General features: G+C 43.5%; 1 protein-coding gene across 1 annotated transcript; it reads left to right on the forward strand.

The window, feature by feature from the left end:
* The first annotated feature begins 6,953 nt into the window (after positions 1-6,953).
* Positions 6,954-41,452, forward strand: LOC147450356 (uncharacterized). Its single transcript, XM_086519595.1, has 12 exons — positions 6,954-7,691; positions 8,710-8,793; positions 8,935-9,011; positions 9,101-9,167; positions 9,404-9,472; positions 9,570-9,677; positions 9,768-9,830; positions 10,115-10,189; positions 10,275-10,956; positions 38,652-40,370; positions 40,457-40,519; positions 41,147-41,452. The coding sequence occupies exons 1-12, from the start codon at positions 7,578-7,580 to the stop codon at positions 41,251-41,253; spliced, it is 3,228 nt and encodes a 1,075-aa protein (XP_086375721.1). The 5' UTR covers positions 6,954-7,577; the 3' UTR covers positions 41,254-41,452.
* Positions 41,453-72,089: the final 30,637 nt, after the last annotated feature.

Here is a 72,089-nt window from a genome sequence, read left to right on the forward strand (position 1 = left end):
GAGTGGAGCAAGAAGGAGATTTGGGAGAAATTGCAATAGAAATCAACATCACACTGGTTTTTTCGATAGTGAGCAAAAAAATTGAAGTTAAAATTTAAAAAAAAAAACTTTTGACTTACACACTTAATGTGTATAAGCCCCCACTCCCACCATAGCCCTCGATCTCCTCGCTCCATGTTAACCCTCATGCACATTCCTATCACCTAAGCCGGACGTCGTATTATTTATTTGGTAGAGTCAGGTACCGGGCTTGTCGGTCCAATAGGAAAAGGGTAAGAGAGATCGCCGATGAGAGGCACACTCTAGCTGGAGCGTTCAAGGGATTAGTTGGCTAAGCATGGGTGCCCAAGAGTGAATGGGGCGAGCTCATATAAACGTCAACTAAACCTAAAATTCACTCATTCTCTCATTTGTGCAATTGAAGAGTGCTCTTGCTCCATCTCCGTCTTCTTCTTCTTCATCGCATTGTGTGTGTTGTGATAGCGGCTATGGAGCCATGGTGGTGCAGGTGGAGATGCAGCAGAAGGCGAGAGAGAGAGAGAGAGAGAGAGAGAGAGAGAGAGAGAGAGAGAGAGAGAGGTCGACACAGCTTGAAATAAAAAATGCTACTACTATAATTCTATTAATGAAAAGGTCCTTACATAGCTTTGGTAAGGTGATATCAACCACACCTTTTTCCTCATGCAAACTCAACTAATATGATGGTCTATAGCTGTATGCTTTGAGTCTTGTTCTCACGGGCTAATCGACAAGGGCTTGAACCCAACAATCCCCCCCTCAAGCCCGAACTGGAGAAGCAACTCATGATACCTTGAGTTTTTGGTGTACTCGTCAACCGTGAGTTTTAGGTTTTCTCACAACCAAAGGATTTCTGGTGTATCCATAACCTGGTGCTAGATCAGTAACGCCCCCTTGAACAGATAGGGTGTAGGTCAAAAAAGTTAGCTACCAAAAATGGAGTTTTTGGTTCACTACCAAACCTTGGGTTTAAGGTGTACCCAGTAACCTCACGAGGAGGACAAAATGGTACTTGAGAACAAAAACTGATAAATTGGGAGGTCTTACCACTCATGGGTGGCAGTGTCTATAGCCCGTACAATTTATTTTGACTAAACAACATGAAAAGAGTTGATCTAATAAATTTCCTCATCAACAGAATATATTGGAGATTCAGTGTCTCCCTCAACCACATGAATTTGAGTTTTACCCTTTTGAAAGCACTTATTTGACGGATGATTTGTTTTACCACAGTGAACACAAGGATTCTTCTTGAAACAGTCTTTCGTCTGATGATTGTTGTGCCCACAAATGGCACAAGATCTGGTTCCATTGAATGGTCGAGATGAAGCTGCTATAGTAGCACATTTAGTGACTGCATATGCACTGGAAGTATCAGAAGAACTGGTGGGGGGTACGGCATTCGAGACTGTATATGCATTGGGAATAATAGTAGAATTGGTACTAGGTACCCTGCGTTCTTCTTCCTGCAATGAATTGATGATACCATCCAAGGAGGGCAGCGGATCTTTCTCTTTTAAAACAGTAACAATCTGATGAAATTTGTCAGTCAAACTTTTTAACAAAATGGCTATGAGATCTTCTTCTGGTACTGAAGCTTCGACATAAACAAGTTGAGTTCTAATACTCTTTAGCCTATTGGCTAAAGCTGCAATATTTTCATCTTCACGCGTGCAGATGGAATATAATTCCATTTTTAAACTCATTTTTGAATACTTAGCTTTGGCACCAAAAAGCTTCTCTAACTCTATCCAAGCAGCACTTGAAGAATCAACATCGTCCAAATAATGAATAAAATCGTCTTCTAAGGAGGTTAGGATTATACCAAAAGCTTGTTCGTCTTTCCTTTGTAGCTCGGCAGATAATGCCCTTGTAACTGCAACGGATGTTCTAGATTCGTCGGCTACGAGAGGCTTGACCACGTTCCATAAATTTTTGCGCATCAAATAGAATTTAACTTTGATCTGCCAAGTGTGGAAGCCGGATCCGTTGAATTTATCCACCTTTGAGGCCATATTCGATATGTCAAGGATATCTTGGTCTTGTTTGCTATGCTTGCAAATAATGTTCGTCGATCCATACCTTTTAACACATTAGTGGATCCATACCTTTTAACACATTAGTGGATCCATAGCACAGCTGATGCGACACACATAGTGCTCATGTACAACTATGTGGAGCATTCTAGAGAGCTTTTGGTACGGTCTTGTGCAATTTCATGCTATGTATGCATTTGCGGATATAGTTTGAGCTAGCTATAGCTTGCAGGTACCAGGTTTAGAGGTTTGCAGCTTTTTGGATAGGTACAGGTCCATAGAGCCACTCATTCAGGAGTGAGCCAGTTTGCCAAGCTTTTGGCAGCGTATGTAGACCATTTTGTGGATCTGTTTATGGAGACACTGAGTGTTTGTCTTTATGTAATTTGGTGAGATTTTTTGAGTTTTTTGCTAAATTTTCACGAAAAAAATCTGTCGAATACGACCTACTAGTGTTGATGCCCAAACTAGTAGCTGTAGTGCAAGCATTTGCAGCAAGGGTTGTCAATCATATGATGATTGACATCGGCATGATGCATTGTGGAGCTATGCAAACCATACAAAGATATCTGCAAGATTTTCATACAGACTCTAGTGTGAATACACACGTTTCCCTATGACTAGAGCCGATACGGTTGTATGTAGATTAAATGAGCGAGCTACAGGGCATAGGTTGAGGGAGTCTCTTACCTATTTTCTTTGTACATACAATAGTTTAGCTAGTAGGACCCACTTATCAGCACATTCATCTGTAAGTGGGAGGTTGTTAAGGTAAAGACGACATGTGCCTTGCCCGTGTCCAGTGTCCGTTGCCCATTGAACTACTCACTTATTCTTTACATACATAAAGGATTAAGGAGTGAGGGATTCTTGCCACTCTACTCCACCTCACATAGTTTGTTCTTCTTCCTCTTCTCCTTTCCTGCTCTGCACACATGCATGCATCACTCACTCGTACACAATAGCAAACAAGGAAAGGAAAAGTGTGCATAAATGCAACATCAATTTATACTTGTAAAACATACTACCTTTAACATGCTACATTGGAAAATGATTTTTGGAGGAGGTAGATTGAGGTCAACATCATTCTCTAAGTACTAGCACACCTATCATAGTGTGATATTACCTTGAATGCTAACAATTGCCACCAAGTCATGTCCACACCATACCTCAAGCGCCCTCAAATGAGTATTGATGTCATCACACAAATCCTAGTCCATAGCTACCAAATGGCCATTCACTCAATGTCACCTCATGTCATAGAAGGAAGTTATGAAGTTTTGAGAGACTATCATGCACTTACACACAATAGACTTCTTATCCACCTTGCACAAGAGATGCCATTAGAATCATGGACATTCCAAGAATCGTCTAGAAAATCAATGCATTTCTCCAACTTGCAAATAAGCATAGTCGCAGTAGTCCTGACCTCGTCATCATAGAAGAAGTCAATACATGGATGCATGGGCATGAATACGGAGACATTTACCATACGCATCGAAATAGTTGGGTGTAAGTACTTTGGTATTTCCTGGTGGAGCTTTAGTTTGAAACACTCAAAGGTTTCAAAGGTAGGGACTGGATACTCAAGACTTTCTTTTGGAGAAAGTAGGAGATATTGTAGCATACCAAAGCCAAGCACACACCCAGGAGTATTGTATAAGTGGTCATAGGAGAATAACCCCCTTTTGGCAAGAGCTCTTCTAGTGCTAGTGATGTACATAAGTTTTTGCATTGATGCATGTAATGCATACAAAATGCCCATTATGCATTCCGTCAGCTTCCAATATTCTTAGTTTGAGGGATAGATATTTGCAATAGTCAAAGCATAAAAGCTAAGTACATATTACACGAGTTAAATATAGGAACTCTTGTGGAGATTAGAAAATGCACAATTTGGTCGGTTAGTAGGAAACCCCGTCGGTGTTGCTCGTAGACGTAGATTAGAGTTTATACACTTGTGCTCAATGAGCACCTCCTTGACATTGTTGCCCACCCGTTCGTGATAAGCAAAAGTCTTTAATCCGTTCTTTGTAGCTATTAAAAAACTAAATTCTGATGTGATTTATCCTCCTTATTTGCACGAGAACTTAGCTATTACTGGTGATGGTAGAGAATAGCTATTGAATATTTTCCAAATCAAAGCTGTTGAGCAGCTCCACTAACTTAATATTTTTGTGGATAGACATTGTGGTCTTCTGCTCTCCACTAGTATATTTCTATGGCCTTAAGAGGCACATCAAGAGAGAGAGAGAGAGAGAGAGAGAGAGAGAGAGAGAGAGAGAGAGAGAGAGAGAGAGAGAGAGAGAGAGAGAGAGAGAGAGAGTTAAGACAAAGGTAGTGGTATGGCTTTCTTCTTTTTGGTTCGGGGATTTTCTCTCTTCTTTCAAAGGGAAAATACAATGGTTTCAAAGATCCAATTGTGAATATGATTCCAACTTGAGAGGATCTGTTGCTTAGTCTATAGCATTGATCGTGTCTATGGAAGTGGTTATTTTAGGCATATGACCCAGCTAATGGTAAAGCCCTCCATAAGTGTTGATGGCCATTCGCCTCTTCACATTTGCACTTTCAAGGAAAGAAATTCTCAACTCCCAAGGAGTAGTAGCTAAGTTCACTTTACCAGTTGCTTACAATCATTTATTGGTAGCACGGTAGCCTACGTTGGTCTCAGCTACCTATTGATTTAAGAAGTTTCTTTACATAATCTAACCAAGGGGTTTGGATTGCCAAGGCAACACCCACGGTTATCAATTAAATATTTGTCTAATCTCTACTTTTAGTGTTTAACATGTCAACGAAATAATAGGCCTTTGAGGATAGAATTTTGGTAACGTACCTTTGAGGTTTGAAAATTGCCCTTAATCTCTTGGTAAGTATGCATTACTTTTCACCTCGTATTAAGCACACACTTTGGTTCTATTTCTTTTCTAAGTATGCTTTGGTTGAGCTCTACAAGTGGGATGCATATGCTGCAATGCTTTTATCCACTTAACTCTTTAGACACATGACAATACAAGGTCATCTAGGAGCAAAGGGTTTTGGAAAGGTAGTGTACCAGGTACCATCTTTGACACACGTTACTTTCTTTATTAACTATTCATTCTGATCAATGAAGTTTCACTCCCTATTGAAACCATTATAGGCCGACAAGGTAAGGTTTCGTTTGGAACATGTTGTTTATCACAAGGTGGGCAACATGGTCTAGGAACTCATGGAGTTTACATCAGATGATGTGGGCAAGATTCATGAGGGTTCCTGTCACTCATGTTACTGAGTGTTTTTAGTTACCTTTGCATGCAAGTACATCCAGTAATTACTTGATGGATGTCATATTTCCTAACATCATTAAATGAGACATATTCCACATGTGGAGAATATGAGTCTCTGAGATTGACACTGGCACCTGCTTTTCCAATTATGTATCGTGATTGAGTCCCCACGTGCTTGTCAAATCTGCTTATTAGACCATTTTGAGCACGTAGTATTAAAAACAATTTCCATGGCTAGAAATTTTTGGATACCAAGGAAGACTTGTTAAGGTTACAAATACTGTTAAGCAACATCAATGGATGGTTGTTTACGCATATAACAAGGCTATGTTCTGTTAATGAAAATGTTTCATCATTTGTACCTAGATGTGATTCATTTTTACATTCTATTACGGTCCAAATGTTTTAGCAAGACTTTCAAGTAATTACAATGGAAAATATTTAGTTTCTTTTTATAGAACTATTTACACATTTTATTCCCTCATTTTTCATGTGTGCTATGAGCATAACATCCGCCATAAGCATTCACAACTATAGTCTTAAAAATACGGACTCGGATAAGTTTTTACTAAATGTATGCACACTAAGTGTTATGGGCCCTACTGTTTAGCAAAGGTATATTTGGAGCAACATGGAACTTGATGAAAATGATAACTTGTGAAGCATTTTTGCACCATGGGTGCAGTATCTTTCTGAGATTTATTATGGGTCTACCAACCACCATACGAGGTGATGGCTTGGTATGGCTACTTGTAGATAAATTGTCTAAACTATAAAAATTATTCAGTTTACTATTCAATCTATAAAGTTAACCAAGTTGGTTGTTCATAATCTATGTCGATTGTATAGATTACTTATTATATTGGGAGTAATTGTGACCCACGTTTACCAGTCATTTCTAGAAGACTGTCTGTAAATGGTTGGGGAGAAATAAATGAAGATCAATATTATCGCTCATCCAGAGATAAATGGACAACTTGCAAGTGTTAATCTAGTGCTAAAGGATATGCTACGTTAGCGAGAAGCAATCCAATTGGAAAGATTGCCTCTCTAGTTTGGAGTTTGCTTATCATGATGCAAAGCATGTTGCGACTAGGTTTACTCCCTTCATGTTTATGTCAGGTTTTCAACCTCAACTCTAGTTGTTGTGGGATTGTTTACTGATGACGAACGACATCAAGTCAAGGACTTAATCCGTGCTGATGAAATATGTCAGCAAGTCACTTTCAAAGAAAATTGAGAAGATGTATTCTTACATGTGCTAGCACCTTCAAAGTTTGAAAACCGATCATTCATTTAGTCACCTTTTAGTTGTGGTAAGTCATTTAAAATACTCAAGTCAGTTATAAGTTGAGTTTACACGCTATTTTGGTTATAAGAGACCGACAACACCCCTTGCTCGTGCTAGGAGCTTTTCTTACGAGACGTGTAAAGCACCCAATGTAAAACTGACCTCTACACTGTTTATAGTTCCATCGTTTGCTGTTCTACGACCCAGATTTGAAGCATCCAACGGTTGAGTTCGGGCTAAGTGGCTCACTCCAAGATCTGGAAAGTGAAAAACCTCATTACGCTTACCAATTAATATATTCGCTTACATAGAAAAATGCGTGCATGGTCCTAACCTATGTTTTTTTCCCGCTAATGCCAGCCACCAACCACGGTGGCCCCGTTTTGCCGATCTTCGCCGACGGTTGGCTTTACTTTTGGGTGCCTTTTGAGTACAGGGACGTTTCCTCGCCGAAAACGCGAAGCCGATATCTGAGTCTCTAATGCGGAGTTTTTGTCACTAAACATAGGCTACAACAAGTCTGGAGTCCAGACTTTGGTTACACAGCCTACATTGGCAGAGAAATTGATATAGCCAGTGCTGCAGTCCGTCTTTTTTTTTTGGCAGTTGCGGCATTGTCACCAGCATGATTTCCTTGAATGTTGATATATACTTGGGGAAGCCAGAAGAGAGACTGGGTTGCCACAGTTGCCATAGACCGCCTTGTGGGTGGCACTATTAAACAGCACCAGCACGATGTTCATGATATAAGAGCAGCCATGAATGAAAGAGATCAGGGACATCATTTTGGGCACTGCCATCAAACGAATCACATCGACAACAACCTCAAGTGTGGCTTCCACCCGTAGCTCTATCAGCAAAAAAAACCATTTTTCGAGCAATGTGGCAAAGTTTTTCTTTATAACTTTGATGTCAGTATCAGTGATGCTAGTGATCCCTTCTTGAGGAGGGTGAATACATATGGATGCTTCTTTGGAACTCCCTTCATTAAGTTACCCGCAGCTTTTTTCCTTTCAAGTGTCATATACTAGCAGATCTGATTATCGAAATTCAATCATTCCTGAAGGATCCAAGGTACTCATTATGCTGGTTTGAGTTAGTTGCATCATGCATAGTTTTTTCCTTATGGGAAACGGACATGGGTATTGAAGTATGTTTTGACCATTGAACTTGAAATATCCCGACCCATCTTTTATTTGGAAAAACACAAACGAATATCCACTCAAAGCACTCAAAGCACCATAGAAATATAAAACTTTTCACAATATACTTTAGTCTTGAAACTACCATGTATTTCAACCACCATTAATGCTTGCATCATTAATACCATGAATCTCAATCATCATTAATGCCCGCATCATTAATACCATGAATGCCAATCAGCATTAATGCCCACAAGCTTGAATTTTTCTTACCAATCTAATTTTTGGTACGGGTATGGTTCAGCTAACATACGAGTATGGTTGTAATTAAATTTGTGTCTGCCGTGTAACTTACTGGCATGCTAAATTAAATTGTGTTTACCTCAGTCATTTGGATATGCCTACATGGCCTTTGAAAGATTTTGCCCTTCTTTTGGTTGTTTGGCTAGCTTTATGTTCCAGCATGCACTACATGTTTGTGGTTATGGAAATAAAAAAAAAAGAACAATAAAGCTCATTCTTTCCTAGGCTCCATTACAGAGATTCTGCATGGGAATGACTTCTGAGTGAATTTTTGAGCTTGAGATTCCACAATATGAAAGCTTTGTGGCTAAGAGAAATCTCTGTTGGTGCTGCTTTTTATCTGCAAATCTTGATTGCAATTAATGCATAATCTTTTTGAATATTTATAAAGAGAAATAATCACTATCGGAGCCTGAGATGTTTATAATCTTTTGTGGGTCTTACATATACTTGCAAATGCCTGTGACGTTTGGGACAGGGCAGTATCTTAAAAACGCCATACAGTTTTCTTGGTAAACAACAATCACCATTGTAACAATTTTGCAAATTTTGCATGGATGAATTTGCTATACAGATCCATGTTAGAACTTTCCAATTAGCTGGAATTCTGGGGGCTTAATTAATCAATTTTTTGGATCTGTATGTAGAGAGGGGAATGGCGATATGGTATTTTGGAAGTCGATTTACCAATGGAAACATTTTATCTTCAAGATCGGGACCGGATTTTTCTGGTATGGGCTTTTCTTGTGGCGTCTCACAAAGTTGCTTCAATAGGATTAGAATCTATAGACTTTTATCATGCAAGTAGTTCTCTTTTAATGGGATGTTGCGGAGTTTTCCTAATTCTTCCATTGGATGCATCTTTTTTGTAGTCTCAAACCTTCTCATCATTCAATAAGCATGCCGAAGTCAACAGCTCAGATGATTGCAACTTATCGCTAGTTTTCAAGTATTTCAGCTACTACTTGTGCAAACTTGAAGTTAGTTCATTAAGTGTCTTTTTAGCATTAACAAGCTGTAGCCTGTGCATGTTTCTAGTTCGGATCAATGGGAGGTTGCAGCTCAGAATATTGCAGAAAAATTTTGCCTACAGCATATTTTGGAGGTACTTTGAAGCTTCTAAACCTTTACTCAGCATCAAGATGTATGTTTAGATTCCTTTTTCAGATGGTTTTATTGTTTGAGGTTGATTTTACATTGAAGAACTGCTACTAAACCTCCTTAAATGTCAACATTACTCCTCCTTATGAATGATAATACATTTTCATCTTGAAGCTTCTGCTGGTCATATAATCTACAGTAGTCACTAATGTCTGATGCTTATTCAAAATCTGTTTGCAGTGCATTGCGAACAATGTTGCAATTGAGGACGTGGTACGAATCGGAAGGGAGAAGGGGATTGTTGGACTGGTATGAGCTTATTCAAAATAAAAGGTTCAAGTGGCAATGCTATAGTTGATCAAAAATATATACAGGATTGCTCAAAACTCTTTTTTATCTTCCAAAGGACAAGAGCATTATCAAGCATGGAAGGGTTCAGAGGAAAGCTATCAATCAGAAGAGGCTGGATGATCGCTATCTTGTTTTGTGTCCTGGCAAACTCTTCGTCTTTAAGGTTCTTTTGACCCGACTTTGTAATTAATAGTTATCAGGTTGCCTACATGCAACAATATACAGCAAAGCTCATCAAATTCTTTTGCTGTAGAACTTCGATATAAAGGGAAAGCATGTTCGCTATGTGACTTCTCTACTTGGAGCAACTGTGCGGGTATGTTTTTATAAAATGTTATTTTGAGCTTGATTGCAGCTGAATACTGTTATTGTTTGAAAGCCTGCTTTCTTTTCCATTTGGCTTTAAACAATTAGCTTCTAACAACCAGACCAGAATTGTGGGCATTAAGGTTTGATTATGAGAGGAAACTTTTACTTACCCTTTAGCGTTGCACCGGTAATTGTGTAGGGGGATGAGGTGTTTTGCACGTCTGTCAGAAATTTTGGCGGGCATGCTACTAAAAAAATGGCATTTTATAATGAAAGAACATATTGCTGCAGATGTTGTCTGAGGAGTGCGAGTTTCAAATATTGGCTCCCGGTTCTAAAACAATTTCTTTGATCCTGGAGTCTCAAGTGAGCTGCATTAATGAATGTTTAAGGTACATTTTTTGATCAATGCTTTTATTTCACTAAGCAAAACCATTTGTTTGCACTACAGGAAGATCTTACTTCTTGGGTCGAGGCCCTCGCTATCTCAATTGGTCATACGAAGCAAGTAGCTGATGAGTCAGAGTCAAGTACGAAAGAGGAAGAGAAGAAGTTGGTAATGCAAGCTACCAAAGAACAGCTGGTGCACCAGACAAACACTGCCACTGATCAATGTGTCACACGTCACAGTGATGAATGTGGGACCTCCAAGCTGCCTCAGCAGCCACATCTGACTCGAGAAATTTGTCCATCTGCTATGGAGCCAAGGCCTGAGTTAGTATCCCTCAATAGTTTGGCCAGAAGCAAAGTAGGTTGGGATGCTGGAGAATCTCTTCAGGAAGTACAATGTGCTACTCCCCTGTTGAAGCAGGCTCTTAGAAAAGAGGATAAAGAGAACAGGGATGCAAGGAGACCTTGCTCAGGTAAAAGCTCCACTAATAGGCAGTCTCGTGCCATGGTGTATCTTGAGAATGCACTAGATGAGATGGAAGTAAGCGTTGGCAGTATAAGAATGACAGCCTGCCACTTTGATATGGTTGATCCTAGAACAAACAAGAAAGAGGAACTCTCCCATTTAAGATCCTCCTGGGATTTTGATTGGAAAAATAAGGAGCAGCAGAGCTGGAAAGGAAAGGGAGCATATTTGGAGAAAAAGTGGCGAGAGAGGGAGCCGTTTGTGAGTTTGGGCCAAGGTGAATTTAATGTCAGCAAGTTTTTAATCAAATGATGCCTTTTATCATTCTTCTGGTTTTCGATTTCCTATGACTCCTTATTGTTTGAGGTTTCTTGTCAATAATGAAGCAAACAATAAAACACCCCCCCCCCCCTCTCTCTCTCTCTCTCTCTCTCTCTCTCTCTCAGAAGAACAACGAAGGAAAACTAGAGCTTTGCATATAAGAGTAACCGGTCTAAAAGACCGAGATGATGTGGAAGGGGAAGTTGAAGAACTTCTCCGCATGATGGGTAGTGAGGCTACTCATACAAAGGCATGGAGGGTGGGGAAGAAGACACAAGGCAATGTGGAGACTTCAAAAGGGAGAGCTCTAATCATCCGTTTCCCATCCATGGAGGCAAAGAAGGACTTCTTGAAGAAGCGTCCTACACTAAAGAAAACGGGCATATTCCTTGGAGATGACCTCACTCTCACACAGCTTGCGCATATGAGACAGGTAATGCTAGAGATTCAAGCGGCAAGGGAGAAGGGAAAGACGGCCTTCTACAGAGATGGCCGGGTTGTGATTGTAGAGCGGCGCTCCACATGACGGTGTGAGACCTGTGGGACCACCCTCAAAGTTGCCACGTGGAATTGTAATGGATCTATGCGACTTGATGTGGGATAGTTTCAGGGGAAGAGACATCGTCTTCTACTCTAAGACACATCAGGCCCATGGGCAGTCTATGACTCACATCAGTGGATATAGATGGGAGACTGCCTATAGACAGGAGACACGATCAGAGCGCAGAGGGCGGGGATCAGGAGGAGTGGCAGTGTTATTCAGGGAGGAGTTGCAGCCATTGATACATATAGCCCGCAGAGATGAGCAAGCTAGGTACATGTGGGTGAGACTGAGAGCAGAAATAGACAGATATCTTTACATTGCTATTTGCTACCTCCCCCCGAGCACGTCAGTGTATGCACCACCCAGAGGACAGTCCCCTTTCTCTATTTTGGATGATGACATATGGGAGTTCTCTAGAGATGGTGACATCATCATTCTAGGGGATTTCAATGCTAGGACTGCCCATCATCAGACAATATTTTATGATACTTCAGAGGAGATGCTGAGAGAGCTGGATGCTGCAGAGACATGCCTATCGAGACTATCACAAGATGGAGAACACATTGAGTATGGACGACACTTGATAGACATGGGGACTGCACATGGATTGGCCATCTTGAATGGCCTACATAGATTTCTCGCCTCAGGGGCACAGACATGGAGCCAGCACAGTGGACTATGTCATGGCACAGCCGAGCCTCATCTCTAGTATCCAGGATCTCACGATTGGACCCAGACTTGTTGGTGTGGCAGTGGATCATACTCTTGTGTCAATGACCATCTCCTTTCAGTTTAGTGTAGCACACAGGCTACGGACAGCAGCCCCTACTCGCTACACCTTCACGCGGGAGAGACTCTGTATACATAGATGGGATCTACAGACGCCTATGCACAGAGGAGCCAGGGCGACCTCTGGAGGAGCTTACTACTATATTGACACAGACACTACATGATGCAGCAGCAGAGGCATACCCACATACCCAGCCTGAGCAGAGACGCCGTTCGGGGAGCATGCCCCAGAACAGTTGGTATGATGAGGAATGCCCGGACACTAGAGCTAGACTTCAGAGGGAGGTGCTTTTGGGGGACATCACTCACAGACAGTCATAGATTGACTTCCGACGCCTAGTGCGGCGGAAGAAGAGGGCATTTTTGGCTCGGCTAGAGCAGGATCTATATCAGCTGTTCTTGAGTCAGGACTCACGTGAGGCATGGCGGCTCTTTCAGGAGCACTCTTGTCACAAAGTGATGACGTGGCTATGGACAGCATAAACCCTAATTTCTGCCAGAAACCCTAAAATTCCTGCAAACCCTAATTTCTGCCAGAAACCCTAATTTCTAGAAATCGCGGAGGCTGATTTTTTTTTTTATAAAAAAAATAAATTTATAAATGATGAGCGACGCTAATTTCGCTTTTGAAGAGAATGCTTTTTTTTAACCAAAAAAAAGGAGAACTTGAGAGAGAAGAGCTTTTAAGCTCTTATGCTTTTCATTTTAAAAGCTTTTGGGGCTCTGCTTTTGGGCATCCCTTGTAACCTTTAAATTAGTGGTGAGGGCCTCACTTCTCAAAGCATTTGGACACAGAGTCTGAGAGTGAAACCCTAAGCACTCTCTTGTACTTTGATCTGATTAATATAAAAAGAAATACCGAAAGGGGCGTCAGTCTTTGGGGCCAATATCTCTAGGCACGGAACTCTGCCGGGCCAGTGCAAATCTATTGTGATCTGTGAATTGTTTTGAAGTGGTTATTTGGTGTTGTCGTGTTTGATTCTTGACTTGGAGTGTCCAAGTCTGTTATAGTGGTATCAGAGCACGGCCGATTTCTCTTCTACGAGAAATCCGATCCCCGAATTTTTTTTTCCGCGGCACCTATGGCTTCAGGCAATGATCAGTCGACTCCCTCTGCATCTGGAGATGTGGGCTGGGATCACAACGAAGATTCCGGCAGAGAGTATGGCCCGCCTTGGCCTACTCAGGCGGAGCGGCGAGAGATGGAGCGTCGCCAGTTGATCGGCGATGCAACAAAGATGATGCTCAATTTTTGCCAAGGACCCAAAGATGGCAAAATATATGAACCAGACCTCTTTGGAAGAGGTACAAATGGAGTGGCAAAGAACCACAACACCACTCCCGAAACCCGCTCTCAAGAAACCTTCTGCCTCCAAGAAATATACGGAGAAGGAACTGGAGAACGTGGTTGATGCACGGATTGCTTAGCTTTTTGACGCGCAAAAGAAAGCCAAAAAGCACGGCAAAAAGCAGAAGAAAAGCACTGACTTTCCAGGTTATTTGGGTCGTCAGTCGACTTTTGACAAGGCAAAGAAACAGAAGAAGCGTGTTCGATTTGAAGGAGTACCCAGTTCTTCTTCTTCTTCTTCTTCTGACAGTTCTTCTAGCTCTTCAGATTCGAGCGAAGAAGACAGAAAAGGTAAAAAGCGAAGCAAGAAACAAAGCTTCGGAAAGGGCAAGAAGAAGGCTACATCTTGCCCAGAGACTGACAGTTCTACTGAGGACTCGTCTACAGACAGCTCAGATTCCGATGACGGAAAGTTTTATGCGAACAAGAAGAATTTTTACAAAGCCAACTAGTATGACTTTCTCGAAGATGAAAGCAAGAAAGTCCGAGAGTTTAAGGAAGGTGGCCACTCGATCAAGTTTGATACTTTTCAGGATACTCAGATGCTTCGAAGGCTTTGTCTTTTATACAACAGTTTGACATCGCTTTCGCGGGAGGACGCTATTCAGAGCACTCCAAGATTCGGAGAGCTACCTCTTACCTTAAGGGGAATGCTCGTACTTGGTGGTCCACGCTTCTTTTAAACAAGAGTGCGCCAGTTAAATGGCTGAAATTTGAAAAGCTTTTTATTTCTTCTTGGTTGACGCAAGAATATGAACGAGATATACGAGCTGCTTGGAACCATCTTCGGATGACCAAGAAAGACACAATCAATGCTTATTGTGAAAGATTCTGGAGCTTTTTTTTCTACCCGCCTCTTCATTCAAGAAGATCTCGTTCAGAGAACAGATTGAGCGGTTTACCTTGGGTCTACCTACAGAGATCCGAGATCACTGCTTGGAACAGAAGTCAGCTTCTATTCAGGAGTTGACGAGTCATGTGAAGCGGGGCTTTGCCATTCACTCTGGCCGTCTGACCTACCCCATAGATGAGGCCATGACACAACCAGCCGAACAAACTTATGGGAATGAAAGTAGAAAGAAAAAGAGCAACCTAGAGAAAAATGATGCACGACCCAAGCTTACTCCTGAGGAGAGAGCTCGCTTCATTAGAGAGGGGAAGTGCTTTGGATGCGGGGAACATGGACATATCCCCGCGAAGTGTCCTAAAAAGGCACAGAAAGAACAAAATGATAAAGACGACGACAGGTCTGAGAGTTCGAGAGCAGCTGAGGAATGTGGCAGAAAAGGCAGATAGAAAAGCAGAACTGGTACCACATGGCGTGGGACCTGCACCGAATCTAATGAATGAAAGTACAAACTTTGCCGCTTTTGGGGCAAAGTGAAGGATCAGGAAGCCCTTTTGAAGGAGCCGAGGCAAACTTCTTTTCACTTGGAATTGGCGGCTCGATTTGGAACTACGCCCGACAGACTGACACCACTGGCGGAGGTAGTTCGACTGGCACCCGGATGGGATGTTGCCATTACACCGAGCATTGGCAAACTTCGTTTGCAATGACAGGGGTGTTCAGGGCACGCTAGTGACGTTCTACTCTGGATCCCTTGGTACCACAAGAACTACGCCGTGGTTGACTACCGAGCCGAGAAAGCGACTTTGATAAATGAAGGGCTTAGAGATTGTACTTGATGAACTTCAGTTTTCTTACTCATTCTTTTGGGAGAACTGAACGATGGATAAAGGTTGAATATGTTTTGACCTGAAGAAAAGAACGCCAAGATTTTTTTCTCCACACTCATGCCGATTGCTTTTCAGAGGGCCTGAAGATCAAACCATTGATCTGATACCTGGAAGCACGTCACCGAATCGGCCACCTTACCGTGTGAGCCGAGTACAGAATGAAAAGATTATGAACCAAGTGAAAGACCTCTTGGAAAAGGGTCTTGTCCAGCCTAGTACTTCACCGTATTGCTCTCCAGTGTTGTTGGTTTTTGAAGAAAGATGGATCTTGGAGAATGTGCATCGAGTATAGCTCTCTCAACGAAATCACCATCAAGAACAGATTTCCGATTCTTAGGATCGATGATATACTCGACAAGTTACAGGGATCCTCGTGCTTTAGCAGGATTGACTTGAAGAGTGGATATCATCAAATCAGGATAGCGCCAGGAGATGTCTACAAGACAGCTTTTCGGACGACTTTTGGGTTATTTGAGTTTTTGGTGATGCCTTTTGGCTTAACCAATGCTCCTGCGACATTTAATCGGATGATGGACAGGATTTTTCGAGAGTACAGGCTATTTGTTGGCACTTTCTTTGACGACATCATTGTTTTCTCCAAGAATGAGGTAGAACACAGAGATCATCTGCTTCAAGTCTTTCAGGCATTACGAGATCACACGTTAGTGATTAATGCAAAGAAAAGTGAATTTTTCCTACCAGAGATACACTTTTTGGGACACATTGTGTCAGCAGCAGCAGGAGTGCAAATGGACCCGGCCAAGATAGAGACTATCCGTGATTGGCCCAATTTGAGGAATGTCCATGAAGTTAGAAGCTTCTTGGGACTGTGTTCGTACTACAGGCAGTTCATACGAAAGTTTGCAGAGGTTGCTTCCCCTTTGCATACCTTGACATAGAAAGGAGTATCTTTTTCGTGGGGACCCTCAGAGGTGATTGCCTTTCAGACATTGAAAAAGAAATTGACTACGGGACCTATTTTGACTTTGCCAGACTTGCAGAAGTCATTTGAAGTATATTGTGATGCTTGTGGTCGTAGTCTGGGTACGGTCTTGATGCAAGAAGGCCATGTCATAGCTTACAAGAGCCATTTGTTCTCTAGGCCGGAGATGACAACACAGATCTATGAGAAAGAGCTTTTGGCGGTTATCCATGCTCTTACTCAATGGCGGCATTACCTACTCGGAGCGGATTTTACTGTCTTTACAGACCATCAGAGTTTGCGCTACTTCTTGTCACAGAAGCAGCTTTCGGAAAAGCAGATGCGGTGGGTGAACATCTTGTCACAGTTCCACTTCGAGATTGTCCATGTGCAGGGACAGAAGAATGTGGTGGCAGATGCTTTGTCTCGGAAACCGTTGGTTCTGGCTGTTTCCGCGATACATCATAGGAGCTTCGAGGATATGGTCGATCAGTATGCCACAGATACAGATTTTGCAGATATTTTCACACAGATACGGGATGGGGAGACAGTAGCTGATACTTCCTTCGGGAAGGCTACTTGATGAAAAAGACTATGTTGTGCGTTACACAGCTGTTGAGGGAAAAGGTTATGACTGAATGCCACTGTCCACCTTTTACGGGTCACCGCGGCATTGCTACCACCATGAAAGGGGTAGAGAGATATTTCTTTTGGGCGGAGACTCAAGAAGTATGTGGAAGAGTTTGTGCGCAGTTGCTTGGTATGCCAGAAGGTCAAGTTTGACATGCATAAGGCACAGGGATTGTTACAACCTTTACCCATACCCACCCGCCCCTGGGAAAGTATTGCAATGGATTTCATTTTTGATCTCCCAAGAACACAAAATGATCACGATGATTTTCCGATTACATGGCACGTCTGAGACGATTGTCTCCGACAGAGACCCCAGATTTATGAATTTGTTTTGGAAGGCAATTTGGGAGAACATTGGCACGCGGTTGCAGTTCTCGTCATCGTTCCACTTGTAGACTGACGGGCAATTTGAGATTGCCAATTCAGTGATTTTAGATTTATTGAAGTCTTGTATCTCGGATTAGAAGACTCAATGGGAAAAGGACTTACCTTTGGTGGAATTTGCCTACAATAACACGATACACTCTTCGACGGGGAAGACGCCATGTGAGATTGTTGAAAGTGCTGCGAAGGTTCCATCCTTCCTGAGCACGAAAGATTAGATATTTGAAGCGGATGAATATTCGCGAGATTTGGATACGGCTTTTGCCAAGGTTCGCGAGACTTTGCAGGAGTCTCAAGAACGACAGAAAAAGGCAGCGGATCGCCATTGTCGCGACTTGAAACTGAAGGAGGATGATTGGGTGCTCTTACTTTTGAGAAGGCACGCCTACGAAGGAAAAAGGGAAAGGAGAGGCTTTTTCCAAAGCTTAGTATGCGATACTACGGACCTTTCCAGATCACTGACAAGATACATGATGTCTCCTTCCGATTGAAACTGCCAGATGCTTGGAGGATTCACAATGCATTGCATGTGAGTCTCTTGAAACGTGTTAAGGGTGATGTGGCTGATGATGGGGAGCCTGATGAGCAACCCGAAGTGGAAGAAAAGGAGAAGATCCTTGTTCCTGAACAGATTTTGGCACATAACGATACGAAGAAAGGTAAAGTCCGAAGGCGGTTCTTGGTTAAGTTCAAGAACTTTCCTGCATTTTGTGCGAAGTGGATGGAGGAGGAGGACCTAGCAGATACTCCTCAGATTGTGAAACTTTATCTCGATGTTTTGGTTTAGCATAGTCTACTCCAAATAGAACCCAGAAACTCAGCTTGGCCGAAGATCTGGTGCAGTGGGATGCACAAGAGGGGAGTTACTCCGCTCCTTTGTCAACAGATGCCTTGATTTTGATACTAAAGTCACTGATGTCTCTTTGAGCTTGAGGGATACTGAGAGCTGACAGTATTCTGCTGGATGACTTTATGAAATGGAATTCCTGATTATGATACTGATTTGTTCTTGACTTCTTGTGAGTGCAGGAACTGATAGACGAAATGACTGCAGCATTTTGGTCTGATTGATCTCGAATAGACATGGTTGCAATAGGGGTTAGTCAATCGGACATCGATGAGGTCCCGATTGGACCTAGATGTGATTGCTAGCTACATTGCCGATAAATCATGGTCTAAGATCCGAATGAATGTTGAATGTCATGTGATGTCCTGTGATGTGACTGTCGATTTTGTACATGTGCTAGATGTGTGTTCCTAGTACGTAGGTACTAACAGTCAGTGTTTGCTAAGATGGTTTATGGCTTTTGTCGGTTTTGCAGGCGTAATCGTGGTCGATTACAATGCTTTCAAGAGGGGGGTATGTCACAAAGTGATGACGTGGCTACGGACAACATAAACCCTAATTTCTGTCAGAAACCCTAAAATTCCTGCAAACCCTAATTTTTGCCAAAAACCCTAATTTCCGGAAGTCGCGGAGGCTGAAAAAAAATAAAATAAAAAAATAAAAAAATGATGAGCGACGCGAATTTCGCTTTTGAAGAGAATGCTTTTTTTAAACCAAAAAAATGGAGAACTTGAGAGAGAAGAGCTTTTAAGCTCTTATGCTTTTTATTTTAAAAGCTTTTGGGGCTCTGCTTTTGGGCATCCCTTGTAACCTTTAAATTAGTGGTGAGGGCCTCACTTCTCAGAGCATCTGGACGCAGAGTCTGAGAGTGAAACCCTAACCACTCTCTTGTACTTTGATCTGATTAATATAAAAAGAAATACCGAAAGGGGCGCCAGTCTTTGGGGCCAATATCTCTAGGCACGGAACTCCGCCGGGCCAGTGCAAATCTATTGTGATCTGTGAATTGTTTTGAAGTGGTTATTTGGTGCTGTCGCGGTTGATTCTTGACTTGGAGTGTCCAAGTCTGTTACAACTCTCCCCCCCCCCCCCCGCCATCACTTCTACAGAGGACTGGGGCCAGTACGCATCATCTCTGTACACAGTTCCTGAGCAGCCCCCCCTTCCGGACCCCCCCGATCCATGCCCACACACATGTGCTTTTTTCACCGCGGAGATGGTGAGGAAGGCCATTGACAGGATGAGGACTGGGAGAGCTTACGATCATGATGGTTTAGTGGCTGAGCATTTCACACATGCCAGAGATCTACTAGCAGAGCTTCTAGCAGTGATGTTTAACTGTGCCATGTGTGAGGGCTTGCCTGATACTTGGAGCCTATCTACTATTGTACCTATCTTCAAGTCGGGAGACCCTATGGAGCCTGGGAATTATCGCACTATCATGATTGGACACACATTTGGCACGGTTGTACGCATCTATTCTTGAGTAGCAGCTGAGTAGATGGGCAGAGAGGGAGGGGATACGCGCAGCCGAGCATGCAGGGTTCAAGAGGGGTTTTTCTACTCTTGACCGGGGTTTTTCTACTCTTGACCATATCTTGACACTCAGAGCCATCATAGAGGAGGGTAGATCGCGTGGGAAACGGATCTATTGTAGCTTTGTGGATTTCCGCAAAGCTTTTGACACAGTGCCTAGAGCTAGATTGATGCGCAGATTACAGCAGATGGGAGTACCCACAGAGCTCATTTGGGGGGTCATGGCATTATACAGGTCAGTAGTGGGGCAGGTACGCACCTCAGAGGGTTTATCCACCCCGATTCACTCCACTATTGGGGTGAAGCAGGGCTGCCCGCTCTCTCCTACTCTATTTGGTATGTATGTGGATGAGGTTTTTGACTACATTGAGAGAGATGGTGATAGAGGTGCACAGCTTTCTATTTGTTCAAAAACTTAGCCATGCTGGTCTTCAAAGTGTAAAATTTGTCATATGCAGTAAGTCTCAATAATTTACATTTCATCAAGAAATTTGCATTGCTAGATAGTAGAGACTCGTTCTATCCCCGACGTTTCCTAGGGTTTGGAGTTGCCGTTTCCTTGCGTTTCTACCTGTTGACGTTTCCAAGTAGGAAACGTTTCTTGCAACACAGAATACCACCCCACAGTGGATCAGGAGGTCAGCACCAGCATTCACATACGGCCAGGCGACTGTGGAGTATACAGATGCGTACACTTACCTCGGAGTGGTTTTTAGTGGGCCAGCATTTTCATTGAGGAGGGTAGCAGAGACTAGACTGACCAGAGCCCATGCAGCATTGGGTAGATTGGAAAGGATGTGTTCACAGGTTCAGTTTCAGGAGCCTAGGACGAAGCTCTGGCTCTTTGACACTCTGGTGGCTTCTGCATTACTTTATGGAGTTGAGATCCGGGGACCTTCATTAGATCATCACGGGAGGATAGGCCGCAGTGATGGATGGGGGGACATGGAGAAGCCTCTGGTCTCTATGATCTCGCGGCTCATTAGAGCCAAGGCCTTAGTACCACGTGCTATTGTTCGAGCAGAGCTAGCTGCCCCCCCACTAGTGGTTGAGGCGCTCACGAGATCGGTCTCCTTCGTACCATAGTTACCGGGGAACGCCCCCTAGCCCCCGTTCCGGCGTTCCGGCGTTCCAGGGGGGCAGTTCCCTTCCCGAACGTTCCGAAACGTCCCGAAACGTTTGACGTTCCGGGTGGCCAGTGCAAACCGGAACGGCCGTTCCGGAACGTTCCGAACACCCCCAAAACGTTCCGGAATGCCCCTGGAACGGCCAACGGCTACAAACAAATTTGGCAAAAATTGAAAAAATTAAAGTAAATGTTTGGGCTTCTTTTTGAAGTGTGCAAGGCCTCAAGGACTCATAAAATGCACCCCCCTCCCCCTTTCTCTCCACAAGCTAATCCTCAAGGCTCAAGCTCTCTCCCTCTCACACTCTCAAGATCTCTCCCTCTCAAGACTCACTCTCTCAAGGCTCAAGGCTTTAAGCCTTCAAGCTCTCTTCCTCTCCCTCCCACTCTCTCGAATCTCTCCCTCTCCCTCTCACTCTCTCGAGTCTCTCCCTCTCTCTCTCTCTCTCTCTCTCTCTCTCTCACATCATCTAGTCATAGCAAGATTGAATGGTCTTCAAACGAGTTTTTTGTGAGTATTAGAGTCAAAGCACTCTAATACTCCTTGTATTTAAACACAAGAAGCTAAAAAATGCACTATTTGGGTGTTTTTTATACCTCCCGTTCCGTGCCGTTCCCGTTCCGAACTCCTAGCCGTTCCCCCATTCCGCGGGGATCCCGTCGCCGTTCCCGTTCCGCGTTCCGGGTAACTATGCTTCGTACACCGCATGTGGGAACTTCCCAGAGACAAATATGCCCGCCTTGCACTTGAGTCCTCTCGACAGTTAGCCATGCAGGGAGATACAACATGCTGGTATGGGGAGATGACATCATGGTTTTAGGCGCATGGGTTTAGCATAGACAGATTGCCCCCCTTCCAGTACTCACTGGATGCACCCTCTCTGACTCTTACACAGTCCGAGATCACCAGGCTCATCCGCCAGGACTTGACTCAGCTAGACACCAGGAGGACATGGATACAGCCAGCACAGGAGCTGGGCACGAAGATGGCTTTCTACAGAGAGCATCTCCTCAATAGCTTACGGTTGATGGCTTTGTGACGAGGCCGAGATACATGGACACCCACTTGTCTCATGGGATACGATGTGCTATCGGCCAGATACGTACATCTTCACACCAGCTGCGGATCGAGACTGGGAGATACAACGTTGTACCAGCAGAGGCCAGGACATGCCCCCTGTGTGACATCGAGCTTGAGACAGAGTTGCACTACACATGCCACTGTCCCGTCTACTACGACATACGAGGTCGCTTCCATTGCTTGTTCAGAGAGGGCTTTGGACCATTCTCCAGAGTCATGCAGTACGAGGATCAGAGATGCTTGGGTTTGTTTTTGCTCGAGCTACGCAGACACAGAGAGAGCCTGATGAGAGGAGAGGCTAGCCAGTCCGAGAGACAGATCACAGATTTCTTTAGAGCTGCCACTGGACACTCGGAGGAGTTACTACCACAGCAGAGCTCGTCGTCTCACACCAGAGGCACACTGATCGACCGAGCGACTGAGCTCGGAAGATCCAAACGCCCACGACTGCGGAGGACTACACAACATCGACGGAGGCTGCATCAGAGGATTCGGATCACTTTGGCTCGACATGCACGACGCCCGGTCAGACTACTGACCATGGAGGAGATTGATGAGATCCGCCAGCGACCGATGCTGGATCTCTTGTGATCTAGCTATCCCAGCTAGCTGCTGTTCACACCTAGTAGTTTTGGATTCCATAGTATTTTATTGTGACATTTGTCATTTCATTTTTGTCATTGTTGTCATCTTGTTACTCTGACTCTGACTTTGTATCAGATCCACCACATTGTAACTTTCTAGTCTCATAGGTCACTTTGGCCTTTTGAAGACGTTAATATAAAATTTCATTTCATTTTCATTTCTCTCTCTCTCTCTCTCTCTCTCTCTCTCTCTCTCTCAAATAACAGATCTTGAGTTTAAATCTCCTCGTCCGATAGATCTTTAAGGTCTCTTGGGACAGTTTCCTACGACGTTAAAATTCTCTTCTTCTTCTTCTTCTTCTTCTCTCTCTCTCTCTCTCTCTCTCTCTCTCTCTCTCTCTCTCTCTCTCTCGGGATCACATGTCTTCCTTAAATTCCCTGGTCTTTTTGCCCTTGTCCTCGAGAAAATGGTATTGATTGGCTCTGTAAAAGTGTTTCTTCTTTGCATAGAACATGTGATCATCGGAGTCCGAACTCTCAGAGGAGGATGAATCCTTAGTAGAACTGTCAGAAACCGGTTGGGATTTGCTCTTTTTTGCCTTCTTCTTGTTCTTTCCAAAACTTTGATTCTTGCTTCGCTTCTTGCCCTTTCTGTCCTCTTCACTCGAATCGGAAGAGGAAGAGCTATCCGAATGGTCAGAAGAGGAAGAAGTGGATAGTCCTTCGAAGCGTACATGCTTCTTCTGTTTTCGTGCTCTTGCAAAAGAAGATTGATGGCCCAAATATCTGGGGTAGTCAGTCCCCTTGTTGCGCTTCTTCGATTGCTTCTTCTCTCCCTGAAGTTGGTTGACTCGTCTTTCGACGACGTCATCAAGTTCTTTTTCAGTAAACATCCTTGGGGTAGGAGGTTTCTTGAGGGCCGGTTTTATTGGTGAGTCAATGGCTTTCTGCCAATGAGTATGCACTTCGTCAATCGGATGCTGGGTCAAAAATTTGGCATACTATGGGTCCTTTGCAAATTGGAGCATTTGCTTTGCGCACTCGTCAACCTGGTGTTGACGTTGCATCTCCATAAGCTGATACCGCGTAGGCCGAGGTGGCCCGTATTCGTGATCTGCTAATCCACTCGAATTTTCCGTGCTGCCTCCTGTTCCAGAGGTGGCAAGAGTCGTCGTTTGATTCTTGCCTGAATTCATGTGTGTCGTGAGAAAAGGGATCCGATTTCCCGGTAGCAGAGAAATCGATTGAGCTCTGATACCACTGTAACAAACTTTTTTTTTTCCCGAGAAAAAGATCCTTCTATTAGTTAATGAAACTACCCATAGGGCTACAATTACCTCTACTAGAGAGGTCTACAGCAAACATAAGGGGAGACTCTCCCAATGAAAAACCAGCATATGTACAATGAGGCTAAATCAGGAGTTGGGAGGAGGGAAAAGCCACACAGGTGGACGGTAATGCCATCTGAGCACACATTGGACCATGGTGAAGAAAGGCCGAGGGCGCAAGAGTCGAAGGAAGGCCTCTCTACGCTCCCGCATGCAGTCGGAGCTGCCTTGGAGTCTCTCGAACTCTCCTCTGAGAGTATGGATCAACTCTAGCCAAAGATCTCGAACTGTCTCTGCTGGTGGTACAGGGCGAGCCTCAAAGATGCGGAAGCAGCGGGCCCACCAGATGAAATAGAGTGTCAGGCAGCAGATAAGCTCCCAACACTCCTCTCTCTCTGCTCCACTCATGTGGAGTAAGCTCCGTAGTAGGCTGGAGTGTAGGTCAACCACCCTGCATCACCATCATCCTGCTGTGGAGGACAACTCAAACTGAAGTGCCGGGCCTGTAAGAGTGGACCAAGCAGCTGCCCCCCCGGTGTACTGATGTGCTAAGGAAAGAGCTGGGATTAGTCGAAGGACACGAAGCCAAACCTGCTGCGCCATAGGACAGTCCCAAAGACAATGACACTGACTCTCCACAGGATGGTCACAAGCTGCGCATGTTGCCGAAAGACCACTATGTACAAGCGAGCTCCCAATTGCGGCAGCTCGATGTGCAAACAACCACTGGAACAAAGTGACTCGCCGCGGCTGTCTGGAGTCCCATAACCTCTCTCAAAAAGCTGACAAGAACTCAGTTGTGAGACCCTCCTCCTGCCAATGAGGTGCTGCAGCAGGACGAGCCTCTCTCCGCGCTGCCAGTATGTGACGTCCCAGACGAACAATGTACTGAAAGAAAGGAATACTTGGGTGGTCGGCTGAGAGAAGGGGTCCCTCCAAAACCACTCTCCAGGATCCCACTGCACACGTGCCAGGGGACAGTCTCAAGAGCTACTGGGTCAGGATCTATGACAAGTCCTCCCACAGATGCCCACAACTCGGATCCTCTGGAAATAGCACTCTACCACCTGTGGGGCCTCTACTTAAACTCGATGTAAACGACCCTCACCCTATAGCTCGAAGAACAGGGAGAGTACAATTTATGAGCTAGCCCGAACTGCGATGAGAACTTCCAGTCGCGTGAAGGCCCCCATCCATTGGGCGCTGCTGATTCAAGAGGTGAGAGCCATGCAATTGGTACTGCCTTTCTGATGTCCTGAAACATGCCCTGCACCCCTCTCATGCCCTGTAGCTGGATGCTTTGAAGCTCCTCTGACAAGCCTGAGAACTGTAACCAGTCACCTAGAGTGTGTGCTGGACCCTCTGCCATGGGACCCCAAGAAACATGAGGCCTACTACCAACCAAGTGGCCTCTCTGAGTGCTAACCATGTGGGTTCCAAACAAGGGGCTGCCTTAGGCGCTCCTCCGTGCAAGTAGGCTGATGCTGCCCCAGGCCTCTCCACAGTTGCTCCCAGGAGCGGAGAAGACTCGCAGGAAAACGGTCCTCCCGTCTCTTGCTCAAGCCAACTCTACACATCTCTGTGAAGATCCATCTGGTTGAAGGTGCCAGGGGCCTTCAGCCTGGGGCACGCTAGCACTAAGCCGCTGAAGCAAAAACTCCTTCCAGGGCTCCTCCCCTGGAAGCAATCCCTGACAACAAACTTCCCAAGAAGGGCTCTGCTCTGTTGTGCTGGGTCTATTATCCCCCAACCCTCCCTAAGAACAAGGAAGAGTGATGACCTGCCAAGCCACTTTGGCTGTAACAGACTTGGACACTCCAAGTCAAGAATCTACCGCGACACGATAGGAATACACTTCAAAACAGTTCACAATTTGATTCGACACCGGCCCGACGTAGTTCCGTGCCAAGAGGTATTGGCCCCAAAGATTGGCGCCCCTTTCGGTATTTCTTTTTGTATCAAAATATGTGCTCAAAGTACAAGGGAGTGATTGGGGTCTCACTCTCAGACTCTGCGTCTAGATGCTCTGAGAAGTGGGAGCCCAAACCACAATTATAAAGAGTTACAAGGGATGCCAAAAGCAAAGCCCCAAAAGCTGAAAATCAAAAGCTTTCAAAAATAAAGCCATTCATCTCACAAGGCTTGCTTGATAAAGCAACTCAAAATAAAGAATTTTTTCCCAAAAGCTCTCTCTCTTTTGTGTAGAATTCACCCTTGCAATTTGCGTAGGAAAAAGCTGGGAATTTTGTACGTTGCTGCTGCCACGTCATTAGTTCCGTACAACTGCCGCGTTTTCCGCCGCCATTTTCGGGAAACCCGTACGGCAATGCTACGTCAGCCCTAGACAACGTGATTTCCAGGTGTCCTGCCAAGGTGTGTGTGTACTGCTGGGCATGCCACGTCACTGGATTGTGACATACCCCCCTCTTGAAAGCATTGTAATCGCCCTCGATTACGCGTGCAAAACATACAGAAGCCATGAACTGTCTTAGCAGACATTGACTGTTAGTACCGACGCACTAGGAACACACATCTAGCACATGTACCAATCGACAGTCACATCACATGACAAATCACATTCAACATTCATTCGGATCTCAGACCATGATTAATCGGCAACGTATTTAGCAATCGCATCTAGATCCACTCGGGACCCCATAGATGCCCGATTGACTAATCCTTATTGCAACCATGTCTATCGAGATCGTTCAGACCGAAATGTTGCAGTCATTTCGTCTATCGGTTCCTGTACTTAAACAAGTCAAGAACAAGTCAGTATCGGGAATTCCAGTTCATAAAGTCATACAACAGAATACTGTCAGCTCACAGTATCCCTAAAACTCAAAAGAGACATCAGTGACTTTAGTATGAAAATCGAGGCAATCTGTTGACAAAGGAGCAGAGCGACTCCCCTCTTGTGCATATCCGCTGCACCAGATTCCGCGCAAGCTGAGTTCAGGGTTCCATTTAGAATAGACTATGCTAAACCAAATGCTTCAAGGTAAAGATTCACAATCTGAGGAGTATCTGCTAGGTCCTCCTCCTCCATTCACTTCGCATCCAATGCGGAGTAGATCTTGAATTTAACCAAGAACCGTCTTATCGCTTTACCTTTAATCTTTTTGTGCCAATATCTATTCTGAAAGGAGTATCTGCTCGTTCTCCTCCACTTCGGGTTGCTCATATAGCTCCCCATCATCGGGCACATCGCCTTCAAAAGGCTTCAAGAGACTCACATGAAAAACATTGTGAATTCTCCAAGTGTTAGGCAGCTTCAGTCTAAAGGAGACATTATTTATCTTTTCGGAAATTTGGAAAGGTCCGTAGTATTGCATACTAAGCTTTGGAAAAAAAAAGCCTCTCCTTTACCTTTTTCTTTCTCAGACGTGCCTTCTCAAAACGTAAGAGCACCCAATCGTTCTCCTTCAATTTCAAATCGCGACGATGGCGATCTGCTACCTTTTTCTCAGATTTTTGCAAAGCCTTCCGGACCAAGCCAAGTCCCTCATGAACTGGTCGGCTTCAAAGAAAAAATCTTATCTTTCGTGCTAAGGAAGGGTGAAACCTTTGTAGCAAATTCAATAATCTCAAATGGCACCTTCCCCATCAAAGAGTTAATCGTGTTTTTGTAGGCATATTCCACCAAAGGTAAAAACCCTTTTCCCATGTAGTCTTCTAATCCGAGATGTAAGACTTCAATAAATCCAGTACCACTGAATTAGCAATCCTTGATTGCCCGTCAGTCTGCGGGTGGAACGATGATGAAAGCCAATGTTCTCCCACATAGCCTCCCAAAACAACTCGTGAACCTGGGGTGTTTGTCGGAGACAATTTTCTCAGGCATGCCATGCAATCTGAAGATCTGGGCAATAAACAATCGTGTCCACGTTGTGTTTTCGGGAGATCAAAAATGAAATCCCTTGCAATACTTTTCCAGGGGCGGGTGGCTATGGGTAAAGGCTGTAACAATCCTTGTGCTTTATGCTTGTCAAAACTTGACCTTTTGGCATACCAAGCAACTGCGTACAAAATCGTCTCAATCCCTCCACACCCTTCAGGGTGGTAGCAATGCCGTGGTGACCTGTAAAAGGTGGACAGTGACATTCGGTTAAAACCTTTTTCCTCAATTGCTGTGCAACGCACAACATCGTTTTCCTCATCAAGTAGCCATCCCGAATGGAATATTCCGCTACTACCTCCCCAATCTGTATTCAACTGAATACATCTGCAAAAATTTGTATCTGCGACGTATTGACCGACCATATCCTCGAAGCTTCTATGATGTATCGCGGAAATAGCCAGAACCAATGGCTTTCGGGACAAAGTATCTGCCACCAATTTCTTCTGTCCCTGCACATGGACAATTCGGAAGTAAAAGTGTGACCAGATGTTTGCCCACCGCATTTGCTTTTCCGATAGCCGCTTCTGTGACAAGAAGTAACCATCTGTGAAAACCGTAAAATCGGCTCCGAGTAGGTAATGTCGCCACTGAGTAAGAGCATGGATAACCGCCAAAAGCTCTTTCTCTCATAGCTGTACTGTCAATTCCGGCCTTGAAAACAATTGGCTCTCATAGGCAATGACATGGCCTTCATGCATTAAGACCGCATCTAGACTACGACCACAAGTATCACAATATACTTCAAACGACTTTTGCAAATCCGGCAAAGTCAAAACTGGTCCTGTAGTCAAATTCTGTTTCAATTTTTGAAAGGCAGTCGCCTCTGTGGGTCCCCACGAGAAAAGGACTCCTTTCTATGTCAACAAATGCAAAGGGGTAAGCAACCTCTGCAAACTTTCTGATGAACCGTCGGTAGTAAGAACATAAGCCCAAGAAGCTTCAAACTTCATGGACATTCTTCAAATCGGGCCAATCACGGGTAGTCTCTATCTTGCCGGGTCCATCTGCACTCCTGCTACTGAGACAATGTGTCCCATAAAGTGTATCTCTGGGCTCGGCTCACACGGTAAGGTGGCCGGTTCGGTTGTGTGGTTCTAGGTATCAGATCAATGGTATGATCCTCAGGACGAGCCAGGCAACTCGCCTGGCAAGCCCTCTGAAAAGCAATCGGCATGAGTGTGGAGAAAATCTTGGCGTTCTTTTTCGAGGTCAAAACATATTCAACCTTCAATCATCATTCAGTCCTTTCCAAAAAGTAAAGAAACTGAATTTCATCAATTACAATGTCTGTGCCCTTCATTTGTCAAAGTCGCTTTCTCGGCCCGATAGTCAACCACGGTGTTCTTCTTGTGGTACCAAGGGATTTCAAGCAGGACGTCACAACCTCCCAAAGGAATTACGTAGAAGTCCTCTTGCCCTAAACACCCCTGACATTGCAAACGAAGTTGGCCAATGATCGGTGCACTGACGACGTTAGTGGGGATGTCGTGGTATGTAGTCAATACTATGCATGATGGAGCTGATGGTTATATTGTCTTGTGGGTGACTACCTTGGGTCTATACCTTGCACTTTCCTTTAAGGGTGAATCTAGGCTTATCTTGGGTTCATCTAGGTATATGTAATTCCAAATCGAGCCGCCAATTCAAGTGAAAAGAAGTTGGCCTTGGCTCCTTCATCCAAGAAAAAGAGGGCTTCCTGATCTTTCACTTTGCCCTAAAAGCGGCAAAGTTTTGTACTTTCATTCAATTGATTCGGTTCGGGCCCCACGCAATGTGGTACCAGTTCTGCTTTCATCTGCCTTTTCTGCCATGTTCCTCAGCTGCTTTCGAACTCTCTGACCTTTCTTCATCCTGTTCATTCGGTGCCTTTTTAGGGCACTTCGCGGAGATGTGCCCAGCTTCCCCGCATCCAAAACACTTCCCCTCCTTGATATAGCTGACCCTCTCTCGAAGAGTGAGCTGGGGTCGTGCATCCTTTTCTTTCTTTTCTGGGTTACTCTTCTTCTTTCTACTTTCATTGTTAGAAGTCTGTTCGGTTCTCTGCGTCATGATCTCATCTGTGGGGTGAGTCAGGTTGCCAGAATAAATGGCAAAACCCCGTTTCGCATGACTCATCAGTTCCTGAATGGAATCTGACTTTTGCTCTAAGTAGCGATCTCGGATCTCTGTAGGAAGTCCCAAAGTAAACCGCTCAATCTGTTCTTTGAACGAGATCTTCTTAAATGAAGAAGTTGGTAGAAAAGAGCTCCAGACTCTCGCAATATGCGTCCAATGTATCCTTCTTGGTCATCCGAAGATGGTTCCAAGCAGTTCGTATGTCGTGCTCGTACTCCCGAGTCAGCCATGAAGAAATAAAAAGCCTTTTAAATTTCAGCAATTTAAGTGGCGCTTTCTTGTTCAATAGAAGAGTGGACCACCAAGTTCGAGCATTTCCCGTGAAGTAAGAGGTAGCCCTCCGAATCTAGGAGTGCTCTGAGTAATGTCCTCTAGAGAAAGCTATGTCAAACTGCTGTACGAAGGACAAAGCCTTCGAAGCATCTCGAAATCCAGAAAACGTGTCAAATTTAATTGATTGTCCATCTTCTTTAAATTCTCGGACTTTCTTGCTTTTATCTTCCAGAAAGTCATACTGGTTGGCTTTATAAAAATTCTTCTTCCTTGCATAAAATCTACTGTCGTCGGAGTCCGAACTATCCAAAGACGAGTCCTCTGTAGAATTGTCTGAACTAGGCGAGCTTTAGACTTCTTTGCCTTTTTCATGCCCTTTCCGAAGCATTGCTTTTTGCTTCACTTTTTACCTTTCTTGTCTTCTTCGCTCGAGTCGGAAGAGCTAGAAGAACTGCCAGAAGAAGAAGAAGAAGAAGAAGAACTAGGTACTCCTTCAAATCGCACATGCTTCTTCTGCTTTCGTGCCGAGGCAAAAGTAGATTGATGACCCAAATAACCCGGGAAGTCAGTGCTTTTCTTCTGCTTTTTGTCGTACTTTTGTCTTTGTTTTGCGCGTCAAAAAGTTGGCTAATCCGTGCATCAGCCACCTCTTCTAATTCTTGCTCTGTAAACATCCTCGGCGCAAGAGGTTGTTTGAGCGCCAGCTTGAGGGGTGGCTCCATGGTTTGCCGCCACTGTGAGTGCACCTCGTCGAAGGAGGTCTGGGTGAAAAATTTTGCAAGTTTAGGGTCCTTCGCAAAATTCATCATCAACTTGGTCGCATCATCGACCAATCTTCGATGTTCCATCTCTTCAAGCTCCACCTGAGTAGGCTGAGGCGGGCCATACTCCTCGCGTGAATCTTCTTCGTGATCTCTTCCCGCATCTCCGGATGCAGAGGAAGTCGACTGTCCTTTGCTTGAATCCATAAGTGCCGCGTAAAAAGGATCGGGTTTCCCGGTAGAAGAGAAATCGGCCGCGCTCTGATACCACTGTAACAGACTTGGACACTCCAAGTCAAGAATCTACCGCGACTTGACAGGAATTCACTTCAAAACAGTTCACAATTTGATTCGACACCGGCCTGGCGGAGTTCCGTGCCAAGAGGTATTGGCCCCAAAGATTGACGCCCCTTTCGGTATTTCTTTTTGTATTAAAATCTGTGCTCAAAGTACAAGGGAGTGATTGGGGTCTCACTCTCAGACTCTGCGTCCAGATGCTCTGAGAAGTGGGAGCCCAAACCACACTTATAAAGAGTTGCAAGGGATGCCAAAAGCAGAGTCCCAAAAGCTGAAAATCAAAAGCTTTCAAAAATAAAGCCATTCATCTCACAAGGCTTGCTTAATAAAGCAACTCAAAATAAAGCAATTTTTTCCCAAAAGCTCTCTCTCTCTCTCTCTCTCTCTCTCTCTCTCTCTCTCTCTCTTTTGCGTACAATTCAGCCTTGCAATTTGCATAGGAAAAAGCTGGGAATTCCGTACGCTGCTGCCACGTCATCAGTTCCGTACAACTTCCACGTTTTCTGCCGCTTTTCGAGGGACCCGTACGGCAGTGCCACGTCAGCCCTAGACAGCGTGATTTTCGGGTGTCCTGCAAGGGTGTGTGTACTGCTGGGCATGCCACGTCACTGGATTGTGACATTGGCCTGGGCTATCTGAGTGTCGTGCCCTGACCAAAGGAAGTTCTTGATCAACCTCTCTACTTGACTGATGCAGGAACTCGAAAAGATCCAGTAAGAAGTGATGTACCACATAGTAGCCAACAACACCTGGTTGGCCACTACAACTCTGCTTGCCAAGGAAAGACGTGCAGAACTCCAATGTAATAGCTTCCTCCTGATGGACAGGAGGAGGGGAGCAATCTGTTGCTCAAGGGACAAGTTCAAACCAACCTGACAGCCCAAGTATCGGAACTGCAGTCCTGGGGGGAATCCATCTGTAACCCTCACCGAGGAAGCCAATCTAGCGTAGGAGCACTACCAACCGAGAAAGCCACAGTCTTTATCCAGTTGATCCATGTGCCTGATGCACAACAAGCCACAGTCTTTCTCCAGTTGATCCGTGCGCCTGATGCAGCCAATTTGGCGTAGGAGCACTACCAACCGAGAAAGCCACAGTCTTTCTCCAGTTGATCCGTGCGCCTGATGCACAACAAAAGGCCTCAAGAGCCTGCTCACACCTGTGAAGGTTGGCTTGCTGGCCTTCCAAGTACAAAGCTGAGTCGTCTGCAAACTCAGCATCCAGCAACTCGTCGCCCCGAATAGGGAGCGCTAAGCCACGTAAACCAACCTGCTGTGAAACCAAAAATCTGCTCATCGCCTCAGCACAACATTGAAAGAGAAAGGGGGCAAGAGGGCAGCCCTGTTTGACCGAATGTGTGAGCATGAAGCGATCTCCTCTGCCACCTGTCAACAGTACCTGACTGTGTGCCCGTCTGTAGAGAGCTGACACACCTCTGATCCAAGCATCTGAGAAGCCCATCCTGCGTAGAGTGCCCTCCAAGAAGTCCTAGTCAACTCTATCATAGGCCTTCTCAAAGTCGAGAAGGAATATCACCAAATCCTCACCATGGAGGCGAGCGAGGGCAGAAGCCTCCCAAAACGCAAAGATGTTGTCAAGGATACTACGCTCCTTGGCAAAACCTGTCCGGTCCCATATATAATGCTCTCTAGAAGTGGCTAAATCCTCAAACTCAGAGCCTTGGCAAGAATTTTGTAGGCTGAGTTGAGGATGGTGATGGGCCGCCACTGTCGAATCTCATCCAAGGAGCCACCCTCCTTAGGAATGAGGTAAATGAGACCCTCACTCATGCTGTCAGGCATCTCTCCTGTGTGCAGGATGTACTGAAAAGCGCTGCATAGATTTTGAGCCAAGCAAGTCCCAGTACTCTTAAGAAAAAACTGGGAGTCAAACCATCCTCACCTTGACAGCTACCACGGGGAAGTGCTTTGAGGGCCACATGGAGCTCCTCTAGCTGAAGAGGCTACTCAAGCCTCTGGCGCATCTTCTCAGTCACAAGACCAGGCATCTATGCCCAAACCTGCTCTCTGCAAGCATCCCGACGCTCTGATTGAGGCTCTGCTGAAAGCAAGTCACGGTAAAAGTCGGTAGCAACTGCTCGCATGTCCCTAGGCTCTGAATCAACTGACCCGTCTGGCCTCCTCAACTGGCTGACCCTGACATGCGTATGCCGGGTCCCACTGCCTCAAAGAAAGCCCTTGTCACTCTGTCACCCACCTGGGTCCACTGAGATGCCTGTCGATGGAAGGCAAACTCATGGCGCCTCTCCTCTGTGCTAGCAAGCTCCTGACGAGTCTGTTGCAACTGCTCCTCCAACCAAGGACTGTTTAGATGTTGCTCCTGCATCCTCTGCAAGGTAGCAACGCCCCGTTGGAGGCACTGCTGCTCCTCTCTCGTTGCAGCCAGGCGGGCCATGGACTCTTGAAGAAAAAGCCGACTGAGCTAAGCAAGTCCAGAGGCCACCCTGTGAGCAGGAGAGTCCTGCACGGATGAGCCCTTTGTCCAAAGAGCCACCACTCTCTCTCTGAGCATAGAGTCCAGCAAAACCCTCTGAGGAATACGAAGCATCGTGCTCTCCCTCCTCTGTCTATGTGTCACTGTGAGGATTATTGGTGCATGGTTTGAAAAAGAAGTACCAGCCAGAATGCAGACCGTCCCACCCAAGTCACAGAAGTGGTCACTAGTGTAGAAGCGATCTATCCGAGATAGATTCACTCCTCCCACTCTGCGGTCCGAACGAGAGAAGGCCAAACTGTCAAGGGGCCTCACAAAGCTAGAATGCTTCCAGACATCTGAAACTCACAGAGTCATACAAAACCTCTCCCAATCTGCCAACTCAACTCCATGCACAGTAGTATGGCTATCTCCAATCTTGTCAGAGGGGTCCTCCAACATGTTGAAGTCATCCCCAATGCACCATTGCTCTGCTTGCGGCAGAGACTCAACATTATGAGACCAAAACTCTGCACGTGCACTCGCCACATTGGGCGCATAGATGTTCAGGAAGCCCACGAGGCAACCCTGAACCTGCATAGTGATCCACTGAGCCCTGCCTTGCACAATAATCCCTCTGCCCAATATGGCCTGCTGCAAAGAGTCCGCAATAGTCATACATACCCCTCCCTGGATGCCTCCAGGTTCAAATGCAGTTGTCTCATAGCGACCACGCAAAATCTGACCACATCGTCGAATGCGGCTCTCACAAAGATGATGCTCCTGTAGCATAAGAATGTCAATCTTACCACCCACAAGGCATCTCTGAAGCTCCTGAGGCAGCCGACTCCTCTGACACTGAAACTGGGGACCTCCTAATCCCTGCACATTTTATGAGATGATCCTCATGGAGTCAGTGAGAGAAAACAGCTGTTGCCACAATAGCCAACCTCGCTATCTTTGAGGCCGGTTTGGATGGGGAGTAATCCGCATCCGAACGACCTCTAGACAAGCGAGAAAGGAGCGACTGTCCCACCCAAGCCCAAGCCGAGCGTGCAGCCTGAAGGGCTACATCCTCTGTCCAAGAATCCTTATGTATAAATACATAACATGGAGGGCTCTGAGTGTCAGCAAACAAATGCACCGCAATGTGCCTGCAACTCGAAGCATCCGGAGGCGTCATGCTGAACTTGGCGAGAGGCCAAAGTGTTTGCACCAAAATCTGTCACCCCTAAGTCCCCTGTGTGGTGTGAGAACTTAGTAGCCTGAATTTGGAGCCAGTCCAGATATGCGTGTTGGGTCTACTCTGTGGAATCCCTACCGCACGTCGGAAAGGAGAAACCTATTGTTGTGTCCAAAGCCTCAAATGTCTCTAGCTGGAAGAAAGAGGACGTGGACTCAAAAGCAAGCCTCGTCCAGGTCAAGAGAAGAGTCGCCTAGGAACCGCGTGAAGCTGTAGTCGAAGAAGTCCCAACGTCTGCAAATGTCAAAGCTAGTCAAACCTCTAGGGGCTGTTGCAAAAGGAGAAATCTGCACCAAAAATAGGTGGCCTCAGGTGGGGTTGTCCCTCTCGAGCTACACGGCTCGAAGCGAAGGCACTACCAAGAGATCGTCTCGCGGCAGACGCGTGTCCAGTCCCCTGCGTCTGAGGAGTGGAGGAGGGGTCGAGAGATGAGGCTGAGGGCTTCACCGAGGAGAGAGGAGGGGCGGGAGGCAGCGGTGGAGGTGGTGTGGAGGACGCGGGGGAGACGGAGCGGCAGTGTCTGAGGGAGGAGGAGACGGAGGTGGAGGAGCTGAAATGGACGGGGCCTCCTCAGACGGGCCTTGCTGAAGGGGGTCAAAACGGTTCCCAGTCGGAACCCAGTGCTGCTGAGCTGCAGCAGGTCGGCCACCAGGGGGAGCAGTGGGGCGAGCCCGCCCCTATCGGCGGCGGCCAGGCACCTGCTGCCAACCGTCAGCTATCTGGTCGCTGGTCTTAGTCGAGGTACCAGCATGTGTGTCCTGAGTGTCTGGCTGCTGGGCATGCTCATCCTTGGAAGGCTGCGCGTGTGTTGTGGGTCGAGGTCTCCTGCGAGGACAGGCCTTTGCCAAAGGGCCCATCTGTCTGCAATGAAGCACTGATTCGGGAGGCCCGAATACTCCACGCTCTGACGGAACCAACCAGGTAGTAGGATGCCCTTCGGAAGAGTGTGGGTGTCCCAAACCAGAACACGTACTGTGGGGATGCCGGCCGCCTTGGCAGCTACGGAGGCTGCCGTGCGAGATGTCTCCAGGACAGTCCCAATCTCTGAGCCTATCCTGGACAAAAGTGGCAGGTACTCCCTCCTCAAAGTGGGAAAGAAGACTGAGATGGGTAGGTTTGCCTCCTCTACCAGAACATCATTAGCTGGATCGAAACCATGCCTCCACTGTCGAAAGTGGGCTCAAACTGATCGGATGGCCAAGGGGATCATCTCGATGACCTTGGACGCCATCTCGGAGGTCTCAAACTCTATCTGATAGTAGCCCCGTCCCAGGAACTGAACATCCAAGATCTTGCCCACCTCTGCGAGAAGGCGGGCCTGGAGAAGATCACGCACCTCTCCTCTGTTGGGTCTGGTGCTGAAGTTGCCTGAAGACGTTCCGCCTCTGCCGTTAGGCTCGCTTGCTCTGTCGACGAGAGAGCAAGTCGGATGGTGGGCTCTGCAGGGTCGGACGAGGGGGCTTCCTGAGAGTCCCTCTGAGGTGGAGCATGAGCCTCCATCAGTGTCTGTTGTCGTGAAGAAAGGGCGAAGAGTCGTTGACGAGTGGTGGCCTTCTGCGACCGAGTATGTCGAAGGAGATGAGGACTTGAGCCGAGCAGAAAACAGGGTGGAGGGGAGAGTGGCGATGCGGAGAGAGCGGGATTACGAGGCGGGGTTGGCAGGCTGGGGCGGGCGCGTTGGGGCTGCCTGCGCGCTGGTGATGACTGCGGGCAGGACAGGACAGCGCGAGACCAGCTGCGCGGGGGGGGCGGGGGGGGGGGGGGGGAGCGATGGCGAGAGAGAAGGGGGGGCAGTACGTGCGCAGGGGGAGAGGGTGAGGGCATCAACGAGCGCTGAGACACTATTAGATATGAAGTTATGCTGTAACAAACTTGGACACCCCAAGCCTGGAATTTGACACGACACACGAGAGAGAATCTCTTTAAACACTTCACACTTAAATCACAGTTCAATTGAGTCGATACGGCCCGACATAGTTCCGTGCCCAGAGAGATTGGCCCCAAAGACTTGCACCCCTTTCAGTATTTCTTTTTGTATTAATAATTGAGCAAAGTACAGTTGCCCTTGGGTCGCTTCTGCTCACCGGCTCGTCAGCACACAATGAGCCAGAGAGTGCCGAAGGGACTTATTTTTTAAAGCCCTTGGCCTTGAAAAGCAGTACATGAAAAGCCTTTAACTCAAAAGCACTAGGCCTCTCCAAAAGCAGCCAGCACACAAAGCGGAAATCCGTACAGCCTGCCATGTCACCACAGCGACGCGTTTTGTGGAGATCCGTACGGCCAGCCACGTCAGCACCATCAACGCGTTTTGCGGAGATTTTCCGTACGGCCAGTCGCTAGAATTCCTCTTTTTTTTAATACTCGAGTGTCCCTAGGGCCCTGTCGGTAGGTGCCCTATAAGTTGGGGACACTTATGGTCATGCCACGTCATCAGTTTGTGACGGGTGTATTGCAGAACGAGGACTCTGGAAACAGAGCTGGAAAAGAGTTGAAGGGATGCCATGCCCTGAGTCTGGAAGGTGAGATCCAGAGGCGAGAACCTTGATTCTCTAGGATTTAAAGAAGGAACGGAGGTTCGTTGGAATAGGGTTTTGCCCTAGGAATAGGGAGCTGAGGCTTCCGAGTAGCATCAAGTCTGATTCTAGAACGAACGTTGTAATACGTTCGGTTCGAGTGCTTGTATAGACTTCTCCTCAACAATAAAGATACTTTTACGAGGGGGGGGGGGGGGGGGGGGGGGACCAGCCCATCTTCTGGTCCAGTTTTGTGTCGATCTCTCTCTCTCTCTCTCTCTCTCTCTCTCTCTGTGCGTGCGTGCGTGCATGTGTGTGTGTGTGTGTTTTCTCTGGCTTTAGACTTCAGTATTAAGTGATAAATTCTAGTTATTCGAGTAAATTTTTTATTGTTATGCGCTCCCGTTTGTGACATTGCAATTCAACTGTGTTGCACACTCAATCAATCAATAAAAAAATACTTGATTAGGGGTGCCAATAGTGGCGTTCAGTGCCACCGACTTGTCTATTTGGGCATGTCGCTCCGAAATTTTCTCTATCTCCCTTCACTCTTCGGTCTAATTCATTTTGTTCAATTGTTCAAAAGATTACAGAGTATCAAGTCTTGCAGATTGTGGTAGTTCATAGTTTTCCGTTCGACCACTCCTTGGAAGTGGTTACAGTAGTATCAAAGATCCGCCTAGTGGACTGTGACTCTGTGGATGGCTCAGAGGAAGAGCGTGGCTCTCCGAGTTGTACCTTCAACTTTGGTCTTAGGGAATAAAGAAATATGGCAAGGCCCCCATATGGGGCACCTGAAACTCAATGTGGATCTACCTGTAGATCCTCAGAGGAGTTGAGGGGCCAATGCTTTTGGGAGTGGAATTCCGCTCTCCCTGTCGCTTGTCTACTGCGTTCAGTTCTGTTTCAGTTCAAGTGTTTGCTGTTTCGGTTCTGTGTGGTGTTGTTGCATTGCTTCCACCGCCTTGTCAGGTGACTTGCGGGTTACATCTGGGGAGCATAACGTTCTTAGTTAAGTGTTCTCATAGTTTGTGTGCTCTTATGAGCAATAGTTCTTGTACACAGGTCATAGCAGTAATTTGATTTTCTCATCTGCCATTTTGTGTGAGGATTCCTTTGAAGATGACGATCTTGTACTGCCTATTTGGACAATTAGTGATGTTAAGGTTGCATGTCTTCGAGTTTTGAATAAATTGGTTGTTGAATGCTTCATTCTTGGCATTGATCTTGAAATATTTCAAATTTTTTCATTTCAGCATCGAAAGCACGGCTTACTGATGAAATGCCAAAATTGGCTACATGGAAGCAACCTGCTCTACAAATCAAGCATATTGCAACAAGCAGAAGTAGAGAGTCTGAAACCTCACGACTCAGACACTCTGTAGACGGCTTAGCTAATCTCAACAGAAATAGAGACTTGCCTAGGCTGCCAACGTACTCAAAATTTCAACAGGATGTGGGAAGGATCACATATTCTGGGCTGGCACTGCCCTCCACGGGAAGGCCTTTGACAGCAAGTGCCAGCATGTCTTCAAAGGTGCAACTCAGTCCTGTCTCAGAAAATCTTCTGAAGAAGTATAGTAGTGAGGTTTCTCAGGAAGAAGTGAGCAGCTTAAGCAGGTCTTTGCAAGCAGGTGCGGTTTCTGGTGTACACCCTCAAGACGCAAATTGCAGGCAGCAGAGCACAAAGCAGAAGTCTAACCTGCAGCAGCAGAGGACGACCGAAAGTAGCACTTATCCTTATATTGCCACCACGCCTTCAACCTCGGGTGATGAAGAGGACGACGAAGAGGATGATGTTGAGGAGGATGGGGACCGAAATGAGAATTTCTCTCGCAGCACATCGATGCTGGCAAACACCTCTAATAACCGAAACTCTGCAGTGCTAGACGGATACTCTTATCGACAAAATGGAGATAATGCTGACCTTGAACAACATTCCTTAAACAGACGTTTGTCGATGGACCTCCCTTTCTGTAAAGAGGGGTCATCTCTTGAGCAGATAGGTTTGCCTTCGGGTACAAAATATACCAGTCAACAAGAGGATTCATCTGTCCGAGAGCATAGTCAAGTTTGGCAGGATACTACTAGTAAATCTACTTCCCAACAGCCACTGGAGTGTAGCACTTCTAATAGATCATATGGAGCCTCCGATCCGTATGCTGGTGCCAAGGTAAAGTGTTCTGACGTACCAACGGAGCCCACTACACCCAAGTTTCGAGAAGGCTGCCAAAGGAATCAGACGTTTGTATCTTGTATCAAAGCCAGTGATCAAAACCCACTACTACATGGTCCTATATATGATCCAAATTTTACAGGACCTCATATCATCAATAGAAGGCAAAGTCGGTTCGCACAACAGGGCTTCGATGGGGGTGCAGATGTTAGGAAAGGCATTGACAATGCTGGGTTTCAAAGTAGTATTCTGAATACGCACACATCTAATTTTGTGGATGCCAAAGAAACACATCATGCTAGCAAGATCTACAGGAACCAACTTCTATCAAATGTTTGTGGAGACGAGACGAGGTTGTTTCACAGGGGGCAGGAAGCACCTGATCTTTCTTCACAAAGTAACATCAACTTCCCTTCTTTGTATAAAAAGCAGCAGACCAGTAGCATTGTAAGACAAACAGAAAATTTAGGGGCTCCTGTCTCATCACAGCAGGGGCCATCCATGGAGATTGACTATGGATTGTCTCATGTCAATGAACTCCCGGAGCTCGTAAATCGAATTTCGAAAATCGCTGCTGCCTTTGATAGCAGGGATCAACAAGGGCATCACATATCTCAAGGAGCTACTGATAATGCAGGTCGAGGCCACGGAGATCCAGGTACTTATAGCATGCGTCTTGCAGGGCAGGACACCGTTGCTGACCCACATCAGTATGCTGGAACGGGCTCTTCGCAACCTGGGCTGGGACCCTGCAGGGGAACTCGACAATCTGCTGGCAACGATCCATTCAATCTCAAAGGTGTGGACAGGCATTTGAGATGGTCATCAGCTGAAATGCTCACAGCTTCAAGGGAGGCCCATCAAAGCAGCCAAACACAAAGCAAGGCATAAGACAAAAACGCAAAGATGAGGCCTCATTGGCAATCAGTGAAAGAACTCTCAAGATAGGTAAAGGAAAGAACCATTATGCTTATTTAATGTGAAGCAGTTCTCAAACTTTGATTGCGGGACAAGAAAGTTGCATGTTACAAGGGCTGGCTGATGGTGGGGTTGATGTATGTATGGTTGTGTGGTGTATGGATGTTAGTGTGGGGGTGCGACATGCATGAGTTTGTGGGGGAGAGTCGGGGGGGGGGGGGGGGGCAGTGAGATGGAAATTTGAGTGAATTTCGAGACTTGTTACAGTTAAATGCTATCTCAAAAGTCGAAATATGTACCTGTTGGTTCTATTGATCAAACCAGAATCTTCCACACCTCCCCCCTTCTAAACCCTATCAACCTGCAGTAAGTTGGCATGAGTGCGTACTCGCCACCGTGATGAACACAACGAAAGTTGCATGAATAGAATCAAAGTCAACACTATTTAAACAAATAGAACTACATGCATGGGCTCTGCACATGAACAGAAATAAAAGCTATATGAACAACAAAAGCAATCTTGTTAACAAGCATGGTAACATTGCAAAGAGTGATTTTGTACTTAATTCTACCTTTACAGAGCACAATGCCGCAACATGAGGTGTCTTTTTTCAACTAATAACAAAATCACTAACTTAATATTGGGTGTTGTTGCAGGTATTGATTATATCCAGAGGGAAACAAAGCTTCGTTTGGGCGTGTGCTGTAGCCAAGTGATAGCGAGCGATCTTGTCATGGTTGCCTGGCCAATTGTTGTACAATAATGTTGTATGATTACAGGTTGCATTTAAAAATGTTTAGTGAAAAGTTGATATTGCTAGTCACATCTACTAACGTGCATGCGAGCAAGCGTGCGAAGCATGTGGCTGGTCCATAAAATAGTGTCGTGATACACATCGAACTGTTTGGTTTTGTGGTTTGAGAATATCATAGAAACTTCCACTATAATGTTGCTTATAACTACTTGATCGAGTTCATGCTTCAAACTGTAACGTTGATTTGATCATCACCAACTGAGAATGAGCACAATCAATCTATCCATACAAAAGAACTCTCACAAAAACTAGTACAAATTTAGGTTCCACACAAAAAGGTCAATTACGACTGTATGAACTTTGTTCAAAGAACTGACTAGAGCAATGTGTACCCCCTCAAACCAAATGCCTATCCACTCAAGTGATCATCCTGCAAATGAACCTTTGAACTACAGCACTTTGTTGGAGGAAACAACAAATTTGGTTTATTCTTTTCCTTCTTCCTTCCTAACTCCCAATCATGTAGTCCCACATATATTTTTAAGTAAGATTTATGTTGTTAAGGAAACCCCCACTTGTTATGTCTATTATTTTTGCCACCTTGATAAACACTTATAGAAGAAGCAAGGCCTATTTGTCTTGGTGGGTATTAAATTTCACTAGATGTTCTACTATTGAAGGAACTACCTTATTACCTTGTTGATAAAAACCTCATTGAAACTTGGCAAGCTTGTAAATTTCGTTGCCATATTAGGACGTAGCATTAAAATGTAAAGACATATTAGGACGTAGCATTATGATTTGAACATGGCAAGAGTAGTGAGCGTTCCATCTTTTGTAACCCACTTCCACAAGCTTTGTACAATGCATGTTTTGACTTAAGTAGGATTACCCTATAACAAAGTGCTAGAAATGTTTCATACTAGTTAGTTATCATCATCATATTCAAGAGATACGTAGAAACATACTTGAGCATGGAAAATGCCATAAATCATACATTACTTGGCATGGACAATGCACCAGAAAGCGAGCAATCCATACGAGTAACAATGTTAACATACTATTGTGGAAGAACTAGGTATCAATAAAACACGTTGCTTTGGTAAACCTCGTGATCACTAGTAATGATCAACAAGAAAGACAGTGACATGCAGACAATTAAGAGGGAAACGAACCTCAACACTCATGACAATTACATAACATGCCCCAATATACTTATGTACAAAAAAGGGTTGACTTTTATACTTGGTTGGCTCTAGAGGAAGATAGTCCAATTACTTAGCAACTTGAGGACATTTTCACTCAAATGGCTCTACTAAAGTATTAACTCAGCTAGCATCATGTCAAATTGGATGTTGCTTAGTGGGGTGGCTAAACACACTCATACATACCACATCAATGCATGGAGAACCTTTCATCAAACATTAGATTACCATTTAGAAGGGTAGAATCTAGAAAGGTTGAAGTATTTTTTGCAACCTACATCTTGGATTAAAGTGTCAGGGTCAATATCTCGCAGACTCTAAACCCATTCTTCGACCTTTTATATAGGACTAGTGCCCGACCCTTAGCTTGTCTTGAATGTGTACATAAATCTCACATCAATAAGTGAAATTCAACATGATCTAGCTGTTGGAATTAGGGTTGCAGGAAAACACACACAGCTTGGAGAAGACGAAGGAAGCTCAAGGCACAACTCTCAGAGTGTATTACTTAGTGTGCAATGGAAAGATAAATAGCCCTAGAATGAATGGGTGTATATACAATGCATGAGGGAAAACACCTCCTAAAGAGGAAAAAAATACCCCAGCGGTCCTAGTGTGTTCACACACATCACTACCACATGTATATGGTAACAAATCCCCCCCTGGAGTGATGCGGTGAACGAGAGCTGGCACATGAGTAAAGGGAAAAGCCATGCCCCGAGGACATGATCAGTCCACAAAGGGGAGTAAGCCCAAAGATTTACGAAAAGCTTCCAACTTCTCACGAGACAATGCCTTTGTGAAAAGATCTACAAGGTTGTCCTGTGTTGGCACATAAGCCAAGCTGATCTCTCCTGCTGAGAGCCTCTCCCTGACATAGTGGTAATGCACCTCAATGTGCTTTGTGCGAGCATGAAAAACTGGGTTCCTCGCAACCGCCAATGCGCTCTGACTATTAGTGTAGATAGTGTTGGCAGTGTCCTATCCAACACCCAAATCAGCCATAAGGCGTCTGAGCCATACACACTCAACCGTAGTTGTGAAGACTGCCTTGTACTCAGCCTCACAACTCGAAGTGCCCACAATAGTTTGTTTCTTGCTCAGCCATGATATACATGAACTGCCAAGCATGAAACAAAAACCACTTGTGGACACTCGCGTGTCAAAACAACCAGCCCAATCTGAGTCCGAAAAAGCATGTAAGTTTGGCGGCAATGATCCCCCCATGGGATAAAACAAGCCAAGAGGTAAAGTGCCACTAAGGTAGCGGAAATCCTCTTGAAAGCCTGCCAATGCTTAGACCCTGGGCTATACATAAATCTACTGACTTGTGAGACTGCAAACTGAATATCTGGCCTCGTGTTGCATACATAAATGAGGCAGCCAACATCAGTTTGGTAAAGAGTGACATCAATAGGATCACCAGCATCATGTAGACTCAACTTTAAACCTGTTTCCATGGGAGTGGCAATAGGTTTGCAATCCTCAAGACCAAACTTACATAGCAATGTCTCTATGTAACTTTTCTGACACAACGCAATACCACCATCACATTGCTTAAACTGTATGCCCAAATAATGATGCAACAACCCCAAATATTTCATCGTGAAAGTAGCATTCAAATCAGCCTTAAATTTAGCAATATGTGCCTCATTGGGACCAGTGATCAGCAAATCGTCCACATAAAGAACAACAATGAGAAGTACATCGCCCTCACGCTTGACATACAATGTGCTTTTTGTTGGACTGTTATGAAAGCCTCGTTCGACCAAATGAGTGTCAGCTTTCTCATACCAAGCACGAGGAGATTGCTTCATCCCATACAAAGCCTTCTTACATATCATGGATTTAATGTATTTCTGGCTAGTCATGAAATAAAACACCAATGTACAGTGCCTTATACGCCTCAGCAAAATGGTATTGCTGAGAGGAAAAACAGGTCACTTACGGAAATGGCATGATGTATGGTCAAAAGTCAAGCTTTGCCACGCATTCTTTTTGGCTTGAGGCCATCATGTGTGCCACTTATGTACTAAACAGGTGTCCTACAAAAACTTTGCAGTCTATTACTCCATATGAAGCATGGCATAATAGAAAGCCTTCTATTGAGCACATGCATGTTTTTGGTTGTTTGGCATATGTTTGGTGCCACAAACACAACGCAAAAGATTGGATGATAAGGCTGTCAAATGTATTTTTGTTGGTTATAATGCTGAAAACAAAGGTTACAGGTTGTATCGTCCGCAAACAAAGCGTATTCTAGTTTCGCGGGATGTAGTATTTGTAGAAGATTTTGTTCAACCCTTGTTGTCATGTACTAGAACAATAATGTAAGCTCACAGGACATTTAGACAATTTGGTGCCTATTTTCAGTGGTAGAAGTTCGAATGTAAATTCCAATGAGGTAAATGTACAGCGTATGGGGGTTTTCGAAAATGTTACAGAACAGCTTATTACTGATGCAGATGTACATGATGTACTTGATGAGGAAAGGGCTGAAAATGAGCACGCTAGAGGTATGCCAAAATGGTTGGTGCATAGTTTGCGTGACAGTAAATTGGATGCACCTTTGTCTAGTCGTACTCGTTCAGGCTCTCGCCATGCATCTTATGCATCGGATTGTTATGCTTTGGCTGTGTCTAGCTTACATGATGTGGAGGAACCTCTCTCTTTTTATGAAGCACACAATTCAGAAAATTGGATGGCTGCCATGCAATCAAAATATGATGTTATAAAAAATGACACATGGACTTTATGTGATTTGCCTCCTAGCAAAAAGGACATTGGTACAAAGTGGGTTTACAAGTTGAAACGCAAGCCGGATGGTGAGGTTGATCGCCATAAGGCTCAACTTGTTGCAAAAGGCTATGCGTAGCAAAAAGCCATAGATTATGAAGAAACTTTTGCTCCCACTTGTCGTATGACTACTGTTCGTCTTCTATGTGCATTGGCAGCTCATTTTGGTTGCGATGTACATCAATCAGACATTGTTACTACTTTCTTGAATGGTGACATATTTGAGGAAGTTTATGTAACACAGCCTCGTGGTTTTGTCAAGAAGGACAAGAGGTAGGGTTGCAGGAAAACACACACAGCTTGGAGAAGACAAAGGAAGCTCAAGGCACACAATTGAGAGTGTATTACTTAGTGTGCAATGGAAAGATAGATAGCCCTATAATGAATGGGTATATATACAATGCACGGGGAAAAAAACCTCTTAAAGAGGGAAAAAATGCCCCGACGGTCCTAGTGTGTTCACACACACATCACTACCACATGTATATGGTAACACGAGCAAATTGAAAGGTGTTGATAATTTGAAGCATGTGATAGTATAGTTGTCTACAAGTTTCTCATTGTCCTCTCTTATAAGAAATGACAATTTATAGCTCTTGTGACTTGAGAGGTGCATGAATCAAATATGTGAAGCATGCCATCCTTTCTTTAGGTGGCAAGGTGATAGTGTTTACTAACTTATCAATTACCCATATTCAAGCGAGACATAGGTCAGCGTCTTACTTAATATATTAAAGACAGGATTTCATGACAAGAAGACACTTTCTGATATCCATCAAACACTAGCTTACAGTTAATAAGCTACTGGATGTTAAGAGTGCTAACCACAGCTTGCATTTAGGATAACTATAAAAATAATCTACTTAATGTTTAGTTATTATGTAAATGATCTAATTTTTTGGAATGCATTTTTGAACGTAATTTCTTTCTTAAAAAAGTGAACAAATAGTTCAACACATTTTTTCTCTTAATAATTCACAATTGGTGTTTTAGTTTGTGATGTATCTTCAAATTGAAAGATGATATGAGTCATAAGCAAACAAGTTAGTGCCAATGTTGTGGTGACAAATCAGAGCATCTCTTAAAGATAACAATAGTAGGGTCTACTTTTGGGCATCATTGCTTAAAAGTATAATAGCACCACAAGGGTGGTGCATAGTGCATGTGTGTAAGCAACATTAAATCCTACAAAAAGGGCAAATTAAGAAGGAAACTAGCAATAGCACAAAGTGTGCTGAAGCCTTTGGCAAGGAAAGAGCTATCCATACATAAATGAAACTTGTAGAGAAAGTGATTTTGTTGTGGTCATAGCACATTGAAAATTTAAAGAGCACAAGTGTTTCAAAGACTTTACCAAAGAGAGAATCGTCGACAACTTGGAAAGCAACTGCTTCTTTTGTGGTGATCCACTTTTCTTGCCATTGAAAGGACTGGTTGGAGAAGAGAATTCAAGCTTGTGAAAAGAGTAGCTTTATGTGAAGATAAGCTTCATCATTGAAAACTCATCAATGTTAAGTGGTTATTAATTGCTTCCCCCATTAATGTTATCCAATACCTTAGGGAGTTGTGTATACAATGCAAGGAATTCATTGAAGTAATGAGCAAAAATCCCGTTGATTGTGCAAGACGACTTTATTTCTACTAAAATAAGCGTTTTAATCAATTCCTCAAGAAGCAAATATAAACTTAATGTCACTTCCCTCAAATCCACTTGTTGCTTCCATTCAAATCAGACGTTATTGACAAGATTTGCGGTTTGTTTTCACAAACTTGCATGATTGTAAATCATTCGACTTAGTATGGTAATTTTTGTTGAGCCATTTTGTGGCTATCTTGCTTATGTTGGGTGGGACAAATGTTGCCTCTTTTTGATTAGCCATCTAAATGACTGCAATATACCTACATTTGATGCCTTTGTGCCATCTTTGCATTTTGTTGTATGTTTATACATGAATTAGCTTTCACACTTACAGAAAATTATATGTTGTAAGCATGTTCACTGGTTCAAATTTCCCACACACTTTGTTATTGTCAATGGTCAGTAGCTCTTTTCATCGAGGAAATTACACACAAAGAAAGTGGCACAATGAGAAGGCACAAAGGGAAAGGAGGAATGGGGCGGGGGGGGGGGGGGGGGGGGGGGGGGGGGGGGGGTAAAGGGTCCTTCTCAAACTCACAACCCAATAGAGGAAGCCATCAAAGAGCCCTCTTTTAAAAGATCCCCGCATTGAAAAGAGAAAGCATGAAAAATTGCAACGCCATTGAAGAGGCAAGCTATGTCTACCTTTGCATTTCTGCCTGCGGATAGGAAGAAGGTTAGGTTAGGTGACTCTTCTTACTTATCACTCAAACACAAAGTGATTTCTAAAGGAAAGTGTTCCCCTCCAATGAAGACATCTTACACCCATCCATGCTCCTGCTACATGTGTGCTAGATTGTATGTGAGCTTGAGAGTGTATGTGCACATGCATGCGTGCGTGTAATACGGCATGTTCTATGTGTATATGTTTGTGTGTGTTTGTATGTCTATGTGTAAGTGTGTGTTTCGTGTCCTTCCATGGGCTCTCACTAAAGATTATCAGAGCTTGATTCACCACAAGTGTCCTGTATGGATTGAGGTGCTCGATTTTCCTCGTACCTGGTGTCACTTTCTTCCTTTACTGTCTGCTCAATTGGGGAAGGTGATTTGCCCGCCTAAGTTGGATGCAAATTGTAATCATTTTTGTATCCTTTGGGACATTGATACTCCTATGCCAGCAGGAATTGCAGTAAATTTGGATGATCCTGTTGTTGGCAAATGTCCTTTTAGCTTAAATGGGGCAAATTTGCCAATTCTTGTTTTCGCTGTGGTAAATTCGGTCATATGCAATCGGAGTGTCCTGAACCTAATCTTCAAACCCCCCCCCCCCCTCTCAGCTGTGCCTCCTCCGCAATCCACTTCCCTAGCGAGAGCTGCACGTGAGGCCACAATCACTGGAATCTCTCTTCGTACAAGGGCAACTGGTGGAGATAAAGGCAAAGGGAAACAAGCTAATACGCCTATGGATCACACAGTGACAAAGGATAAAGCGAAAAACAAGAGTAAAGATAAACGCAAGGCCTCGATCTCAGTCACAGAGGCTTAGACAATCCCCAAAAAAGTGATTAAAGTACGTAATGAGGTTTCTTTACGCAATTATGTACCTTCTTCCTCCGCTCCCAACCTCTCTCAGAAGAAGCTTCTCTGCAACGATAACAAGTATTTGGTGGAGGCTTGGGACAAGGTTGTTCGTTCGTTCCTATAAGGATGTAGTCATAGGGGATACTTCATGACGTCTTTATTCCTCGCCCAGTACATCCCATTCGGTATTGCAGAAGCTCTATCAGGTAGCACCTCCTTATCCACCTTTGGTTGATGAGGATGTGCTTATGCACAACAACAATTAAATTATCCTCTTTCTTTGCCCTTTGTACATATTACTTAATGCATAGCTCTTTAAAGTGCATATCATACAATGTGCGTGGGTTAAGCAATCACGCAAAGTGGCGGCTCACTTGGCAATATGTACATACATGTAAGGCAGACATCGTAGTTTTACAAGAGCACAATTAGCATGAGTATGCTGGCCAGATATCTTACTATGGGGGGTATTGGATCACCTATGCAGGATCTAGTGATTACTCAGGAGTGCTTATGCTTATTCGTCATGAACTGCAACAAATTTTGGCTTTTAATGATCCTGTTGGGAGGTGGATGGTAATCCAATGTATGGTGAATGGAGAAGTTTTTGAATTTGCAGGTGTATATTCCTATACAGCTTCTGTGGATAGGGCAAGGCTATGGAATGATATGGCATGTTACAATTGGCGCTCGAATGCATTTCTTTGTGGGGATTTTAATAATGCACCGAATCGTCGGGATAATACGACTGGTCATTCTCATATGCTAGCCGTGGAAAAGCAGTCATGGGATCACTTGATGTCACGATGTAATGCATTGGATATGTGGTATTCTTTGCATAAGAATGGTCTAGGATTCACTTTCTAGCACGATGCAGGGTCCTCTTATTGTACTCGGTTGGATTGATGGTCTATTCTGCATATGCAACAGTATGAGGACTATATATGTGAAATCAGTATTGATTATATGCTTGGCATCTTGGATCATGCTCCAATAAGTGTATCATTACACTTGGATACATGCAAGATGCTACCACATTACCAAGGAAGCGGTTGCTACATATCAATAATGCATATTTGTCACATGAAACCTTTTTCAATATGATTGTGGATACCATTTTGCCTGTTTTGTTCCAGATGTATGGTCATATTGACACAGCTTGGTATCGTTTTGTTATGCGAGTTCAACATGTCATTCAAGAGTACCAAAAAGTATATATGTCATGCCATCGAAGGCAAGTGCAGCAAGCTAAAAGTAATGTCAGACACAATTGGTCAATCATTCTCAGCTCTCTGAAGCTCAGCTAGCTGAACTATTTTCAGCTCAAAACATATTGTGTCTCGATGATCAAAGAAAATTGACAAAGTGGCAAACTAGAGCTAGGCAACATGCATTTCAAGATAAAGGTTGTGCTTCCAAGAAGTTTTTCAAGCATTTGCATCATACTAGACAAAATCAAGCTATCAAAAAAAATTAAACTTCCATCTGGGGAGTGGATTTCTTCCATGCAGGAGCTTGCTGAAGCTTTGGTGACACATTATGGGACTGTTTTCCTACTCATCTTTCACAGGAAGCACGGCATGCGCGTTTTTTGTTTCTATCGCATGTAAATCCGATCCTTTACCTGTAGCAAGAACATGAGCTCGAGGTTCCTTTCACCGAGGAGGAATTGCAGGACAGCTTCAGGCATTTGGGCCATGGGAAATCCCTAGGTTGGGATGGACTCATTGTTGAGTTTTTCATTTCATTCTGGGATCATCTCAAGGACCCATTGCTATCTATGGTAAATAGGGCATGGGAACAACAACATATGCCATCCTGTTGGAAAGAGGGCCTTCTTAAATTGTTGCCGAAACAGGTCCTATGTGAGGAGTTCTCCCATTGGTGACCAATCACTCTCATGCCTGTTGTCTATAAGTTAATGGCCAAGATGCTTGTTAACCATTGTCGAGAAATTTGCGGTCTTGCCAGGAAAGCACCAGGCTTATGGCTGTGAGAGTTTGTGAGAGAACTCAACAAAAACTATATGAAGGAGTTAAACCATAGATGCCATGAAGACTAGGGTTTGGAAAGAAGTGCAATCAAAGAAGACTCACTCTTTCTCTCTTGCACTCACACACACAAAGAAAGAACACAAAAGAGAATGTCAAAACAATACGAAAATGAAAACATCAAGGCTATGGTCATATCGTATCATGGGTAATATGAAAGGGTTAATAGATGAGTCAATGGCATTCAATCTTGACTGACCAAATAGGCTACGAATTGTTCTTTGGAATTGTAGTTTTGTGCTTACCATAATATATATATTTTGTCTATTGATTGGGATTAATTGTGTGTACAAATCCTCTTGGTTCATAGCAAGATAACTACGCTTACATCAAAAGAAAAGTTATAGTCTATGAGAGGTAGTATGATGGGATCCGATGATAGAAGTATTTCATTAAGCCTTTCTGGGCCAAAGAGAAACACTATACGTTGTTGAAAGTGTATTTTTCGGCTCATCCATATGTTAATTCTAATAGATCGTACAGAGTGAAAGCGATAGAAATGATCATCATGTGGGTTATTCATCTAGGATAGTATGTGAGAAATGTAGATATGAGAGAAGTGAAGAGATGATAAGTTTCCCTCCCAAGCCCTATTCTTGCCCGTAGGCAATAAGGATACTGTGGGGAGAGATGTACCTGTAGAAAAGAGAACCTAGAATTTGCAGAGAGGATGAATTACTAAGAATGAGAGAGATAGGTTTGGTTAAGGAGATGAGATTAGATACTACCTCCTCCAAGCCTTGACAAGAGGTCTCTTGGTTGGTTGGCTTAAACCTTACCCCCATGACTTCGATGGAAGACTCCTCTTCAGTAATGCTACCGCTACTTTCTTCTTTTGAAGTGTTATCGGTCCAACCTTCTCCCGTCTCACTTTGAGATGATTCTTCATGGAGCTCCTCTTGGCGTTGCTCCTTCATGTCAAAGACAACCTTCTTATGATTGTCATTCCTGCAAATTAATTTTCCACTCTCCCAATCCTGCAAAGCTCGCATTTTCATTAGCCATGGTCTTCCTAGGATAAATGGATAACCACTTCCCTTGGTCGACATAACATAAAAATCCACCGCTTTCTTAATGCCAAAGGCCTCTACAAAGACATTTTTACAAATGCCTACACACCTAGCCTTGCTATTGTTTGCCATCTTGACTTTGATTTCAGGTGTCTCATGGATGTGCATGCCTAGTCTTTGCATGAGTCCCTCTGTCATGATGCAAATTTGTGCACCCCCATCCACTAGACCTTTCCTAACCAATCTTCCTTTGATGTAACAGTCTAACACCGGTGTAATGTCCTCATTTATTTCAGTTTGTGCAATTTTTACAACAGGCACACTCTCTTTTACCTTTCTCCTAGTGCTAACTGCCCTTGTTAAATCCCTCCTAACTTGTGGACATAATGCAAGAAATTGAGGCCATGAGATATCAGGACCCTTACCTCTCATGTCTTCCAACAGGTTGTATGGAGCCATACCATGTCCAAGAGGGAAGTCTTGGAGGTTGATATGACGTCGAGTCCTCTTGGTTTCCTTGGTTTCCTTTTCCTTCTTGCCTCGTCCATGGTCACTCTGTGATGTGACTCCTTCTTTCTCTTTACCTTTTCCTCGGCCACGCTTAATTCCATTGGCTTCCATGTCAACCTCATTTGAATTTGTCACCTCTACCACATGCACATTTGGATCTGGCAAAGGTGGAACTCCTTCTACCCCTTGTGGAGGTGGTCTTGGTCCATTTGGCCTTTGTAGAAGCCTTGGTTGTCGACCAGTTCCTTCACCTGCATTCATCACTGGGTAATTCAAGTTAGGTCTCCCTGGCTCCCCACGGGGCCAAGGACAATTATACATCCCATGTCCAGACTCTCCGCAATTCCAACATTGCAAGACTCTCCTAGGTCGTGGATCTCGCTCTTCAGACTTCTTTGCTTGTCCCTTTGGACCTACAGCTTGTGCAAGGTGAATTGACAGGCTGCTTAAAGATTCGTTTAACTTCTCAATTACTTCCGCCGTTACCTCAGGAAGCTCCCTCGATGTTGATGCTTGTGACTTACCTTTGGGTCTAAGACCTTCTATTGGAACCTCTCCCCTTAAGCACTTGAGTTTCCTATACTTCTCAGCAGCCCTAGTTTCAGCTGCATCAAAAGTAGCAGGTGCACCCGCCTCAACTTTTACCTTAAGGTTAGGAAAGAGTCCGGCTATGAACCTCTCCTTCTTTAAAAATTCTGCACCATCACCAGGGTTAGCAACATTTCGTATCCATAGAGCCCAAAGACGTAGAAACTCTTGCTTGTACAAGTAGTAGTCATCTAAGTCTTTTTGCTTATGAGAAACAATGTCTTGCCATAGTTTTTGAGTGTTTTGGGGATCAAAGAAGTATCTCTTAAAACGATTCAAAACTTCTGTGTAATTCCCCTTAACTTCCTCAGGCAAAGAGTCAAACCAAGTACTAGCATCTTTCCTAAGGACCACCTCAAACATTTCTACACGTTCTTGATCGGTTACTATCCTCTTGATACGGCAAGACATCTTGAAATTTGCTAAAAATAATTCTGCATCCTCTCCAGGCTCTCCAAAGAAAAGAGGATATCCAGACATTTGGCGTTGGCTTTCCATTGAATTGATTTCAAAGTGACACCCGTTTTTGTTTTTCTTTCTTAAAAAGATTTACACAATAATGTTTTCTAGCTTGCAATCTATTCTACAACAAAATAAAGATATTCACATCAAACGACCTATGATAATCAATAAGAGGTAGGATGACAGGGTTTGGTGACGCGAGAATTTTTCCTACTCTTTGGGCACCAAACATGAATACCATACGTTGTTGAAAATGGATTTTTCTACTAATTGCAATGTTTACTCTAATGTGTGGAGTGAAATGAAAGGGAAAAACCTGTATTCCTGGGCCATTATCCATGGTCTATGCATGAGCTAATTCTTAAAACAAAACAAAAATATAGACGTCCAAACTAAGGTCGTACCTAATGAGAGGCAAAATAAAAGGATTTACTGATGCGTTTATCTCTACCAACCTAAGAGGACCTAAAATTCTACGAATTACTCGCTGAAATTGCAACTTAGTACTAACAATTATGTGTACCTTTTGCCTTGCAATGGGAATGAAGGGATCATACAAATTCTCGTGATTCATGCAAGCTACTTGATTATGCTAAAGGTTGAGCCTTCACAAAACATACACAAGCCTGTCCTCAGTGGGGGCACCAATTTGAGGCGGTCCGGGGCGGGCAACAAGAAGAGTGGCCTCTAGACACCCTTCAAGGCTCCCGTGCTGCTCAATGGGGCTGGGGCACAACACAACACAAACCAAAACAACAAACCCACAGCCAAATCCCAACTACACAAGGGGCACCACCTAGTTTAAGAGCGAACTAGGACGCAAAAGAGGAGAATCGTTAGAGCAACCCACAAACAAGCAAGGAATTTACACTAACCCTAACACCAATGGAATACTCTCACACCCTAAAACACGAGAGAGAGAGAGAGAGAGAGAGAGAGAGAGAGAGAGAGAGAGAGAGAGAGAGAGAGAGAGAGAGAGAGAGAGATAGTGCTCGGGTTGCTTTGAAACGTATCGGCAATGATCAAGCAAACACAACTATATATTTAAGAAAGAGAGAGAAAGGGGGAGGGGGTGCTTGTTGCATTAATACCTTCTTACAAATCTGTCATGACAAATCAAAGTGAGATTAGTACTTGTTCAACATAGCTTGCGTAAATTTCACCACAACACATCACAAGAAAAGCCACCCCAATCACTGTCTTAAGGCCAGGGGAGTCCTCTCCACCCTGTCGTCCTCTTACAGTATGTGGGATTTATGGCTAGATTGATGACAACACCAGAGACAAGCTATCAAGAACTTAACAAAAAAACACCAAGACACTTACGCATCATTGTTGTCCATTACTTCACGTTGGAAGGGAGACAAAGTATCCAAGCTTAGTCCAAATCCACCCTCCTTGATTCAGCGAATGTTGGGCTTACACTAGTAGGAGAAATGATAGATTTCCTACTCTCAATTGAATGATCACTCTCTCTCTTACAATGGCATAGAGTTCCCTTGCTAATCCCCTATTACAACACATGCACATGCATAAGACAATGAGCTTCCACTCAAGAGCTCCTTCTAGAGAGGTTGAGCTTGGCTTCTCAAGCTATAGCATAGTGCTCTTCCTTATGGCTCCACCTTTTGTGCTAGCTACACCCTCCTTTTATAGCAATTTTGAAGGCTAGGGTTACTCCTCTAACCATGGTTGGGTTAGATTTTCAGCAATTTATCTAATTTCTTTTGCTTGGAATTATCAAGAAGTTGGTGGAGAGAGGAGAGAAATGGAGGTGATAGGACTTTTCATAGTGGGTTAGTGTTAGTAGAGTTAGTATTAATTTACAAATGGAATTGGATATTTACAATGGGAGTATCCATGTAGGATACAAATAAGGAAGAAAAACTCTTAAGAGGTAAGAAAAGGTGGATTTCTTACAAGGTTGATGCTCCAAGTGTCTTGAGTAGGGCCGATTTTGACGCTTGTTGACGGTCCACTAGCTTTGACGGTACATTTTTTCTCCACTCTTGACCTTCCTTGAGAGACAAGGTAATTGAAGCTGAGTAATCAACCACCATGATGCTGTCTTTTAAGAGAAGAGGCTGAATTTTGTGGTTTTTTTGATAGATATGGGTAATTTGGAGGAGGAAAAATGAGACTAGGTGGTCAATTTTGGAATGGAATTGTGTGTGGGAGGTATGAGTTCACCATGGTTTCTCTTATTCTTCAAGGTTGAGGAGAAGGTGAGTAGGGTGCAGAGAGGAATGGTGAGAGAGGTGGGGATGATGAGTGGAGAAGTGTGTGTGAAAGAGGAAAATGATAAAGTGGAAGAGAGAGTGTGGCTGCATAGCATGGGAAAATTGGGGTCCACTAAAAAAATCATAGCTCACAGCTCGTAGCTCAAAAAAATATGAAAAAATTTGAGGCAAAAGTTTAGCCCACGAGCTACAACTTTTGTTTGTATCACCTTTTCAAATTCAGAGAGCAAGTGAACTTTAAAAATTCAGCAAAACCGACCGTTTTTTTCCACTGCAAGGTCCTTGTGGGGTCCTTCTTTGGATGATTCTTTTGAATACCTCCAAGAGTGAGCCCTCCATAGTGCATGTATGCATGCCACCTACCCTTGACCTTATTTGGTAGGTCTATAATTGAAGATATTGTTGAGATTAGGATATAAGTGAATAGTACAACTAAGAAAATCAAATATTGAGGGGTCTAAAAAATATGTACATGTCAAATATAAATAATATAAGTGGAAAAAATATAAAGGGGTCAAAAGAAATCTCTCTCATTATGAGGCTACCATAAAAAGATAAATATTTTTGGTGTTCTAATTTTTTAGAAAAAAACAAAATAGATGTAGGAAGGGAAAAATCAAAATAGTGAAAAAAATATACACATAAATAAAACTAGTTTTTTTGGATTTTTGTTGGGGTGGAGTTACACCAAATATAAGAGAAGCTTACATGAAAATATTTCTATATGGAATAAAGAGTATGAAAAATGGTAAGAAAAAATTGTGGTAATGGTGAGGCAATGTACAGAGCATAAATAACACACACCTAGGTAGAAATATTTAAATAAATACCAAAATAATTATGAAAAAATCTTTTATTTAGGCCCTATATATAAATGAATATTTACATACGCATGGGCCATAATATACTTATATTTTTTATTTTTTATTTTTTATTTTTTTGGCTCAACTAGCCCAATGACTAGCTAATTGAGGGTTTTTTAAGAAGATATGGGAAAAGTCCCGTGACTCACGCACGCCTATGTACAGTGAAATGGTAGGGATAGCCACAGTGTTTGGGTGATTTTGGTAGGGTGAGGTAACTCACTGTGGTAATTACAAAGAGCCGAAAAAATGGCTATCAACATCAATGTAGAACACATCTTACTTGACAAACCCTTCGGCACCATTATTGATGGAGAGAGAAGAAGAGGGGAGCACTACACTTTGATTGATACGCCAAGTACAACACCTTCTTTGATTAGAGTTGATCTTCCAAAGATAGCGTATAAGAATGGCTAGTCTTCCTCTAGGAGAAAGTGTAGGCTTGGGCTTATGTTAATGGGGCTAAGTACAATTAGGCATTACTACTCACTCCCTCAAGAATTCCTCTCGTCAATGGCTTGAATGCTTGAGTTTCTTTTCAAAGAAGAAGAGGTCCCCTTTTATAGGTGAAGGGAACCCCCAAGGGTTTACACAAGAAGAGAGGAGCCAGTGTGAATAGGAATTGGAAAAGTTGGAAATGAGCTGTCCCTGCATGATATGGGTAGACTGGGGTCCAATATTTTGATCATATCTCCTCAACCGTGGCTCCAAATAAAAAAGTAAAAATATGGGCAAAAACTTCAGCACATTAGCTACTTTTAATTTTTAAATCATTTTCCAATTCGGATTGGAACCTTGTGTAAAAAATTCATCAAAATAGGGTCCATTTCTGGCAGCAAAAGTCTTCCCGTGGTCCCCTTAGCCTAGACTTTCATTTAATTCCAAAGGACACCTCATGCCATATGAAATCATGACATTGCTCCTTGACAAAGTTTTGTAATCATGCTTGCAATAATGCATTAAAATAAGTGTATCTTTGAAATCATGCCACCTAGTGTCCCACTATGATTTGATTCCCTCCTAGTAGCTATTTAAAGAGAAATATAAGAAAAGTATAAAAAATACATAGAATATATATATATATTGGAGTTTACCCTAGATATAGGATCTAGCTAGGGTGTGAGATGATAATGAAATAGTAGAAATAAAGAATCAATGCTTTTTGCCCCAAGTTAAAGAGGCGGAGCTATTGATGCTTTTCCCATAGTATTTTCTGATGGTAAAGTAAGGATAGGTTACCCTTGAGAAAAATAATAGGATGATATAGAAGTATTATTATTATACTTAAATATGCATATGTACATTATAGGAAAGATAATTATGTATCTAAAACGTTACAAGATAGATCTTGTAGCATGCGTTCCCACTATGTACGTGTCACAGCACGACATCCACCCCCTCTAAACCTGCACATCCTCCGGTATGTGCCACATTATTTCTTTGTAAGATCAGCCCTCTTGTACATATTCCTTGCTTTCTTCTTCGCTGGATGATTCCAAAGCTTCATCTTCACTTTGATCTTTACCTGTGGTTTGCTCTTCTTCCTCATCAATATCTTCTGGATCATTATCTCCTCTTCTCTTAAACATTTTGATCCTTTTTCCTGCAATGGGAATCTTTACTTCTGTACCATCTAGTTCAGACAAGCTGTAAGTAGCATTTTCATGCACAGGCATTACAACGTACGGTCCAAACCATCTTTTTGAAAACTTACACATGACTGTGTGCTGGTTATCAAGGCTACTATCATACACCAAAACCCAGTCACCTTTGTCAATTGCTTTGCTCCTGAGTCGATGTCGCTTATCAAAGTATTCCTTGTTTTTCAACCTTGCATTTTTGAGTCGTTCTTTTGCAGCTTCAATGTCTCCAGGTATTCTCTCTAGCTGCCTTATATGCAGTGCAAGGAGATCTTCCCTGCTAAGCCCCTCTTGCCAAGGTAGTACATTCCATGTGGGAATTGTATCTTCAATCGGCATCACTGGCTTTTGACCATACATTAGCTCTGCAGGCATGTAGCCAGTTACTGACGTATGTGTTGTTCGATCAGCCCATAAAGCATATGGTAACAATTTTGGCCACTCACCAACTCTTCCTTCGCAAGCTTTGGCCAAAGCTTTGATGATAGGAGGATGCCCTCTTTCACTCTTTCCATTGCCTTCAGGTTTGTAAGCTGTAGTAAGAGAAAGCTTGATTCCTAATCTAGAAAAGAACTCCCTTGCTTCTTCGGCATCCATTTCACCTCTATCTGCAGTGATTTTTCCCACACAACCATAACGGCAAATCACCTCATCAAGAAGGAATTTGCACACAGCTTCTGTGGTTTTAGCTCTTAATGCTCTTCCTTCAACCTGGTTAGTTAGGTCCTCTCGTGCAAGAACCAAGTATCTCATCTGCCAGAGTCCTAGAGGCATTGTGACTAGATCCACAACCCATTTATAGTGCATGGCTAGTGGATATGTAGGGTGCAATCCATTACAATGTTATTTCATGGAGGACTCTGAGAGAGTGACCAAAAGGACATTCTTAGAATGGGTAGTCAAGCCAAAGCAATGACTATCAATAACAGAGCTACTTAGGGTATTTGAGTGGCGCTATGCACAACTCACCAGGACAGAAAGGGCCACACTAGATGTAGAGAAAACAGATCTTTTCTTACAAGCTACAGGTAAAGAGTTTCAAGAAAATTTGGAGCTTCTTCTTGAAGATAAAGATGCTGAGCAAGGACTAAAGACCGACTGAAATGATGTTGAAGGTGCTGTCTCACTGCTTGCCAAACGACAAAGAAGAAGGGACAAGATGGTAGTAAACACTACAAGTCCTTCCACCTCAACTTCTGACAAAATGGTAAAGCCTACTTTTATCGCTCCTAAGTTTGATGAGTCCATACTAGATGAGCTTGTGAAGGGAATGTGTGACTTGAAGGTGAAGTTTGCAAAGCTTGAAGAAAAAGGCCAACCATCAGGGCCACTTCCTAGGCAAGGACAACAGCCCAAAGAAGGGTTTGTTAATAGATGTATTTGGTGTGATAGTACAGACCGTGTAAGAAGGGATTGTGATGATTTTAGTGATGCTTTGTCAAAAGATGTTGTCTTTTTTAAGGATGGTAAAATCCACTTAAGAGAGACAGGTCTACCCTTGAGAACTAACTTTGGGAAGGGGGGAATGCAAACCTTAGTTGAAGATATGGAAACTAAGCATGCCACCTCTTCAGTTGAGGCAGCTACTTATGGAGTAAAAATGGAACATTTTTGTGATGAAGAGGTGAGTGACCATCATGGTCAAATTTGGCCAAATGTCATGCAATTAGCTAAAAAGGGAAAGCTTACAAAAGAGATTCTACATGAAGCAGGTGGTTGCATACGTCTAGAAACAGGATGGAATGATCCAGTGGACTCATTGTCAGTGCATGCCTACATTACAAAATGCCAACAAAATGAGGCAATTGTAGAAGAGAAGCGCAGACGTGAGAATGCTGATGAAGGACCATCAAAAAGAGCTTCTAGAAGTGGGGGAAGAAGCGACTCAATGCCTTCTCAAACACCCTCAACACAAGGAGAATCTCCACCTGAAGTACTCATGGAGGAGTCTACAACAGGAAAGAAGAAAGAGCCAATGAAAGGTAAGACAAAAGGCCCAACTTATAAACTACAATCTGATATTGAGGTTGCTACAGATTTAAAGAAAGTCTTGGAGGAAAGGATCTTGAATAGCAAGATTGAGTTTACTATGGGAGAAGTTCTTGGCATTGCAAAGCGTGAATTCCATGAGGAGATCATTGACATCATCAAGAGGAAGAGGCAAACCCTTGCTGAAGTTTCTCGTCCACAGGTTGAAGGGGAAACCTCAAAGACACAAGGGATGCAACTGCAAAATAAGGAGAATAATGGAGCTGTGGTAGGATGCTACCAATCTAGTGGGAGAGTGAAGCAAGTGCATTTCTCAAATGATGATGAAGAAGTTGAAGATATTCCTAGGAGTTACTATTCACGAAGTCATTGGGCAAGGGCTACTACAGAAACTTTGGTCAAGGTAGGTGATCTTGAAGAGCCATTTGTTGCCTTGATTGACCATGGTTCAGAAATAAACATAATGTCAAAGAGTCTCTACAACAAGTGCAAATGGCCGATGGACACAGATCATGGCTGGATGGTAAAAGTGGCAAACAATTCATCCGGTGAATTGTATGCAGCATGTCCAGGTGTGAAGGTAACAATAGGTGATGTAAAGATTGACCAAAACTTCTTTGTACAAGATACATCTTCATATCATGTCATCCTTGGACAGCCCTACATTGTGGGAGTTCGAATGGAAACAAAGGTAATGGATGATGGTTCAACATATGCTAGGATACGTAGCAAAGATGGTAAACGAGCTGTCCAATTTCTCACAGTTTGTGTGAACCATGAAAGAAATCGTGACAACCTCAGAGAACATCCTCTACCAAAGGTGAGCAAAGAGTTTCATGATCATAGAGAAATGATGGGTTTTGCCAAGTACCATTGTAAAGCGGGATTGCAGTGGTACAGAAAGAAAAAGGGTCTCGCCTGATCCAAAAATAGGTGAAGCGTTTTCAACGAGCTCCTTGGTAACAAATAATGGATTAGTATGTTTTACAAAACTTGAAGATTTGAAGAGATGTGAGAGGAAATATGTGCATAATGTACAAATAGGCATGAAAAAGAGTGGGCTGCTAGAGCCTACTGAAAATGTTTTGGGTTTGTGTGAACAAGTTTCTTTTGTAGATACTATGGGTGAGCTTGATACTATAATGGTGTCTAATTTGCATCTTGAAAATGAAGTTGTGGAAGTTTTCTCTATGGAAATGTATCAAGTAATAGAAGCCTTTAAAGAAATCCAAACAGTTGGCCCAGAAGTCCATGTTGAAACTAAATACAAGAGTGTAGCAAAGAAGGTGAAACCAATAGTTTCACCCTTACCACCCAACAACAGGGAAAAGATTGAGCAGGCTTCTTTACAACCAAGTTTGAGGAATCCTAAAAAGATTGGGCATACCTTCACAAAGGAGTCTTTCCAAGACTTGCAGATTGGTCGCAAGGAGTTTCTAACACACGAGGAGACAAAGTGCTTCAAAGAAATGCTTTCAAAGCATGGTAAGGCTTTTGCATTTGAGCCACATGAGATAGGATGTGTTGATCCTTCTATTGTAGCTCCTATGGTAATTTTCACAATACCTCATGTGCCTTGGAATCTGCGGCCTATTTCGGTTCCAAAGGCTTATTTGCCAAAGTTAGTAGAGCTACTGAATGAGAAAATCAAAATGGGAATCTTGGAGCCTTCTTGTGCTCCATACTCAAACAGGTAGTTCACAGTTCCGAAGAAGAATGGTTCTCTACGCTTCATCCAAGATATGCAACCAGTGAACAAGGTGACAATTAGAAATATAGGTACAGGTCCAATTGTGGATGAATTTGCAGAGGCATTTGCAGGGAGGGCAATCTACTCAATGGGGGATCTCTACTCAGGGTATGATCAATTTCAGCTTGCAATCGAAAGCAGAGACTTGACAACCATGAGGACACCTTTGGGTTTGGTAAGGATGTGTACCTTGCCACAGGGAGCAACCAACTCGGTTGCACATATGATGAATGGGATGAATAAGGTCTTACGTGACTTTATTCCTCAAATCACAATGCCTTTCATTAATGATTTGCCTATCAAAGGATGTGAAGAAAGTGACAAAGATGAAGCTTTGGATCTCAAGGGATGTCGCAGGTTTGTGGTAAATCACATAAATGATTGTGATAAAATTTTGTCTAGGTTGGAAGAAGTGAATCTTACATTGTCAGGGAAAAAGTCTATGTTTGGTGTCAATGAAGTGCTTATTGTAGGGCACATGTGTGGGCCATATGGTAGGAAACCTTGTCCATCAAAGGTAGATGCCATCCAAAGAATGAAAGAAACATGCACTAGCATCACTGAGGTTAGAAAGTTTCTGGGAGCATGTGTTTTCTATGTTATTTGGATTCCACATTATGCACATGTAGCTGATTCTCTTTATCAGCTGCTTAGAAAGAATCAGAGTTTAAATGGACAGAAGCACATGTAAAATCCATGAAAAAGCTAAAGGAGTTGCTCCAGACAGCAACGACTTTGAGAAAGGTAGACTATGAGTGTCAAAGGCCAGTAATTGTGACAGTAGAGACCAGTCCTACAGGGATTGGATGGGCAATAGGGCAAGATGACAAAGAAGGACACATGTATGTGGTAAGATTTGGAGCAAAGGTACTAAGTGCTCGCCAAAGAAACTATCCACAGATAAAGAGAGAGTTATGGGGTATGGTTACAGCCTTGAAAAGTGGGAAAGAGTACCTAATTGGTGCATGTGTGGTTGTAGAAACAGATTGTCTACCACTTCTTGGGATGATTACAAGTTGCTCAACACCAGACATTGCTATGTTGCGGTGGATTGCCTACATTAAGTCCTTAAATCCTGAGTTTAAGCACATTGCAGGTAAAGACAATACAGTGGCAGATATGCTATCAAGGGCAAGGTATGAAGATGAGTCACAAATGATTGACGAGGGAGATGATGTAGGCACAAAGTTCTATTTTATCTCTCATGTCAAAGGTAACAATGTCTGCATGACTAATTTATTTGAATCATTCTTGAAAGAGCTTTATGAAGGTGATTGGCTTTCTATTGGAAGCTACTTGAGTACTCTAAAAAAACAGGATGATTGGTCTGAACAAGAATTCAAGAGGATACGCAGGAAAGCATATGGGTACTTTTTGAGGGATGGTTACTTTGGAAGCATCCTAAACAAAAGGGTGCTACACCACAACAGGTTATATGTAAAAAAGAGACTCAAGTAAAGCTCATTCAAGAGTTTCATGAGAGTTTGTGGGCTGGACACAGGGGTGTATGGGCAACCTTCTCCAAGTTGAAAGAAAAATACTGGTGGAAGGGTATGTATAAAGATGTATCTCAGTTTGTAGAGACATGTGTAACTTGTCAAGTGTATTCAAATGTTCGACATCGTGATGGATTGCACCCTACATATCCACTAGCCATGCACTATAAATGGGTTGTGGATCTAGTCACAATGCCTCTAGGACTCTGGCAGATGAGATACTTGGTTCTTGCACGAGAGGACCTAAATAACTAGGTTGAAGGAAGAGTATTAAGAGCTAAAACCACAGAAGCTGTGTGCAAATTCCTTCTTGATGAGGTGATTTGCCGTTATGGTTGTGTGGGAAAAATCACTGCAGATAGAGGTGAGCTGGATGCCGAAGAAGCAAGGGAGTTCTTTTCTAGATTAGGAATCAAGCTTTCTCTTACTACAACTTACAACCCTGAAGGCAATGGAAAGAGTGAAAGAGGGCATCCTCCTATCATCAAAGCTTTGGCCAAGGCTTGCGAAGGAAGAGTTGGTGAGTGGCCAGAACTGTTACCATATGCTTTATGGGCTGATCGTACAACACATAGCTCAGTAACTGGCTACATGCCTGCGGAGCTAATGTATGGTCAAAAGCCAGTGATGCCGATTGAAGATACAATTCCCACATTTGAATGTACTACCTTGGCAAGAGGGGCTTAGCAGGGAAGATCTCCTTGCACTGCATATAAGGCAGCTAGAGAGAAGACCTGGAGACATTGAAGCTGCAAAAGAACGACTCAAAAATGCAAGGTTGAAAAACAAGGAATACTTTGATAAGCGACATCGACTCAGGAGCAAAGCAATTGACAAAGGTGACTGGGTTTTGGTGTATGATAGTAGCCTTGATAACCAGCACACAGTCATGCGTAAGTTTTCAAAAAGATGGTTTGGACCGTATGTTGTAAAGCATGTGCATGAAAATGCTACTTACAGCTTCTCTGAACTAGATGGTACAGAAGTAAAGATTCCCATTGCAGGAAAAAGGATCAAAATGTTTAAGAGAAGAGGAGACAATGATCCAGAAGATGTTGATGAGGAAGAAGAGCAAACCACAGGTAAAGATCAAAGTGAAGATGAAGATTTGGAATCATCCAGTGAAGAAGAAAGCAAGGAAGATGTACAAGAGGGCTGATCTTACAAAGAAATAATGTGGTTGAGGAGATATGATCAAAATACTGGACCCCAGTCTGCCCACATCATGCAGGGACATCTCATTTCTAACTTTTCCAATTCCTATTCACACTGGCTCCTCTCTTCTTGTGTAAGCCCTTGGGGGTTCCCTTCACCTATAAAAGGGGACCTCTTCTTCCTTGAAGAGGAACTTAAGCATTCAAGCCATTGATGAGAGGAATTCTTGAGGGAGTGAGTAGTAATGCCTAATTGTACTTAGCCCCATTAACATAAGCCCAAGCCTACACTTTCTCCTAGAGGAAGACTAGCCATTCTTGTACGCTATCCTTGGAAGATCAACTCTAATCAAAGAAGGTGTTGTACTTGGCGTATCAATCAAAGTGGAGTGCTCCCCTCTTCTTCTCTCTCCATCAATAATGGTGCCAAAGGGTTTGTCAAGTAAGATGTGTTCTACATTGATGTTTTCTTGATTTCTTGTTGTTTTCTTTTTCATCTCTAATCCGACATATATATATATATATATATATATATGTATCTAATCTCATCTCCTTAACCAAACCTATCTCTCTCATTCTTAGTAATTCATCCTCTCTGCAAATTCTAGGTTCTCTTTTCTACAGGTACATCTCTCCCCGCAGTATCCTTATCGCCTACGGACAAGAATAGGCCTCGGGAGGGAAACTTCTCATCTCTTCACTTCTCTCATATCTACATTTCTCACATACTATCCTAGATGAATAACCCACATGATGATCATTTCTATCGCTTTCACTCTGTACGATCTATTAGAATTAACGTATGGATTAGCCGAAAGAAGTTCAATCAAAGAAGACCCACTCTTTCTCTCTTGCACTCACACACACAAAGAAAGAACACAAAAGAGAATGTCAAAACAATACAAAAATGAAAACATCAAGGCTATGGTCATACCGTATCATGGGTAATATGAAAGGGTTAATAGATGAGTTAATGGCATTCAATCTTGACTGACCAAATAGGCTACGAATTGTTCTTTGGAATTGTAGTTTTGTGCTTACCATAATATATATATTTTGTCTATTGATCGGGATTAATTGTGTGTACAAATCCTCTTGGTTCATAGCAAGATAACTACGCTTACGTCAAAAAAAAATTTATAGTCTATGAGAGGTAGTATGATGGGATCCGATGATAGAAGTATTTCATTAAGCCTTTCTGGGCCAAAGAGAAACACTATACGTTGTTGAAAGTGTATTTTTTGGCTAATCCATACGTTAATTCTAATAGATCGTACAGAGTGAAAGCGATAGAAATGATCATCATGTGGGTTATTCATCTAGGATAGTATGTGAGAAATGTAGATATGAGAGAAGTGAAGAGATGAGAAGTTTCCCTCCCAAGCCCTATTCTTGCCCGTAGGCAATAAGGATACTGCGGGGAGAGCTGTACCTATAGAAAAGAGAACCTAGAATTTGCAGAGAGGATGAATTACTAAGAATGAGAGAGATAGGTTTGGTTAAGGAGATGAGATTAGATACTTATATATATATGTCGGATTAGAGATGAAAAAGAAAACAACAAGAAATCAAGAAAACATCAATGTAGAACACATCTTACTTGACAAACCCTTTGGCACCATTATTGATGGAGAGAGAAGAAGAGGGGAGCACTCCACTTTGATTGATACGCCAAGTACAACACCTTCTTTGATTAGAGTTGATCTTCCAAGGATAGCGTACAAGAATGGCTAGTCTTCCTCTAGGAGAAAGTGTAGGCTTGGGCTTATGTTAATGGGGCTAAGTACAATTAGGCATTACTACTCACTCCCTCAAGAATTCCTCTCATCAATGGCTTGAATGCTTGAGTTCCTCTTCAAGGAAGAAGAGGTCCCTTTTTATAGGTGAAGGGAACCCCCAAGGGTTTACACAAGAGGAGAGGAGCCAGTGTGAATAGGAATTGGAAAAGTTAGAAATGAGATGTCCCTGCATGATGTGGGCAGACTGGGGTCCAGTATTTTGATCGTATCTCCTCAACCGTGGCTCCAAATAAAAAAGTAAAAATATGGGCAGAAACTTAAGCTCATTAGCTACAATTTTATTTTTAAATCATTTTCCAATTCGGATTGGAACCTTGTGTAAAAAATTCATCAAAATAGGGTCCATTTCTGGAAGCAAAGGTCTTCCCGTGTTCCATTTAGCCTAGACTTTCATTTAATTCCAAAGGACACCTCATGCCATATGAAAGCATGACATTGCTCCTTGACAAGGTTTTGTAATCATGCTTGCAATAATGCATTAAAATAAGTGTATCTTTGAAATCATGCCACCTAGTGTCCCACTAGGATTTGATTCCCTCCTAGTAGCTATTTAAAAAGAAATATAAGAAAAGTATAAAAAATACATAGAATATATATATATTGGAGTTTACCCTAGATATAGGATCTAGCTAGGGTGTGAGATGATAATGAAATAGTAGAAATAAAGAATCAATGCTTTTTGCCCCAAGTTAAAGAGGCGGAGCTATTGATGCTTTTCCCATAGTATTTTCTGATGGTAAAGTAAGGATAGGTTACCCTTGAGAAAAATAATAGGATGAGATAGAAGGCTTATTATTATACTTAAATATGCATATGTACATTATATGAAAGATAATTATGTATCTAAAAAGTTACAAGATAGATCTTGTAGCATGCGTTCCCACTATGTACGTGTCACAGCACGACACCGTATCAAAGATTACCTGCATTCAAGCATACATTAATCTCAATATGGTTTTATTTCACGACGCCAAATTATTGATAATCTGGCAAATGTCATTCTTGGTATGGAATATGCAAAGTACACCAAGCAGGACGTGCTGGTCATGCAGGTTGACATAGAAAAAGCTTTTGACTGGTCCTTTGGAACTACATTGCCGAGGTAATGCAAAAGCTTGGATTTGGGCCTAAACTTGCGTAGGTGGTGTATTTCTTATATGCTCATAGCACATCCACTGGTTTTCTTGATGGTTACATTATTGATCCTTGGTCCCTAGCTCATTTTGTCAAGCAAGGATGTCCTCTCAGTGCTTTGCTTTATGCTATTGTGTCTCATCCTTTGTTTATGCCTTTAGAGCCCTTAACCTTAGCTGAGACTTGCATGGCCTGACACTGCCATCTGGAAAGCATTTTATTGGTCAAGGGTACGCGGATGATTCACTGTACACACCTCGGAATCATTATGAGGATGTTCAACAAATTATGCATGTTCTCCATCTCTTTGGATTGGCGGCTGGGTTGAAAGTTAACTTTTACAAATCCAGGTTGATCCCTCTCAATGCTGATGAATGGCACAAGGTATTATGGCCGAGTGAGATTGTTTCCTCTCACACTCTAGTGCGTCATTTGGGATATCCAATTGGATGGAATGTATCTGCCAAGCCTAAGCTTTGATTGGGTATGGCATCGCCTTGAATCTAAGTTGCATTACTAGAAATTATCTACCTGATCACTACATGTAACATTTAATGGCCTAATAACTTGTGTGTAGCGGAAATTAGCATGAACATAGTGGGCATTTCATTAGAATATATTCCTAATGAGACTTACAAGAGTGCTTGGGTGGAGAGAGCAACAAAAAGCATAACACCTAGTTAAATAGCATCAACAATACTTTCAAAAGAGAGAGAAATTAAGCTATTGACAACAATTGAGGACCGGATTTGCATGGAGCCGGTCCCCCCTCCAAAAGGCTTTGTATTATGGTTTCTCCCATCAAGAGAGACATTGTACAATACAATTCTTTGTGTTCCTTCAAGACTAGCTAGTGCAATGAAGATGAAAGCTTCATGCACCAAGCAAAACACTTAGCAAACACAACTTTAATTATCCCCGTTCTCAGACCCAAGACCTCACACACCTTCGAAGATGGTGAGAGCTAGCAGGGTATGAGAGTAGATTGAGAGGAAGAAGGAGTATCTTACGAGAAAGATGTACATCTCCTCACATAATCACTCATATTAGCATAGCTTAGCTTAGTAATTAGCTTGGTAGAGGAGATGAGCATGCATTGAAGCTTGGCTCTTGGTTGGATTTGCATCCACATGCCAAGAGTATGTCGATGTAGGCTTCTATCTCACAAGCTTGGAGTAGGTGATGAGCTCTCCATTAAAGCTTCGGAAGAAATAATCTTCTCTTTCTTCACACATGAGATTGTGTGAGTGTGTGTGTGATAATGCCTTGCAAAAATCACCCCCCTCTCTCTCTCTTGGGCGAGCCCCCTTGCTATTTGCTCTTACAGGCTCCCTATTGGACAATGCCAAGCTCAACCAATGGCTATTAAGCAGCATAAGTGATAGCCTTCTGACATGTGTCCCCAATTCCCCTTTTGTGAGAGCTTAATCAGTTAAACTTAATTGATTTAAGTGAATTAAATCCCCATTGGACCTTTCCCCATTCTGACCAATAGGAATTAAGTGGCCCATTGGGCTGCTCAATTCCTATTGGACCCCTTCTCAGGCTGTCCAATAATCATCCAAGAGACTTAATTTTCATTGGTTCTTTTTATTAAGTGTTTTAAAATTAATTATTCTAAATTTACTCTAGCCTAATTCTCATTGGTCCACTTCAAGGGTCATCCAATAGGAATTGAGCACATTTTGGGAGCAACTAGCTTAGGCATCTGACATGTGTCCTTCATTCCCTTTGTGTAAAGGGGGCTTGTGTGTGTGTGTGTGTGGCTTTCTCTCTCATCCCCTACCTTTAGGGCTCGCCCCCTCATGTGTAGGGATGTGTGTTGACTTTGGAGAGCACACAAACCACCCAATTCATCCTAAGCTTTAACCCTTTGGACACAACCTTTGAATTTTGGAACTTTAGCATTTTGGAAGTCTTAATGGGCTGAACCTTAGGGTCTTTTTAGCCCATTGTTGCACATGGATCTTTTGCAGATGGACCCCCCTTTGGATCCCTATTTTCCCTCCTTTGGATCCCTACTGTGGCCGGTCTGCTAGCTTTTTCTCCCCTGGCACTTCCCCATATTAAATGATCAGTTTAACATGAGAAAATCATTTAGGAGAATTAGATATTGATTATTATGACATTACCTCTCTCTTGAAATCATAGTTGTCCTCGACTATGGTGTAGAGAAGATAAAGCATATTCATGAGTCCTTTTCTTAGCGGGTAGAGGATCCCTATGTTACCCTACGACATCATTCCACAATGAATGGCTAGTCCATTTGGTGCTTGAGAGCCTGAGGTTGCCGCAAGCATGTCTGCACATTAGTCCTATCAGTCTTCCATAGTAGAGTGACAAGCTCTACTTGGTGTTTGGGAGACGTCGTCTCCACAAACTTGATCTACGCATGCATACTACTTCATTTTTGTGCACAATAAAGAAAAAGAGAGTCTTATAAGACAGAAACTTTGTTCATTTTTAACATTTTGTACATTTGCTTACTCTTGGGAAGCATTGTAAGCATCTACAAGGTTTACGTTATCCTTTAATTGTATGCCTTGCATCCATCTAGCATCTTCAAAAGGATAATTCTTAAACTTAATAAGATATCGTCGGATAGTCTTACCGCCTCTTAGTACCTTGTCTTCATGTCGGAGAATGGGCTCGGGCTGCAGCACCTCCTCTTGGTCCTTGATCTCCGGTGGGTCTTCAATAGTTGGTTCTTGAGGTGGCTCTCCTTTGTAAGGCTATAATAGGCTCACATGGAAAGCATTGTGTATGAGCCAATGATTGGGCAACTTGAGTTGATAGGCCATCTCATTGATTGGCCTAAGAATCTGGAAGGGACCATAGTACCTTTTTGCTAGTTTAGCATAGTACTTTTGGTGGCCCGTAGGATTCTTGCCCATCATGTGCCTTAATCGAGCCTTGGGAAACTTTAACAAGACCCAATCGTTTTCTTTAAAGGCTTGGGCTCATCTGCGCTTGTCAGCAACAGCCTTTTGCCTTTGCTGTGAGATAGAGATAGCATCCTTAATCTTTTGAAAAGATTCTTGTAGGTCTCGGCTATACTCATCTACAACGAAGAATTTCCCATGTACCTTAAGTAGCAAGGGACTTTTTGATCTTCCCTCAATTACCTCGAAAGGTGCTTTTCCCGTGGAAGTATGTACAGTGTTATTGTAAGCATACTCCACTAAGGGTAAGTACTTCTCCCATTGGGATCTTTGATCTACTTCCGTTGTGAGTGGGATGGAAACACACACAACACCTCTATAATGACCCGACACACACTCTTGGGATGATACATACACACATTATGGGGCATGTTAAGGCGGTTACGCCGCTAGCGGAAGCTAAATAGCGAGAACTCAACCAACAACAGAATTTGTCAGACGAGGACGGAGCTTGACCCGCAGGCGCATGGAAACAACTAGGTGGGTGTCAAATCACCTACTCGACCTTCTAATGACAATCACTACTAAGGAAATCAAATCTAAGTTCTAAAATACGCAAGTGACTGAAATCCGTACTACGAACGAATGCTATACGAAACAGGATCTAGAATCATTGAATCGATCTCAAACTCAAGGGGAAGTCTATTCACTAGGTAAGAACAACACCCTAAAGACTTGAACTGCAAAATCAACCTATAATCACTCCGTGCGGTAAATGCGTATGAAGACAGGCCAAAAAATACAGGTGAATGAAACTTGACCCCGATGGTACTAATGTGTAGCTCTACTCATTGTGGTTCTATAGATATGCTGCACGCTCCATTCCGACACACGAGTTGGAAGAAAACTCACACTGAAGCTCGTAGGAACTTACCACACATAGAAGCCGATAGCGCGCACTCTTGGTATCTGTGCGTAGCTCTCGCCGTTGCTAACACAATGGCGGTGTCGCTTCTCCAATGGCGGCTCCGTAGCTCGCGTAGCAAGTAGATAAGCCTCTCTCTTTCTCACTCTCTCTCAAACACAGTCACGGCGCTCAAAAACTCACTTTGATTAATAATTTGAATATCCTTTAGGTTACAAAAACTTTGGCTTATATACCTCAGCCTTGGAGGTGAGAACATCTCTAACTAATTACATCAGCAAGTGAAATTACTTCGGGATTACAAGCTGGAAACTCAATTGAGTCCCGTTACTTAATGAATGGCTCAAATCAAAATTAATGTCGGAGAGACATTTATTACAATCAATGGCTACAAAATGATGAGTGTGAGCAAAAATGTGGGTGTGATCCTCTGCTGGCTCAATACTCCCGCGCTCCGCGTTCATGTCGGCCCTGACATGACTTTTATGCTTGGTCAATAAAGTCCTGTCGTCTTGAGCATCTGCAAATGTGATTCGTATCGTAGGTTGCCGATGGTCAAGGTTGGGCCGAATATTTTGCTTTCGTGGGTGAAAAAGCCGGTGTAGAAAGCTTCTTCGAATGTTTGCATGTGGAAGCTAGGCAAAAACATAATCCTTTGGTATAGGAGGTGTAACACTTTTGGAGAAGGCTGCAAGGAAAGATCATATATCATATCAGTCACTGTGTCGGCCGTCGATAGTAGACTCAAGGTCGTGGCTTTATCTGGCGCGAACACTTCAATGTAAGCTAAGAGAGTCCTGCAGATTTTCTTGAGCATCTGACACAAAAGGTCAGGAGAGCCAGTAAAGAGCTTGATGGTGCCCGTTACGGTTTTCACCATGTAGGATTTACCTATTCTCTCTCCTGCCTTTGGTCCTGGCATCCTGGGATAATTAAGCCAATTTGGCTTCTTTTCCGCAATCTTGCCATGCTCTTTCCAGTTTTTGACTCTTGGCATCAGGCAGAAGGTTGCATTCTCCCGAATCTCCTTTGGTGCCTCCACCAAGTAGATGAGGTAGGCTGGGTATTTGTTCAGCCAACCTTTCCTCCATCTAGGTTGTGAATCTACTATCTTCTTTGACAGTTCCTCCTTTGTGATGTCGCCTTCGTAAAGAGCGACATACTGCTCCTCCTCTATTCTCTTTTTCGTCT

Source organism: Adiantum capillus-veneris, chromosome 9, assembly GCF_014529385.1.
Source record: "Adiantum capillus-veneris isolate H3 chromosome 9, ASM1452938v2, whole genome shotgun sequence".
Classification (NCBI taxonomy): Eukaryota; Viridiplantae; Streptophyta; class Polypodiopsida; order Polypodiales; family Pteridaceae; genus Adiantum; species Adiantum capillus-veneris.

Bases quoted from the DNA above. Each gene is read 5' to 3' on its own strand.
- LOC147450356 (XM_086519595.1), top strand. From the start codon at position 7,578: ATGGATGCTTCTTTGGAACTCCCTTCATTAAGTTACCCGCAGCTTTTT. The intron at 9,012-9,100 runs GTATTTCAGCTA...GCATGTTTCTAG, and splicing joins AACTTATCGCTAGTTTTCAA to TTCGGATCAATGGGAGGTTG. The intron at 9,168-9,403 runs GTACTTTGAAGC...ATCTGTTTGCAG, and splicing joins GCCTACAGCATATTTTGGAG to TGCATTGCGAACAATGTTGC.